General features: G+C 36.5%; 3 protein-coding genes and 2 pseudogenes across 3 annotated transcripts; 1 reads left to right on the top strand and 4 right to left on the bottom strand.

The window, feature by feature from the left end:
• Positions 1–3,444: 3,444 nt before the first annotated feature.
• LOC148776978 (olfactory receptor 4L1-like) lies at positions 3,445–5,561 on the bottom strand. Its single transcript, XM_088840445.1, has 2 exons — positions 5,471–5,561; positions 3,445–4,277 (listed from the first exon to the last, which is right to left on the bottom strand). Exons 1-2 carry the CDS (start codon positions 5,559–5,561, stop codon positions 3,445–3,447), a joined length of 924 nt encoding a protein of 307 aa, XP_088696571.1.
• A 9,821-nt stretch (positions 5,562–15,382) lies between these two features.
• On the bottom strand, positions 15,383–16,324 carry LOC148776977 (olfactory receptor 4K13-like). The gene has a single exon (XM_088840444.1). It carries the CDS (start codon positions 16,322–16,324, stop codon positions 15,383–15,385), a length of 942 nt encoding a protein of 313 aa, XP_088696570.1.
• A 9,941-nt stretch (positions 16,325–26,265) lies between these two features.
• LOC148776976 (olfactory receptor 4N5-like) lies at positions 26,266–27,376 on the bottom strand (annotated as a pseudogene).
• Positions 27,377–37,803: 10,427 nt separating this feature from the next.
• On the bottom strand, positions 37,804–38,733 carry LOC148776975 (olfactory receptor 4L1-like). The gene has a single exon (XM_088840443.1). It carries the CDS (start codon positions 38,731–38,733, stop codon positions 37,804–37,806), a length of 930 nt encoding a protein of 309 aa, XP_088696569.1.
• A 29,406-nt stretch (positions 38,734–68,139) lies between these two features.
• LOC148776974 (olfactory receptor 4K13-like) lies at positions 68,140–69,114 on the top strand (annotated as a pseudogene).
• The last annotated feature ends 2,975 nt before the right edge of the window (positions 69,115–72,089 follow it).

Raw genomic sequence — 72,089 nt, 5'->3', positions numbered from 1 at the left:
TGGACTGGTTGGATCTCCTTGCAGTCCAAGGGACTCTCAAGAGTCTTCTCCAACACCACAGTTCAAAAGCATCGATTCTTCGGCGATCATCTTTCTTCACAGTCCAACTCTCACATCCATACATGACCACGGGAAAAACCATAGCCTTGACTAGACGGACCTTGGTTGGCAAAGTAATGTCTCTGCTTTTTAATATACTGTCAAGGTTGGTCATAACTTTCCTTCCAAGGAGTAAGCGTCTTTTAATTTCATGGCTGCAATCAGCATCTGCAGTGATTTTGGAGCCCAAAAATATAAAGTCTGACACTGTTTCCACTGTTTTTCCATCTATTTCCCGTGAAGTAATCTTGTACAACATAACAATTTGAAACCAAATAACCCATTGAAAAATAGCCAAAGGACTTGAATAGACATTGATTCAAAGAAAATATACAATAGTCAGTAAGCATGTGAAAAAGATGTTCATCATTAATCATCAGGAAAATGTAAATCAAAATCACATTGAGATATTACCCCACAACTGTTAGGATGGCTTCTATCAAGACAAAAACCAATAAATAACAAGTGCTGATGAGGATGTGGACATTCAGAGAAATGGAAAGCCTTTGCATTGTTCAGTTCAGTTCAGTTCAGTCACTCAGTTGTGTCCAACTGTTTGTGACCCCATGAATTGCAGGACGCCAGGCCTCCCTGTCCATCACCATCTCCTGGAGTTCACTCAACCTCATATCCATTGAGTCAGTGATGCCATCCAGCCATCTCATTCTCTGTCATCCCCTTCTCCTCCCGCCCCCAATCCTTCCCAGCATCAGAGTCTTTTCTAGTGAGTCAACTCATCACATGAGGTGGCCAAAGTATTGGAGTTTCAGCTTTAGCATCAGTCCTTCCAATGAACACCCAGGTCTGATCTCCTTTAGAATGGACTGGTTGTATTTCCTTGCAGTCCAAGGGGCTCTCAAAAGTCTTCTCCAACACCACAGTTCAAAAGTATCAATACTTTAGCGATCAGCTTTCTTCACAGTCCAACTCTCACATCCATACATTGTTAGTGGAAATATAAAATGTTACAACCATTCAGGAAAAAATTATGGAGTTTCTTCAAAAATTAAAAACAGAGAATAAAAATAGAGTTACCACTTGAAACACACATTTGAATTCTAAGTGTATATATAATATATTTATAAAGAATTGAAAGCAGTATCTTGAAGAGATATTTGCACACCTATGTTCATTGCAGCAATATTTACAATAGGCAAGGGGTGGAAGCAAACTAAATGTCCAGTGATGAATGATTGGATAAAGAAAATGTGGCATGTACATACAATGGAATGGTATTTAGCATTAAAAAAGAAGGAAATCTTATCAAATGCTACAGCATGGGTGAACTTTGAGAGCAGTATGCTAAGTGAAATAAGTCCATCTCAAGAAGATAAAAATACTTCTTGATTGACTCAAGTACTCAAATCCTTAGAAATAGAATGGAGACTGGTGGTTGCCAGGGTGAGGTGAGGTGATAAGAGCACTCATAGTGGCTATGGAGTTTCAGTTTTTGAAAAATTTCTAGAGATCTATTTCACAAGGTGCATATATTTAACATTATTGTACAATTGAAAATTAAGATGTTATATTTTAATCACATTTTTAAAAAGAATGAACTAGAGCAGGATATATTTAAGTAGATGAATCTCTACAACAAAACAGTGAGTGAAAAAATAAATTTTAGAATAACAGCAATAATATATAGGTACCACCTGTATCAAGTTAAAACTGTGAAAAATGTACTTTTTCACAATATATCAAAAATGAGGAAAATATTTTTAAAAAATATACAGGGGAGTGATACTCATGGAGTTGATGATAGTTATTATCTTTGCTATGATAAAATAATTGAATATAGAGGATTGCTTGGAGATTTTTATTATTTCTAATAATCCACTTTTATACTAAAAAGGAATCTGAAATAAATAAGGTAAAATGTTAAAAATTTGACAAAACCACATGCCATATCAGTGTCTAGATTAAACTCTATAATTGAAATAGATTATAGGAAAGATACAAATATGTCCAGTGATCTCCAAGGACCTTTCCAACCCTCCTCAAAGCATTTTTTAAAATAAAAATTTAGTGTGAAATATATCAAGCACATATGGGTACAGAAGCATTTTAAAAGCACACTTTAGCCTATAATTAGTTTGGACTGAAAGGAGATCAAACTAATCAGTCCTAAAAGAAATCAATCCTGATGCTGAGGCTGAAGCTGTAATGCTTTGGCCACCGGATGTGAAGAGCTGACTCATTGGAAAAGACTTTGATGTTGGAAAAGACTGAAGACTAAAGGAAAAGAGGGCACCAGAGAATGAGATGGTTAGATAGCATCACCAGCTCAATGGGCATGAATGTGAGCAAACTCTGGGAGATAGTGGAGGAGAGGAGTTTGGGGTGCTGCTGTCCCTTGGCTTGCAGAGAGTCAGATACTACTTAAATGACTGAACAACAACAAGTTGTTTCGAGGCAATGAAGAAAAGTGTTGGACAGATGCCCACAATAGGATCACTGAATGTCTGGGGAAAGCAGAGCATTTGAATTTGATGCCAAAGAGATCATAGAATGTGTTTGTGTTCTAAATACCCACGAGCTGTTTATCAAACTTGTAAATTGGCACACTTCATGCAATGCAAGTAGCTTGAATACTTTCTGTTTTATTGTGAAGTAAATAACTGAATATAGAGAGTTTCTTTATTTTTTCCTTTTCCATGTGGATTGAAATAGTACTAATGCTCTCACTTGACTCTTGATAGATACATGAGAACACCTGTGAATACAAACATGAATGATGGAATAAGGTAAAATGAACTGTATGTAACTTTTATGTTAGGGTAGAATTTCTATTTTCCTTAAGAATTAAATATGTGTTTCTTGCCAGCAGATGACAGCTATTATTTTGATCTATCAACTTATAGAAAATTTTCCTTGTCAAAAAAGCAATAATTCTTATACGTATTATACGCAAAATTGTAAGTTTATGTGTGTATGTGCTTGTGAGTTGAGTTAATACTTTTGTATGCACATTTGGGCAACTGGAGAATTTAGCTGAAAGATCCCTCATTTTGAATTTAAAAGTGGACCAGTTCATATTCGATTTCTCTTTATTTAATGAAGTTCAGTCTTGAACATTTCTGGTTTCCCACTATAGTTAGTGAGTCAGTTGTTTTTTTCCTCCTTATTTCTTTATTTAAGAAATTTAATCCCAGCTGAATTGAATTCAATAAAAAATTATTCTTTCAATAAAACAAATTATAGAGATATGATGATGGAGCATTTGGTAGGTTTAAAATACATTATGAATATTGAAAAAAACCACAAAAGACAAATTAATACCAACTTATTCCAAGAGGTACTATATAAGGATTATGGCCCATAAATCTTTGTCATCATGGTTGTTGCCTAGAAGGTCTTTCTGGAGCTCACATGTTGGGTCCTCAGTCTATTCATGGCTGCTTTCATCTCCTGATTTCTCAGAGTGTAAATAATGGGGTTCAGTAAAGGTGTGATAACTGAATAAAACACAGAAAGAAATTTATCCACTGAAAAACTACTAAATGCCCAAGCATAAATGAAGATACACGGCCCAAAGAACAGAGTGACCACTGTAATGTGAGCAGATAGTGTGGACAGAGCTTTGGAGAGACCACCAGAGGGTCGATGTGGAACGGTTACCAGAATGACAGTGTAGGAAATGAGCAAGAGTACGAAGGAGATGAAAGACAATAGTCCACTGTCAGCAATTACTAGCAACTCCAGAACATAGATCTCGGTGCAGGCGAGCTTTATAACCAGCGGGAGGTCACAGAAAATATTGTCTACTATATTGGGACCACAGAAGGGCAAGGTGATGGTAAAAACCATCTGGCTCATTGTATGCACAAAACCAACAGCCCATGACAGCAGCACAGAGCCTCTGAGTACCCGGTGGTTCATGATGGCTGTATAGTGAAGAGGTTTACATATTGCAAAGTACCGATCAACCGCCATAACTATGAGAAGTGTCATCTCAGTACCCCCTAAAAAGTGAAGGAAGAACATCTGAGCCATACAGCCCCATAGAGAAATAGTTTTATTCTCCCTGACAAAATCTGCAACCATCTTGGGGGTTGTGATTGTAGAAATAGACATATCAAGAAAGGAGAGGTTTCCAAGGAGGAAGTACATTGGTGTGGAGTGCAGATGAGAGTCCAAAGTTATGGTGACCACAATGAGAAGGTTTCCTGCCATAATTGCTGCATTCAGTTCAGTTCAGTTCAGTCGCTCAGTCGTGTCCGACTCTCCGCGACCCCATGAATTACAGCACGCCAGGCCTCCCTGTCCATCACCAACTCCCGGAGTTCACTCAAACTCATGTCCACAGAGTCGGTGATGCCATCCAGCCATCTCATTCTCGGTCGTCCCCTTCTCCTCCCGCCCCCAATCCTTCCTAGCATCAGAGTCTTTTCCAGTGAGTCAACTCGTCGCATGAGGTGGCCAAAGTACTGCAGTTTCAGCTTTAGCATCAGTCCCTCCAATGAACATCCAGGACTGATCTCCTTTAGAATGGACTGGTTGGATCTCCTTGCAGTATAAGGAACTCTCAAGAGTCTTCTCCAGCACCACAGTTCAAAAGCATCAATTCTTCGGCAATCAGCTTTCTTCACAGTCCAACTCTCACATCCATACATGACCACGGGAAAAACCATTGCCTTAACTAGACGGACCTTGGTTGGCAAAGTAATGTCTCTGCTTTTTAATATATTATCTAGGTTGGTCATAACTTTCCTTCCAAGGAGCAAGCGTCTTTTAATTTCATGGCTGCAATCAGCATCTGCAGTGATTTTGGAGCCCAAAAAAACAAAGTCTGACACTGTTTCCACTGTTTCTCCATCTATTTCCCATGAAGTGATGGGACCAGATGTCATGATCTTTGTTTTCTGAATGTTGAGCTTCAAGCCAACCTTTTCATGCTCCTCTTTCACTTTCATCAAGAGGCTTTTGAGTTCCTCTTCACTTTCTGCCATAAGGGTAGTGTCATCTGCATATCTGAGGTTATTGATATTTCTCCCAGCAATCTTGATTCCAGCTTGTGCTTCTTCCAGCCCAGCGTTCCTCATGATGTACTCTGCATATAAGTTAAATAAGCAAGGTGACAATATACAACCTTGACATACACCTTTTCCTATTTGGAACCAGTCTGTTGTTCCATGTCCAGTTCTAACTGTTGCTTCCTGACCTGCATACAGGTTTCTCAAGAGGCAGGTCAGGTGGTCTGGGATTCCCATCTCTTTCAGAATGTTCCACAGTTTATTGTGATTGACACAGTCAAAGGCTTTGGTATAGTCAATGAAGCAGAAATAGATGTTTTTCTGAAACTCTCTTGCTTTCTCCATGATCCAGCGGATGTTGGCAATTTGATCTCTGGTGCCTCTGCCTTTTCTAAAACCTGCTTGAAAAAAGAAAAGATCAAGTTCCCAAGTGTTTGTGAGTCCTAACAAAACAAACTCAGATATCATTGAGCTATTCATCATTTTCATCAAGTTTGTGTACGTGTTTTCAGAAAGTCTTTAAAATGAAGGTAATCCAGAAAAAGTGATGATTTAATCTGTGACAGTTTTGAAGGTATGGGCATATAGAAAGTAGTATTTGATTCCTACAGAAAAAGAAAAGGTAGATATTTCTGAAAAATACAGTTTAATTGACTAATGCAAGCATATTACTCATATACACTTTCACATTACTGCATTTATTATCAAACAGAAAGGCACAAAAGGGAAATTTATTGTAAAATTTTGTAAATATAGTTTGTGGGTATAGCTTTTCTCTTTACATTTATTTGTTGTTTTTACCATGAGTTTATGAATTTGTGACCCCTGAGTTTAATGGATCATGTAATAATCAAATGGTCCTTGGTCATAAATTAATTCAAGTGGATTAGAATATAGTCATGTAACTTTTTGGCAACTAGTATTCAATCTTTTACCCTTTTCACCTTCCTAGTTTGAAATATTCAGATATGTTCATATGAGTTGAATTATATACCCACTCAGCAAATTGCTACAGTACTTTCTTCTCTCACCTATACTACATTCTTACCCTTCCCTTTCATCTCAAATATATATACCAAATGCTTTAACTTATTCCTGAAGGTTTAAACCGGCTACAGTCTGTCATGTGTCCCTATCTCCCCTAGGTAATAATAAAATAAGCTTCCCACGAAGTTTCTGCACAAGAACATAAATATTTCTGTGTTAATGTTTCTCTCTTCCTTTGTTCTTTCCTTCTCCCTCTGTCCCTCCCTCCTTCCCTTTCTCCTTTCCTGCCTTCTATTTTCTTTCTTTCCTTTTTTTTTTTTTCAGTTGTGTTCTGTATCTCATATTTGGTTCATGAATAAAACTCTTAGCCTCTGCCTTTTGTCTATTTCCCTGACTCTCTTGTTGCTGGATTCCTGGCTGGAGTTGTCTTTCTTGTCTCTTTGCGTTCTCTGTGTAAATGATCTCTAAACAATCATCAAGTCTTTCACAACTATTGCTTTTTTTCCCCCTTGGCTCCTAAATGCTTACTTTTTGGTGATGATTGCTTTCCTCTGACTTTTCAAACTTGTGTCCAGACTGACTTGATAATTCCTGGTTCAAATATCCTTGATACTTGTACTGTTTTTCCACAATGAGTGGGCACTGTTAGCTTACTTTTGTCTATTTTTCTCTTTGATTTAGATTTTTTGGCCCCATCTTCCTGTTTCTTTTTTTTCCTTTAAAAAACTATTAGTGGCACATACCAGCTGCACAGACACAGAGACAGAATCAGATATACACACATATGCTTATACCAAGTTCTATTTCTAGAGTACAAGGACAGAATGTGGAGAATTTACTCTGAATTTCCCTTTTTTTTCTTTATAGTTCACGAAATATTCAGAAGTTATTGCTTAGTCCAGTTATCAAAACTTGGAAAAACAAGACAAAACACTGAACCAAGGGTCAAGAACCAAATTTTAGTCCTGCCCTAATATGTACCAGGGAAACATACTCTTTAATTCTTTTCAACATTGATACAATTTTCTATAAAAATAAAATAATATCTACTCTTCAGCCTCTTGTTTTTGTTGTTCAGTTGCTCAGTTGTGTCCAGCTCTTTGCGACCCCATGAATCACAGCACGCCAGGCCTCCCTGTCCCCCACCAACTCCCGGAGTTCACTTAAACTCACGTCTGTCGAGTTGTTGATGCCATCCAGCCATCTCATTCTCTGTCATCCCCTTCTCCTCCTGCCCCCAATCCCTCCCAGCATCAGAGTCTTTTCCAGCGAGTCAGCTCTTCACATGAGGTGGCCAAAGTATTGGAGTTTCAGCTTTAGCATCAGTCCTTCCAAAGAACACCCAGGACTGATCTCCTTTAGAATGGACTGGTTGGATCTCCTTGCTATCCAAGGGACTTGCAACAGATTCTCTAGCACCATAGTTTGAAAGCAGCAATTCTTTGGTACTTAACCTTCTTTATGGTCCAACTCTAACATCCATACATGACTACTGGAAAAGCCATAGCTTTGGCTATACAGACCTTGTTGGCAAAGTGATATCTCTGCTTTGTAATATGCTGTCTAGGTTTGTCATAGCTTTTCTTCCAAGGAATAAGCATTTTTTAATTTCATGGCTGCAGTCACCACTTGCGTTGATTTTGGAGCCCAAGAAAATAAAGTCTGTCTCTGTTTCCACTTTTTTCCCAAGTATTGGCCACGAGGTGATGGGACCAGATGCCATAATCTTCGTTTTTTGAATGCTTAGTTTTAATTCAGCCTTTTCACTCTTCTCTTTCACCTTCATCAAGCGGTTCTTTATTTCCTCTGCACTTTCTGCCACTAGGATGGTGTCATTGGCATATCTGAGGTTATTAATAATTCTCCCAGCTATCTTGATTCCAGCATGTGTTTCATCCAGCCTGGCATATTGCATGATGTACTCTACATGAGAAGGAAATGCAACACACTCCAGTATTCTTGCCTGGAGAATCCCATGGAGGGAGGAGCCTGGTAGGCTACAGTCTGATAGGCTACAGTCCATGGGGTCACAAAGAGTCAGACACGACTGAGTGACTTCATTATCACTATCACTATCACTCTACATGTAAGTTAAATAAGCCAGGTGACAATAGGCAGCCTTGACATACTCCTTTTCCAATATTGAGCCAGTCCATTGTGCCCTGTCCAGTTTTAATTGTTGTTTCATGATCTGCATACAGATTTCACAGGAGACAGTTAAGATGGTCTGGTATTCCCATCTCTTTAAGAATTTTCCACAGGCAAAGGCTTTAGCATTGTTAATGAAGAAGAAGTAGATGTTTTTCTGGAATTCCCTTTCTTTTTCTGTGATTGAATAGATGTTGGCAATTTGATCTCTGGTTCATCTGCCTTTCCTAAATCCAGGTTATACATCTAGAGGTTCTTGGTTCACATACTGTTAAAGCCTAGCTTGAAGGATTTTGATCTATTTTTGTGTTATTTTATTCTACATATAGGTGCTAAATACCTTTGTGCATTCCCCAAATTCTATCTTTAACTTTATCTTGTTTCCTGGTGATTGTGAGGATACTCAAACCAATAAGGACCACAGGAGGATTTTTACTCTGTAAGAATTGGTAAAGTACACTTAGTGTTAATGAAAATGTTTTTCCTTATTAAATATAAGTGATAATTTTAAAAGAGTTGTCATCATCATTGGTATTATATTTAATGCAATAAAATAGTCTACATAATAGTTATGAAATTATCAAAATAATGCACTCTTTGATCTCAAAATACTAATAGAAGAAAACCTTGAGGAGAATCCTAAAAGTAATTTTTATAGTTTATTATGTAAAATTGGAAAATTAAAAGCAAAAATTATATTTATTAATTTATGCTTTTAAAAAAATTTGCAAGCATATTTGTAAAATATATCCATCTAAATGCACATAAACATGATTCAAATATGTTATGATACAAAATAATTCATTTTTACAATTTTTGCTGCTGCTGCTGCTGCTAAGTCACTTCAGTCGTGACCGACTCTGTGTGACCCGATAGACGGAAGCCCACCAGGCTCCCCCGTCCCTGGGATTCTCCAGGCAAGAACACTGGAGTGGGTTGCCATTTCCTTAACTCCAATGTGTGAAAGTGAAAAGTGAAAGTGAAGTCGCTCAGTCGTGTCTGACCCTTAGCGACCCCACGGACTGCAGCCTACCAGGCTCCTCCATCCATGGGATTTTCTAGGCAATAGTACTGGAGTGGCTTGCCATTGCCTTCTCCGTTACAATTTTTACATATGATCAAATGTGAAATATTTTTGAAATACTCACTCTTCTACTCACAGTTAAAAATAAGTTAGAATCAGAAAAATAATGCAGTTATTGCTAACTTGAGGCACAGTTTAAAACACGTAAAAAGTTTAAATTTTTGAGTGGTATGTATTTATACAAATAATATTGAACTGAAAAGGAATGAAAAAATAATTGAATAACGCTCAATCAGGCAAGGTTTGGTTTTTCTCTAGCAGAAATTTCTGAGAATGGGATGGTTACCTGTGACTGGGGAGCCTAGCTCTTTCTGTGCTGTTTATGTGACTAAATGAGTAAGAATTATTAGTTCATCTATGGTGCAAACTTGAAGAAAGAAAACTATGTTTAATATTCTGTGTCTGTATTCACTAATAAAGCCTTTCTACACATTTTCATAAAAGCACTTAATGTATGTGGAGATATGTAACTGGAAGCTCTTTTGTTAAGTAATAAAGGCTGTGAAGTTTGTATTGATCTTGAATTTTTTTAATGATTATTTATCCTCATTGTGTTAAGCTATGTATGGATTAGATAACCCATGAGTAATATTCACTTATCACAAAAAATGTTTGACATATGAACAGTCAGATTTTCTGCCAAAATAACCATTATAAATATTTTCCTAATTAAAAAATAAGCTTGCACAATTGGTAGAAAAGTTCCAACGTTATATGTGCCCAAAGAACTCTTTTCCCATATCAAGTTTAAAATATTAAAGTATGTATTTGTTATAAACGTAGGTAGAAAAAGGTGGTAAGTTTAGAAAAATTGGAAATAGTCCTTAGGTTACAAAATCACCAAAACAAATATATTAGCAGTATAATTAGACAATCATATTGAATAGAAGGTTTGTTACTTCAGAAAAATAAATATAGACTTGAGGGGAAATCTTTTAGATATTCTTTTAAATTAATCACATTTAATTTAGAATTCCATAAGTGTTTTCTCAGTTGAAGTAAATATCCAATGTAGGAAAGTAAAAATATGAAGAATTAAATGAACATAAAATAAAATAGTCAATGTTTTACATTTTCTTGATATGCAATTTTTATTAGACCATATTTTGGACTGGCTAAAGATGTTAAATGTAGCCAAGCATGAAACTAATTTTTTGTTATTTTACCACATTTTAAATTATTTTGTCTTTTTATACAATAGTGGTTAAACAATAAACAAACTCAAATTTATGTTCTCAAAATACAAACTCAAATTATAAATCTGACCCTTTAGATCAGGATGTCAGTGGTATTTTTCCATCACAGACTGGCTTTCTTCTTATTAAAACTGGGTAAATTTGTAAAGATGCTATCGGACCCAAGTTGTGTTTTACCGTTGCCTTCATGATCAGAATAATCTGGTTTTCATTAATTTCTAGGTTTCGTATACAAAGTTTCCTCCTTTATTAAAGTATACAGTTTCTCTACGTTATTAGCACTGCTATTTAAACCTACCAATTCTAGCTGAGGAATGGCCTCTTCAAAAATACGTAGACACAGTAAGATTCTGAATATATATTTATCTTTTATGCCTCTGTGGATATACATGACAATCATTTGCAGGTCAGAAAGAAAAAGGACACAAAACACATACATAAGGTGTAGATTAGTGATTAACGCCCAGAGGGAATTATTAGAGTAAAAGTGCTAGTTAGTTGTCTCTAGAGTTCAGAGTAAGGACTTAGTCTCTCATTATTTAAGTTGATTATGAATTCATCAAGTGTATGAGTTGTGTGGAGTCTCCCTAATAAGTGCTTTCCAGAAAAAAAACATTAACTTAAGTGTTTTGGTTGGTAGAGGGTAAGCAAATTTATGAAAATGGATCTACCATAGATGATGGACTTGAGAAAACTATAATTCTATTCATTTGGCTTTACAATCTGAATATTTATAATTTGATAATTGAATGCATTTATTCAATTAGAATTAAAATAAATAGATACACACAGAGCAAGGCATGTAAGGAAATTCATAGACTATAGACTAGTTCTTAGCACAGAGAAAACTTTCCTTTTACTCTGTAAGGGAATAAGAGAGAGAGAAAGAGAAAGAAGCACACACACTCAGGAGCTAGAACAAGCAGAGGAGGCCTTCACCAGTGACGTGAAGTGAAGACGCTCAGTCATGTTCGACTCATTGCGATCCCATGGGCTGTACCTTACTAGGCTCCTCCATCTATGGGATTTTCCAGGCAAGAGTACTGGAGTGGGTTGCCATTTCCTTCTCCAGAGGATCTTCCCGACCCATGGACCGAACCCAGGTCTCCCACATTAAAGGCAGACACTTTACTGTCTGAGCCACCAGGGAAACCCCTGGCCTTCACCAGGGTGATCAAAATGATATCTGGTACTCAATAAGTGATTAGTTAGTGGAGTTTAGCAGATTTGGAATTTCATGTAGTCTTACAATTATGTTTAACTTCATGATGGCTCAACAGTATTAAAAGAATATTATGGAGGTTACAATAAACTGTGGAACATTCTGAAAGAGATGGGAATACCAGACCATCTGACCTGCCTCTTGAGAAACCTGTATGCAGGTCAGGAAGCAACAGTTAGAACTGGACATGGAACAACAGACTGGTTCCAAATAGGAAAAGGAGTACGTCAAAGTTGTATATTGTCACCCTGCTTATTTAACTTATATGCAGAGTACATCATGAGGAATGCTGGGCTGGAAGAAGCACAAGCTGGAATCAAGATTGCCGGGAGAAATATCAATAACCTCAGATATGCAGATGACACCACCCTTATGGCAGAAAGTGAAGAGGAACTCAGAGGCCTCTTGATGAAAGTGAAAGAGGAGAGTGAAAAGGTTGGCTTGAAGCTCAACATTCAGAAAATGAAGATCATGGCATCTGGTCCCATCACTTCATGGGAAATAGATGGGGAAACAGTGGAAACAGTGTCAGACTTTATTTTGGGGGGCTCCAAAATCACTGCAGATGCTGATTGCAGCCATGAAATTAAAAGACGCTTACTCCTTGGAAGGAAAGTTATGACGAACGTAGATAGCATATTAAAAAGCAGAGACATTACTTTGCCAACCAAGGTCTGTCTAGTCAAGGCAATGGTTTTTCCCATGGTCATGTATGGATGTGAGAGTTGGACTGTGAAGAAAGCTGATCGCCGAAGAATGGATGCTTTTGAACTGTGGTGCTGGAGAAGACTCTTGAGAGTCCCTTGGACTGCAAGGAGATCCAACCAGTCCATTCTAAAGGAGATCAATCCTGGGTGTCCATTGGAAGGACTGATGCTAAAGCTGAAACTGCAATACTTTGGCCACCTCATGCAACGAGTTGACTCACTGGAAAAGACTCTGATGCTGGGAGGGATTGGGGGTGGGAGGAGACGGGGACAACAGAGAATGAGATGGCTGGATGGCATCACCGACTCGATAGACATGAGTTTGAGTGACCTCCAGGAGTTGGTGATGGACAGGGAGGCCTGACGTGCTGTGATTCATGGGGTCGCAAAGAGTCGGACACAACTGAGCGACTGAACTGAACTGAACTGAATGGAGGTTACTACAGTAAAACTTTTATGATAAAACGTAATTAAGTAGGTAAATTTCTAAGGGCTATCTGAGTAGCAATACATGAGTGCAGAGGATTTCTCCTGTTTGAGGAATTTTTCTGTCTTTATTCTTATATGTAACTTTTGAACTGTGGTACTGGAGAAGACTCTTGAGAATCCCTTGGACTGCAAGGAGATTCAACCAGTCCATTCTAAAGGAAATCAATCCTGGGTGTTCATTGGAAGGACTGATGCTAAAGCTGAAACTCCAATACTTTGGCCACCTCATGTGACGAGTTGACTCACTGGAAAAGAGTCTAATGTTGGGAAGGATTGGGGGTGGGAGGAGAAGGGGACGACAGAGAATGAGATGGCTGGATGGCATCACCGACTCTGTGGACATGAGTTTGAATGAACTCCAGGAGTTGGTGATGGACAGGGAGGTCTGGCGTGCTGTGATTCATGGGGTTGCAAAGAGTCGGACACGAATGAGCAACTGAACTGAACTCTGCCATGTCTCCTCAATTAAAATCCTCTTGAAAAGGTTACAAGAAAATGAGGGTTGTAAATATATGATAAATATGATTCATTTCCAAAGCCCATAGTAAATATTGCTAATAAATTTTTTATTCTTTCTAACTGAACCTCAGAATTTTTTTCAATGTAGTTCTCCAGGCAACTGCCAGCGATTAGAATGCCATTAGAAAAGTATTTCAGCTAAGGAGATATATACCTCAACATAGCATGACCTTTGAGGAGATGTTTGCAAGAGAGCCGAGCATTCTTAAAAATAGAAATTAGAAGGATAATATGAGCACAATATTGATATCCAGATGAGATTACCCATACCAGTTGTTAAGGATTGTACACATTTAATTTTTCAGAATAAACTTAAATATTTGGTGCACAATGTCTAAGGTCAAACTAAAACAGGGCGGTGTATTGCTTCTCATCCTGTTTGTGATGCCAATTCATACTATGTTCTCTGTTCCTTGAACCCATGGGAGATAAGGTGCAAGTGGGGAAGCTGGAAGAAAACCACAGCACAACCTCTCTCTAGGCTGGCACAGCGGTCATAACTGTGTTCTCTCCTGGCTGATGCGGCAGTGGTAGCAGCAGTCACGCTGTCTTCTCTCCTCTTGTGGCTTACCCAACGGACGCAGCCGTGATGCAGCAGTAATGCCACTGCTCTCTAGGTGGAGTTCACATATCTGTATCACACAAAGTAGCCCACAGGCCAGCAGCACCTGGTGATGTGAATGCACAGCGCTCCAAGTGATCAGAGCTGTTCCATAATCATTATTTGCAAGATGTGGGGCAAGAGCGTGAGGCTGTAGGGTGAGAGAGCCTGACCATGCCATCCTGGCTAATTTGCTTTTTCCCTGCAGGCAGATACAATCGAACACAAGGGAAAAAACAAGGTGAAAATGAGAGAAAATATGCCTTATTCCAGGTTCCTTGTCTTGCAATATGTTAATAAAATACATCAAAAGAGGTGATCCTGAAGATGTTTGCGTAATTTAGGTTTTCAATACATCTTTAGAAAGACTCTTTGCAATGTTTCCATAAACTCACTGAATCATTAATAAATTCAGATTTGTAACCTCAAATAGCCCACTATTTTCTCTGTGTTCATTTCTATTACAATTTATTCTCCACTTAAGAAGACAAACCTTCATGACACTTTAGAAGTATGTTGAATCTATTCTCAAACCTCCCATTCTCAGAACTCTTTAATTGCTTTATGTTGCTAAAAACTAGGATTCAGGAGGCCTAAATACTCTGGTCTCTACCTTTCTATGTAATCTCTGCACATGTCTTTCTTCCTTTTATTCGTCAACCTCCCTCATAAACGTCTGTCTTTGGTACCTAATATGACTTTCTCACTTTACAATATCCATATAAACTTTTCCTTCTGCCTGGAATGCTCTTTTTCCCACGCAAATGTCTATTCTTTAGCTTTTTTAATGCTTTTCTGTGAAGACTTCTTAACATGATCTTCTAACATCACCACGCCTAATATGGATGCCTCCTCACTACTCTGCAAGGCAGAGAGCAGTGTTGTGTGATAACCACGTGTGTGTATTATTTATTTTAAACATTCCTAAGAGTTCCCTTGAATTCTAAAACAAGGAGTAAAAGGAGGCAATGAATGCAAGCTTATTGATGTATTACATTTGTGCTAAGAATATTTTCCAATAAAATAAAAAGATACCTTATTTTCCTCACATTTAGTAAGGTAGAAATTTAATATTATTTAACATTTGATTTCAATTATTTGAAGAAATATTTAAATGATCTTCCCTGGTGGCTAAGCCATAAAGAATCCACTTGCCAGTGTAGGAAATATGGGCTAAATCCCTGGATAAAGAAGATCTCCTGGAGGAGGAAATAGTAATCCACTCCATGGCAGTGGAGCCTCTTGAGCTACCATTCATGGAGTTGCAAAGAGTCAGACAACACTGAGCAGCTAAACAATAACAATAACAGCCCCCAATTGCAGGGAACAAAAAATGATCGTATACAGCAGACAATATTTAGGGGGTGAACCAGGAACCAATATGCTGGTTGCTCAGTCTCTTAATGGCTGCCTTCATTTCCTGATTCCTCAGAGTATAAATAATTGGATTAAGGAGAGGAGTCATGACAGAGTAAAACATAGAAAGAAATTTATCTACAGAGTAACTATTAAATGGGAAAGCATAGATGAAGATGGCAGGGCCAAAGAAGAGAGTGACGACAGTGATGTGAGCAGACAGTGTGGACAGAGCCTCAGAGGGTGCACTGGAGGAGTGCTGCCAGATGGTGAGCAGCATGGCCACGTAAGATATGAGCAAGAGAATGAAGCAGATCAGGGGCAAGAGCCCGCTGTTCACGATCACCAAGAGCTCCAGGATGTAAGGATCAGTGCAGGCAAGCTTGATGACCAGGGGGAAGTCGCAAAAAAAGCTGTCCAATACATTGGGACCACAGAAAGGCAAACCCACCATAAAAACCATCTGGCTTGTAGTATGGATAAGCCCAATCACCCATGAGAGCAGTAGAAGCCCAATGAGCACCCTGTGACTCACGATGGTCTTGCAGTGCAAGGGTTTGCATGTGACAACATACCTGTAAATGGCCAGAGCTATCAGAAGAGACATCTCTCCACCCCCAAAGAAGTGCATAGAGAACATCTGGATCAGGCAGCCCCACCAGGAGATGGTCTTGTGTTTTCTGAGGAAGTCTGAAGTCACTTTGGGAACTGCAGCAGAAGAAAGACATACATCAAAAAATGATAAATTTGCCAGGAAGAAATACACGGGGGAGTGAAGATGGTTATCAGCTATCACAGAGATGACAATGAGGAGGTTTCCTCCTAGGACGGTGACATAGACCAGCAAGAAGATTGCAAAAAAGAATATTTGAGTTTCTTGAGAAGTAGAAAGTCCCACCAAAATGAACTCAGAAACACTTGATCTTTTATTCAGGAGATCCATTCATCCTTCTGCAGAAGCTGTCTGAAAAGGGAAAACAAAGAGGGTGTATAGGAAGTAACAGATCAGGGAACTTAATATTTACTTAAGCATTTTACCTTTTATTCAGAGTAATGACAGTTTGGCAGTAGGACTGCTTTTTAGGTATTTAGCAGTTGGAGATATTTCACAGGACCATGAGACCGTAAAAAGGTGATGATTATGGACCAAGTTAAATCAAATTTTCTGATGGTTAGTGCAAAGCAAGTTCAGTTAGACACAGAAAACTTGTCTCCTTTCATGTTCAACTCCAGATCACACTGTGTATTAGAGTGACAAAGGAGAGTTTTCAAAATCTCCTGGAGGTAGATTTTTCTCTTTTGTGAATCTCAAGAAGTACATTATGATATCCTCAGTATGCAGTAATAAGTTTACTTTACTAAAAAAGATATTATGAAGACCAATTCAAGCCTAAAGCAGCATGAAGAAAATAAATAACAAAAATTATAGCAAAAATTAAATGTAGAATTCAGAGAAAGATAACAAAAGAAACCAGTGAAACCAAGACCTGGTTGTTAAACAAATGAATTAAAGCAATGATCCTCTAAATAGGCTAAGAAGGAAAGAGAAGACACAATTTAGAAAAATCAGAAATGAAGGAGAATTCGTCACTACTGGTCTACTCATCCCATAAACATTATGAGGATAGTAAATAACTCTATAAAAATAAATAAAAAACTATTGCCAAAATCACATTATGTGCCTTATGCTTCCTGAAGTAGATTGATTAAAGACATGTATTGTTGATAGAAAGTTAAGTATTGGGACAGCTCCGTGGTTTACTGAGATCAAACCCTATTCATTTACACCTGAAACACCAGATTAACTCTCAAAAGTGCAGATACTCATTTCACCTATTTTCCTAAATCTTCCCATTATGTGGCTATGTAAATAAGTTTATTCCATCTGTGCATTCTTACCCTGCATGCTGCATACTGTCACTTCACTTGTGTTCAACTCTGTGCGACCCTGTGGACGGTAGCCTGCCAGGCAAGAATACTGTGGGTTGCTTTGCCTTCCTCCAGAGGATCTTTCTGACCCAGGGATATCAGTTGCATCTCCTGCATTGGCAGGTGAGTGTTGCAAAATCCGTGACCGATTTTATCTGATATTTGCTTTTAACTCACATATTTTCATAAATACAATGAGTATGTAGAAATACCAAAAATACTGTTACTAAGACCATGAGCTAGTGATGTAACCAAGGTAGTCCTGTTCAACTTTTCACTCAAAGAGATGTAAGAAGCAGGGTGACTGAACTGTTTACCATTGTGCATATAAACAAACAAACTAAAAGTATGATGAATTGTTCGAACAGAGTAGCATCTTTGGATAGTTACTTCTCACCTTTGGACCTATTTCCTCTCATTGATTTTCCTTAAGTTTCCTTTAAACTTTAACTTTGTCAAGGATAGATAGAAGTCATAGATATTGTGGTGCTGATTGAGGTGGACTCTGTTAAGCGAAATTATTTTTTTTTAATATGAATAAAAGGAAAAGTCAATATTTCATCTACATAAATTCAGTTATTTCATTGCCTCCCCTGTAGATCTGACTTTAGCTCCATTGTTCAAGTTTAATTACAGGCTCAATGATCATCCCTAGTGCTTTTATTGCCTTTTTCAGAGCCTAGAGGCAGACCTAATGCCAAAATGAGAGAATAAAATAGGACATATTTGATTATTTGTGTACCTTTAACCTGTTAATCACACAGTATAGTTTTTAGAGACACAGTATATCCGGTTGATCATAACGAACGTTTTATGCACTTAGGTATGTAAGATTAATATCAGTAAGACACACATTTGATAAGTGGCCGTACTCTAACCATTATGTTTGACACCATTATCAGAGTTGCATAGAAACTTCGTTCTTTCACATGGTAGTCAGATAAAAAATGGATATGTGAAAATTGGATATGATATGGATATGAAAATTGATATGGATATGAAAATTGATATGAAAATTTCATATGGATATGAAAATTGATATGTGAATCATCATTCCTTCTTTGTGCTTTGCACTCTTAATGCAAGACAATGATTTTATCTAATCTACAGCCACTGGATCTTCTGTGTTTTTCTGAAGTATGCACATAAGTAGATTTGAAGGTGCTCATTGACCTGGCAAACATCACATCCTAGACAGGGTGATTCTTCTCTCTTTTTTTTATTTTTACAAACTCAGTTCAGTTCAGTCATTCAGTTGTGTCCGACTCTTTGCGATCCCATGAACCTCAGCACGTCAGGCCTCCCTGTCCATCACCAACTCCCGGAGTCACAGAAACCCATGTCCATTGAGTCGGTGATGCCATCCAACCATCTCATCCTCTGTCGTCCCCTTCTCCACCTGCCCTCAATCTTTCCCAGCATCAGGGTCTTTTCAAATGAGTCAGCTCTTCCCATCAGGTGGCCAAAAGTATTGGAGTTTCAGCTTCAACATCAGTTCTACCAGTGAACACCCAGGCCTTATCTCCTTTAGAATGGACTGGTTGGATCTCTTTGCAGTTCAAGGGACTCTCAAGAGTCTTCTCCAACATCACAGTTCAAAAGCATCAATTCTTCGGAACTCTCACTTCCATACATGACTACTAGAAAAACTAATGTTTGTTTAAATACATGGCCATTTTCAGACTGCTGTCACTGGATAGTTTGTCATATATTCCTCTCCATAATTCTGAACAAGTGTAATGAAAGCATCAATATTTTGTATGTGTTGAAACTCTATTATTGTCCAAGCCATGAATCAGGCATTTTATCCTTGCAGTTTTGTTATCTATCTCCCTTTATAGTAACTGCATCCCTAGAAACAAATATTCAAATTCCTCTATATTATGTAGTAGCTCAAAGAATAAAGTCATTTAATCTGATCAGGGTCTCCAAACAATTAAAATATCTTGAAAACATAAAAAAGAATAATTATTCTCTAAGAATAATTATCTAAGAATATTTCTAAGAATATTATTCTCTAAGAATAATTTCTTTGGCCTGGATTGCTGCCTTCCCAGCAAACATGATTACAGTGATTTTTATATTTTTTCCACTTATATAAAAATAATGTTTTTTTCCAGTGCAATTTCACTCTTCAACCCTCACCTCAGTTATTATTTTGGCATTTGAATTTTATCACTTACAGACACATTTATATCATAAATGAACTAGCGTGACAGATGTGATATATAAGTAGAGTAACACATCAGGATGATGTAACCTACCAGTTGCACTTGTACTTTAGAAGTAACATCACTATGAAATCCTGAATGCTCAGTTATTATCCATTGATTTTATTTTCTGCTCTGGACTTCAAACTGCTCAATATATAAACGTATCCCTTAATAGGAGGTATAAAGGAGAAAACTTACTGGCTTCTTTCAGAGTCCTCAGAGACTGGCAGTAAAAAGTAACTGGGATTGTTAAAAGAGACCTTTGCCTTTATGGAAATTGAGATACCATTTTTCAATTCTCAAATTGACAATTCTTTAAAGGGTACAATAGATAATCAAGGGGGTTTTGGAAGCTGTCACTAGTTGTGAATTGTGGGATTTTGTATAGTTTCTTTTGTTTTGTTGTTGTAGTTTAATTTCTAAAATAAGCATTAAGAAATGTTATATTTAGGCAAATATATATTCCAGGTTAATTTAACTATAAATTTTATTAAGGTTGAAAATGTCACATTTAAACTGAAATCTGTTGAAATTTATTGAGAAATGATATAAGAAAATTTTCCATCATTCCAATGAAATAGTTACTCCACTAACAATTTTTTTTTGTATATATATATATAAAACCTAGCAAATTTGTAGATGCATCAGGTTCTTTTTCGGGTCTGCTCATTTCTTTCCTTGTCTTGGCTGTTAACTTTTGAGGAGGTCCTATGAACTTTATTTTTACTCTTTATGTTTGTTGGTATATCTTAGTGTTAGAAAAGGCATGTCCTATCTCATTGCTGTATTCATTCAAAGGGTTCTTGTATGTTTTTATATCTTTTTATTCTAAATTAAGTTGATTTTTACAAAATTGAGTATAATAGGAAATTCTTACATCCCTTTAAATATTTACTATCATGAAAGCAAAATTTTGTCATGTTTGTTATTTCAACACATTTTTGGTAACACATTTTTGTTAAATCTAATCTTGCACACTTTGTACTTGGGTGCTGCACTTAAATTATGTTTTCCCCTAACATGATTGATCTTACTGTTACTGTTTTTGTTTTACACATATAGTTGGTAAATGGTATCATTGCTGACATCTCATTTCTAATAGTTTTTCTACTACTTTCTCTTCTTTGTATTAGGTTAATGATAAAATGATCTCCAAACAATATTTTTTATATTATTTATCTTGTTAACTAAAATTTTCTAGCAATACTGAGTAACAGTGACAATAACTGCTATGGGCAAAACCTGTTAGCTTCCCAACCATGACTTTCTTTTTTCTTGATAATGCCACCTCATTTTCTTGGGATTAGTTGCCTATATACTTCCACGAAGCCTCAAACTCTTTATAAAAATCTGCATCTCACTAACCAAGGTCAATCCCAACTCCACTATTTTCCTCACCAGTATCTAGTTTAGCCATGATTGTAGACCAGGTAGCAGAGACTGCTATTATCTGCAGTGTGGCCTTCTCCTGTTCATCAGTTGTAATGGATACCTGAATTCATTTAGAGACATTGTACAGCCTCCCTTGTAATTAGAACTGGCAAATAGCATAAAACAAAACAATATTATCATGTGGCTACTTGGTGGAAATTCCCTATAAGGGCTGACTCACCAACAAGTTATGCTCTTTGCCTCTTGCTGCTGCTGCTGCTAAGTGACTTCAGTCGTGTCCAAATCTGTGCGACCCCATAGTTGGCAGCCCACCAGCCTCCGCCGTCCCTGGGATTCTCCAGGCAAGAACACTGGAGTGGGTCACCATTTCCTTCTCCAATGCAGGAAAGTGAAAAGGGAAAGTGAAGTTGCTCAGTCGTATCCGACTCTTCGCGATCTCATGGACTGCAGCCTACCAGGCTCCTCCATCCATGGGATTTTCCAGGCAAGAGTACTGGAGTGGGGTGCCATTGCCTTCTCCATTGCCTCTTGCTAACCCTATATAATCCAAGTCTGTGCCCCAACCAGTAATGCTGAAGAAGCTGAAGTTCAACTGTTCTATGAAGACCTACAGAACCTTCTAGAATTAACTCAAAAAAGATGTCCATTCATTATAGGGGACTGGAATGCAAAAGTAGGAAGTCAAGAAACACCTGGAGTAACAGACAAATTTGGCCTTGGAGTACAGAATGAAGCAGGACAAAGGCTAATAAATTTTTGCCAAGAGAATTCACTGGTCATAGCAAACACCCTCTTCCAACAACACAAGAAAAGACTCTACACATGGACATCACCAGATGGCCAAAACCAAAATCAGATTGATTATATTCTTTGCAGCCAAAGATGGAGAAGCTCTATAAAGTCAGCAAAAACAAGACCAGGAGCTGACTGTTGCTCAGATCATGAACTCCTTATTGCCAAATTCAGACTGAAATTGAAGAAAGTGGGGAAAACCACTAGACCATTCAGGTATGACCTAAGTCAAATCCCTTAGGATTATACAGTGGAAGTGAGAAATAGATTTAAGGGACTAGATCTGACAGAGTGCCTCATGAACTATGGACGGAGGTTCAGGACATTGTACAGGAGACAGGAATCAAGACCATCCCCATGGAAAAGAAATGCAAAAAAGCAAAATGCCTGTCTGAGGAGGCATTACAAATAGCTCTGAAAAGAAGGGAAGCGAAAACCAAAGGAGAAAAGGAAAGATATTAGCATGTGAATGCAGAGTTCCTAAGACTAGCAAGGAGAGATAAGAAAGCCTTCCTCAGGGATCAATGCAAAGAAATAGAGGAAAACAATAGAATGGGAAAGACTAGAGATCTCTTCAAGAACATTAGAGATACCAAGGGAACATTTCATGCAAAGATGGGCTCGATAAAGGACAGAAATGGTATGGACCTAACAGAATCAGATGTTAAGAAGAGGTGGCAAGAATAAACAGAATAACTGTACAAAAAGATCTTCACGGCCAAGATAATCACGATGGTGTGATCACTCACCTAGAGCCAGACATCCTGGAATGTGAAGTCAAGTGGGCCTTAGGAAGCATCACTATGAACAAAGCTAGTGGAGGTGATGGAATTCCAGTTGAGCTATTTCAAATCCTGGAAGATGATGCTGTGAAAGTGCTGCACTCATTATGCCAGCAAATTTGGAAAACTCAGCAGTGGCCACAGGACTGGGAAAGGTCAGTTTTCATTCCAATCCCAAAGAAAGGCAATGCTAAAGAATGCTCTCTACTACCAAATAATTGCCATCATCTCACATGCTAGTAAGGTAACACTAAAAATTCTCCATGCCAGGCTTCAGCAATACGTGAACCATGAACTTCCAGATGTTCAAGCTGGTTTTAGAAAAGGCAGAAGAACAAGAGATCAAATTGCCAACATCCTCTAGATAATCAAAAAAGCAAGAGAGTTCCAGAAAAACATTTATTTCTGCTTTATTGACTCTGCCAAAGCCTTTGACTGTGTGGATCACAATAAACTGTGGAAAATTGTGAAAGAGATGGGAATACCAGACCACCTGACCTGCCTCTTGAGAAACCTGTATGCAGGTCAGGAAGCAACAGTTAGAACTGGACATGGAAGACAAGACTGGTTCCAAATAGGAAAAGGAATATATTAAGGCTGTATATTGTCACCTTGCTTATTTAACTTATATGCAGAGTACATCATGAGAAATGCTGGTCTGGAGGAAGCACAAGCTAGAATCAAGATTGCTGGGAGAAATATCAATATCCTCAGATATACAGATGACACCACCCTTATGTCTGAAACGGAAGAGGAACTAAAGAGTCTCTTGATGAAGTGAAAGAAGAGAGTGAAACAGCTGCCTTAAAGCTCAACATTCAGAAAACTAAGATCATGGCATCCAGTCCAATCACTTCATGGCACATATATGGGGAAACAGTGGAAACAATGGCTTACTTTATTTTTCTGGGCTCCAAAATCACTGTAGATGGTGATTGCAGCCATGTAATTAAAAGATGCTTACTCCTTGGAAGGAAAGTTATAACCAACCTAGAAAGCATATTAAAAAGTAGAGACATTACTTTGCCAACAAAGGTCCATCTAATCAAGGCTATGGTTTTTCCAGTGGTCATGTATGGATGTGACAGTTGGACTCTAAAGAAAGTTGAGCACCGAAGAATTGATGCTTTTGAACTGTGGTGTTGGAGAAGACTCTTGAGAGTCCCTTGGACTGCAAGGAGATCCAACCAGTCCATTCTAAAGGAGATTAGTCCCGGTGTTTATTGCTAGGACTGATGTTGAAGCTGAAACTCCAATACTCTGGCCACCTGATTTGAAGAGCTGATTCATTTGAAAAGACCCTGATGCTGGGAAAGATTGAGGGCAGGTGGAGAAGGGGGCGACAGAGGATGAGATGGTTGGATGGCATCACTGACTCAATGGACATGGGTTTCTGTGACTCTGGGAGTTGGTGATGGACAGATATGCCTGACGTGTTGAGGTTCATGGGGTCGCAAAGAGTCAGACGTGACTGAGTGAATTAACTGGACTGAACTGAACTGAAGATGTACAGTATATATTTATAACCCTAAATAACCACTAAAAACCACAGGAAAAATATAACTATGTCAACATTATTAATATGAATATATATAAATTAATAATGGAAAATACTTAAATATATCCCCCGAAAGAAAAAGGACAAAATCAGAAAAAATGGGTGAAACAAATATAAAATAGAGAGTTTTGTCAGTTTTAACCAAACTGTACTTGTAATCATGATATATATAAATGGCTTAATAATCCAATTAAACACAGAGATTGTCATATTGGTAAAATATGTCTTCTTGCAGACAAGAAGCCATCGTTAAAGCCATCGTTAATCTAATACTTAGATTAAAAGTAAAAGGACAGAGAAATAAAAGTATGCTAATATGTTATTGTTTAATTAAACTGTGATGTGCTGGTTTACCTCTGCTGCTATAAAAAATTACCACAAACTTAGTGACTTAAAATGCCATAATTTATTATCTTACAATTTTTAGGTCAGAAGTCTGATGCACTCTCATTGTGTTAAATTCATAGTGTTGGCAGAGTTGCATTTCTTTCTGTAAGCTATAGGAGAGAATTCATTTCCTTGTGTATGTGTGTGTGTGTGTGTGTGTGTGTGTGTGTGTGTGTTAGTCACTCAGTCTGACTCTTTGCAACTCCATGGACAGTAGCCTTCTAGGCCCCAGCCTTCTCGGTCCAAGGCATTCTCCAGGCAAGAATACTGGAGTGGGTTACCATTCCTTTCTGTAGAGGATCTTCCCCACCCAGGGATCGAACGCATTCTCCCACATTGCAGGCAGATTCTTTACCATCTGAGCTGCCAGGGAAGCCCTCATTTCTTCTCCTTTTTCAATTAAACCAAAAGAAAGCAGAAAAAATAGAGTAATACAAAACATCTGGCAAGAAAGCAAATTTTAATGTAGTCATATCAATAATATCATTAAATATAAGTGATCTTTCATTTTGCACTATTGTCATGAATTTATACATGTATACACATATGTCATACATATAAGTCTCATGAGATATCTACTATTTTTTGTACAGTCAATTTTCAGTATGTACTTTTTTACATGTATCAACATAATTGACAATCTGCTTCTATATCCCCCAGCTTTATAATTGCTATGAGGACAGTAACTTGTTTTATATACCAATTTGTTGGCAATGTTTTTGGATTATCACTGAGTACCATACCAAATATACCTTTACAGCACTTTCCATGATTTTGTAAGCACTTAATGCCTTATATTACCTTATTTAAAAAATAACCAGAAAAGTTTAGTTATCTGTAACCAAATAATAATATACCAAATATACTGTATACAAAATACCTATCATTATTGTATTAAGTGAAAAGATTTTTGAGTGAACTCAAATTCCTTTCTAAGATTTAAAAAATTACCATTATGAATAAACACAAAACTCTCCAAAACTTTGAAATGTGAAGTTAAACTCTTTCATGACCATTTTGCATAGGATATAACAGCTTTCTTTACCTCACTCCACCAAGTTAGGAACAAACAACTACATCTTTAAGTGTCCATTAAAATTATGTTGCAGCATGATACTTTGTACTTAATGATGTTTTACTACACAAAACCCTTTATTTAGAATCTCGAGAATCCTGCTTTAAATCAAATATGAAACATTAGTCACTCTTTTACTTAATACCTTTTTTGGCCTCTCTTTGAAATTTGAATATATTGAACATCTTTTTATCACCTAAAATATATGATTTTCTTGTACCAATGTCTCTAGCTTCAACTTCTGCCACTTTCACACTAACTGTGCTACAGCCATTTTTCTTTGTGTTTTTCAAGTGTATCAAGCTTATAAGATCTTTGTGTCCTTGTATTAGTCATCCTCTCTGCCTAGAATATTCAGTTCCCATGGTTATTGCATGGTTGTTTCCTTCAAATCATCTGGATATCAGCTAAATACCACTCAATATCTTGCTTAACAACCAAAAATAAAGTAACTACCATCTCTCAGTCAAACTCTAACATGCCATTATTTTTAATTAACTTCAGAGCATTATCTCTTCCAGACATTGTGTCTTTTTTTCAGTTTAATAGTATAACCTGTCTTTATCCACTCAAATACAGCAGATCTGGAATCTTATCTGTCCCATCCATATACTTAGAATAATGCCTGAAACCGGAAAGTGTTTAATAAATACATTATTTGCTAAATGATTGATTCGGTGTGTTAATGAATAAATAACTTATTTAATTCCAAATGAACTTACTCCCTTCCTTGGTTTTCCAATCTTCCCATTGCATTCAGCAAACCATGTAATGACTCAACAACTTCTTCATGGAAGCTTTTACTTCCTGATTACGAAGGGTATAAATCACAGGGTTCATCAAAGGAAAGATTACAGTGTGAAAGAGAGAAACCACTTTGTCAGCTGGCAAGGCTCTGAAGGGGCGGGTGTAGATGAAGATGGCAGGTCCAGACATGAGAAACACGATGATAATGTGTGCGGTGCATGTGGAAAGAGCCTTGCTCTTCCCTTCAGAGGAGTGCCCCTTTACATGGCAGAGGATGACTGCATAGGAGGCCAGAAGCCCCAGAAAGCACAGCAGGGTGAGCAGGCCACTGTTGGAGACCATCAGGAGCTCCACCACAAAGGTGTCAGTGCAGGACAGCTTGATGACCTGTGGCACGTCGCAGAAGAAGTTGTCCAGTCAGTTTGGACCACAGAAGGGCAAGTGGATAATAAGAGCCACTTGAACAATGGAATGAGTAAATCCCCCAAGCCACAGAGCCAACAGCAAGGCATAGCAGGCCCTAGGGTTCATGACAGTTGAATAGTGTAAAGGACGACAGATGGCAATGTAGCGGTCAAAAGCCATCACAACAAGAAGGAACATCTCCCCTGCCCCAAGAAAGTGCAAGAAAAAGAGCTGAGTGATGCAGCCTCTATAGGAGATCACCTTCTTCTCAGAGAGGAAGTCCACCAGCATCCTGGGAGCCACAGTGAAGGAGTAGGATGCATCCAGGAAGGCCAGGTTGCCCAGGAAGAAGTAGAGGAGGCCCGTGAGGCCGGGGTCTGACCTGATGGTGAGGATGATGAGGACATTTCCAGGGAGGATGATGAGGTAGAAAATTAAGACTAGTGTGAAAACCAGGAGTTGAACATCTTGAGACTGGGTCAGACCAGGTAGGATGAACGCTGTCACCGCAGTGCTGTTCTCCCTCTCCATCACTGCTCAGTCTGCGGAATAACCAAGAGCAGAATACCATCTGTTATACCCACCTTTTCATCTATCCCCTAGCTCTGCTCCAAATAAAAATGATATTTTCCACATCCAGCACCTTGCCAGCTGAATGCAGTTTTTGCATCATAGGTCTCCTGTGTTTTCAGTTAAATTTTCTACCTTTCATTTTCCTGATTCTCCGAGACACTGATCTTATGGCCACACTTGCATTCCTATTTAAGCGTGTGTTTCTGTATAATTGTGTTCCTAAGCTATTTTGCTTGAAGCATGCTAGAAAACTCCTGATCAAAGCGACACTGGTCACTATTAAGGTTGTCAGGCTGCCGTTGCTCTTGTTGCTGTCAGTGGTGCACTGTCTCTAATGCTTAGGTTAGGTGCTGAGTTTTGGTCCCCTTCTTCATCTCCACAGAGCAAAGATATTTTGCAGATGCTTCTTTCCTCCAGTTCCTGCAGAATCCCCAGTTCCTGATTTGCAGCTGTGTACCTTGTTTTCAGAATTTGTGCCTTATTAGTTCCATCACAGTGTTTTGCTTTGGTGCCCTTGTGCAACCTTACTCCATTTAGTCACCTGGATCTTAGCAAGTCCACTACGTTACACCTAACTCAGAGGTATTCCCCTAGTTGGGGCATCCCAGGTGACTGAGTGCTAAAGAATTCACCTGCCAATGCAGGAAATACAGGAGATGCAAGTTTGATCCCTGGATCAGAAAGATCCCCTGGAGGAGGTAATGGCAACCCACTCCAGCATTCTTGCCTGGATAATTCCATGGACAGAGGAGCTTCAACCCATGGGGTCACAAAGAGTCAGACATGACTGAGCAACTAAGCACACATTCCCCGACTTACACCTCTGACTGGTCCCCAATCCTGCATGTGTTCCACACCCTGTTCTTAAATTCTAATGAATACTAGTCTGGTCTTACTTGCTCACCATATATAGCCACAGTCTACTTTTCCCTCAGATCTCAGGATGATAGCCAAATGCTATTCCCACAAATATTTTCTTGTAATGTAAACCTTATTAGAATATATAAAATATCTTGACTATCTCAACTAGTAAAATCAAAGCTAGATCTGGAAATGACCATATAGAACATGTAGTCTAATATATCATTTAACAGATGAGAAAAATAGAGCAATTTCAGTTAAGATTCTTAAATTTACAATGACTTTTCTTTTTTATTCTAATTAGTAAGTCATAGGGGAGAAAAGGTATGTGTTCCTCAGTTTAAACAGATTGTGTGTGTGTGCTCAGTTGTGTCTGATTCTTTGCAACCCCATGGACTGCAGCCCACCAGGCTCCTCTGTCCATGGGACTTTCCAGGCAATAAAGTTACTACTATCAACTTGTATGATTTTATTTAGGTGCTTAAATAATTGCTATTTGCTTATGTAAATGCTTCGTCCTTGTGGGCTATAATCTGATCTAAAGAATTCTGTTCATGACATCCAGAATGAAGATTTAGTCTATATAGTGGTATCCAAAATGGAATATGCTCATCTCAGTGGATAAACAAGATAATCCATTAGGGTGCATAAAAACAGTGGAACTTCTTCATATATTATTATAAATCATGCTTTGAATTTTTAAAAGTATTTGTGATTGATTTCTAAGTTTTACATTGCTATAGTTGTAGAAATACTCTGTAAGTAAATATTCATAGATGTGATATTTGTGCATATTTGTTGAGAAGAATGATGTAAAAGAAGAAAGGTTGTTGACTATAACAAAATATTATAATATGACATATAGCAATATTTCCCTTGATTTTTAATTGCACACAATGTTGATTTTCAAAAATGCTATGCATACAGTGGAATGCAATTTAGCAATGAAAAGGAATGGAGTACTGATGTATGTTACAACATGCATATAACTCAAAACCATTATGCTGTATAAGAGGAGCCAGTCACAAAGGGCCACATATTGTTTAATTCAATTTATGCAAAATGTCCAGACAAGGCAAATCTGTAGATATAGAAAGTAGAAGAGAGGTTGCCAAGGAATAGGAATGGGATTAGAGTGACTGTTAATGAGTATGAGGTTTCATGGGGAGTGACAGAATGTTCTAAAATTATATCATGTTGATGCTTGCATAGCTCATTAAATACACTTAGCACTGAATAATATGGTCTAAATGGTAAATTTATGATATGCTTTTTGTATCTCAATAAGTATTATTTGTACTCAATCGCTCTAGTTGTGTCTGACTCTTTGTGACACCGTGGACTGTAGCCTGCCAGGCTTCTCTGTCCATGGGATTTTCCCAGCAAGAATACTGGAGTGGGTTGTCATTTCCTTCTCCAGATTTCTTTAACTACTATTTAGTGTGGCAGAGAAGAGTAGAGAGGAAAAAATTTCTAATTGAAATTTGACATAATTATTACTAGTATCCCTAGAAAGAGGAAAAAAGAAAAGGAAAGAGTAAAGGAAGATCAGCTTTAACAAGTCTGTATAGGGAACTCATGGGAAATTCAGACAATCCACCAGTATTTTAGGCACACTTATTAAGAAACATCAGAACATGTGTTCTGTGTGATTAGTAACATTTGTAAGGAGCAGCCAAGTGTGACAAAAAAGGTGTTTATAACTCAGGGGTGGGCTTCCCTCATAGCTTAAGCAGTAAAGAATCTGCCCGCAATGCAGACCTGAGTTCGATTCCTGGGTCGGAAAGATCCCCTGGAGAAGGAAATGTCAATCCACTCCCATATTCTTGCCTGGAGAATCCTATGGACAGAGGAGCCTGGCAGGCTACAGTCTGTGGGGTCGCAAGAGTTGGACACGACTTTGGGACTAAACCAACCAAACCATAACTCATGGGCACATATTTGTGCATAAAAACATATTCACACATTGTGAGTCTAAGAAAATTTAAATAGGAAAAAAGTACCTTTGGTGACCTTCAGATTAGTTTAGGAGCGTCTTTCTTTCTTTTATCCACTTAAACACTGATTTGTCTCCACATTCATTCTTCCTTCTCCCTGTAGAAACATGTTCTTAGGAAAGTAAGTCTACAGCTCCCTCTATCTGCTCTTAAGTTTTGTGCATTTCAGGTGCTCAAGGTTATTTCTTTGGGTTAATAGTTCCAGGACAGAGGGATCACTATGAGTTACAAGCTCTTCCACTCCACCTTTTATTTTCCATCATCCACCTCTACTTCCTATTTGTTATTAACAAATGAAACTCTATACCACTTAATATTTTAAATTCACTACTCTTCTCCCATTCTCACGTACATACCTTCTAATCCAGTGATTCTCAAGTTGTGCTCATCACAGAGATAAAGGACAGGTGTGCCTTGGATGACTAAAAAAAAGCATTCTGCTAGACTTACTGTGGTGATCATTTCATAATGTGTGCAAATGTCAAATCACTATGTAGAATACCTGAAACTAATATAATATTGTACATATATGTTTCAATTAAAAACAAATAGGCAAATAAAATTTAAAAATATACATCTTTAAGGTACCATGGTTCAAATTCAAATAATACCATCATACTGTACATAGAAAATAATGGCTTCGAGTATCATATTTGTCATTTCTCCCTCCATGCTTTATGCTCTTGTTTTCATATTCTTTAATATGCTATAAACATATATATATAATAAATTGCTACTGTATTTCTTTGTATAATTTTCTAACAATTAAAACAGGAAATTAAATTTTAAAAAAAAAGCATTCTGGGAAAAAAAAAAAGCCCCAAACAGTGGATCTTAGAGGGACAAGCTTTTGTCCTAATCCTATAAAGCATAAAAGTACTGTCAGCGTAGGCTAAGATAGAGATCTGAATGCTCTCATCATCTCTAATATTCCTTGTTATTTCAACTGGTACAAAAACACACGTGGCACTGAAGATGCACGGGGAGAGATGTCTATCTCTTTTCCCTCTTTCTCAGAGTGCGGACCCGCAGCTTCCATCCACAAACAATGCTGAGCATGCCTAGCCTCCAGCTGCTGTCAGATCAGCTCCCCTCTGGGGACCTGATTACCACCCTGGCATCTCGCTCTTTAATCTTTCCCCATTTATTTCCTGTTCTTGTTTTTCTATAATTTCCCATTCTCTTCCTGTTAATTCTACCTTAATACATTCATTTTCTCAATTATTCTTTTTATATTTATATTCTCTTTAGCTTCTTTTAGTTTCAATTCTATTCTTTTATTTTTTCTTGCAGTTTCTCTTCCTTGTTAGAGCTCTTGCTTTCCCGTCCTCCTTGCTTCCTTTCTTGTCATTCTCTTTCTTTTCCCTCTTTTTGCCCAAATTCTTTCAGTGTTAAATCCTTTTCACTTTCTTCTCTATATGTATTCTATTTCATCGTGTTCCATGCCTGTCTTTCCATTAGTTCTGAGATAATAGATTGTTTTTCTCATTCCATGGTAGAGGGAGTATGGTAGGTGCTTCCTAAATTTTCACTTAGAGTGGATTTTCTACAGACTGAAAATTCTTCACTTGGTCTTCAGTGCTAGGCCTTTTCTCCTGAATACTATCCTCTGAAATTTACTCAGTCTCAATCACACATTAGTCAATCAATCACACATTCTCTCATATGTTTTGTCTGTTTTTAACTCATTCTGATAGATACGGAATGACTTTATGCTCTAAAATTAATCTCCTTAATACCACCCTTGCCAAGATGAAAGTTCAAATATGACAATGTGGTTTCTGATAATGTATTGTTTTCTATATTTTAATACAATATATTGTTACCATTACTACGAATTTTAAAAAATGTGGATCAGGCAGAAGAATAAGAAATATTTAATTGACAGTAGAATTGAGGATTATGTAAAATTTTATTCAATTGCACAAATCTTCACCCCTACAGTATCTTATAAATTAAATGGAATAGTTAAATTAGATCATAGAAATTTTTATTTTCCTTTAATACTCCAAGATTTTATATAATATCATGAATATTATTTGAAGATGTTCTATTTAACATAAGTGACTATTTCTATAGTTTGGTAACTGTATAACCTTGGGCAAGTCATTTAGTGTTTTAAAATCTTTTAATCTTAAAAGGAGAAATAATATATCCCATCTTTCTGTTCTACGGGGTCGGGTCAAATGAGACGATCAGTAGCCAAATCACATCTACTTAGACTGACCTAAAACATCCAGTAATTAGACAAATTTTGGTAAAAAATGATAAAGTGGACACTATGTCAGTAGATCTTTGGTCATTGCCCTGGAGTTTATTCCATCAAAGATGATGACAGCTTCAATCTGAATCATTTCAGGGTAGAAGATTGTGGATGTTCAAGAAAGTGCCCAGGTAAAGTTTTCTTAAATATTTCAGCTAGGGTTTGTGAATCAAGTCTTTCTTGTTTTAAGATCCTTAACTTGGAGCCTTACGTTTTTGTATGTTAGGACCAGATGCAAAAGAAAATACTCATGCCCATTGAGTGCGTGATCCAAGAAATTTGCAAACTTGTGAGGTCAGTGTAGTTTGTTTCTGGGACTCTTAGGACTCTGATTCTTCCTCCCTTTATATCTGATTTAGCGTGAGGAAAAATCATTCGTATGATATCCCAATTTAAATTCAGATGATTAATCTCCTAAAGCTACTGGCATTTACACTTTTTTATAATAGTGGAAATAAAAATGTTAATTTCTTTAAAGTAACACTAAGCACCAGGAGGATGTGGCAGGAGTTGTATTTGAGGCACAGGGTAGAAGTGCTGTTGGAATGTAGATCTCACCTTTTCTCTGTTCCTGCAACAGTATCCTATCATCATGCATTTTCAGGCAGCAAACGTCCCGGACAGTTACAATGTGAATTGTTTTCTGTTACCTTCTTCCTTTCAATTTCTTTCAAATAGGAAGACTGAGCAAAAATTTCACCTCATCAGGTGTTAATTGTTACTCTCGAACAAATGGCTATTATCTTCCTCTTGATGAAAAGGAGATTAACTGATCATTCCAGAATTTTTCCTTAAATATACATTCTCATGGTGAAACATGATGAATTCTAAATCTGTTCTACTACTTATAATGCAACAAGGAGTGCTTGGGGTATTGTAGCTACTTTAATCCTGCAGAGTACTTCCAGTGGGAATATTAGAATATCATCTAGAATTAGAAAGAGGGACAGATGAGAATAATTTAAGGATTAACTGTTAAAAAATGTACCAGCTAGAGCCACACAGGTCTTGTTAGTATTTAGAATTTGATAATTTATCAGTGACAGTGATAATGGAATGGCACATATGTTTATTAAGCATAATGAAAGTAGAAAGTCTAGGGAGATTATTTTAGATCTTATTATGCAATTCATACAAGTGATGAAAATGCTGGGTTGTTTAATCAGAAATTAAATAGTTAAAATAAATCAATGATAAATATGTTACTACCTGCATTTCTTTGTATAGAAGACTTAGACAGAGAATATATTATGCTCAAAATGTTTTTCAGGAATAATTCTCCTTAAATAAGAGAACTTCATGATGTCTTGTAGAATAGTCTCTCTAAGGATATGCTGTCTCAAATAAAAGAATTATTCTACTGTTATTTTTGTATTTATAGTTATTCACTTTTTTTAATGTGTGTTCAGCTGTAACAAAATAAAGAATTTTTAGTTTCTAAATTAATGATATATGGAAGAAAAAATACTTAGTTGTAAAAAATTAACAACTTTTTGTTTAAGAAGTGAAATAAACCTATTACATTAAAATTAAAATAACAAACATCTTTTACAAAAGGAATACAATATATGATCAAGTGTACTTTCATTCAAATTTATATCCAATTCAGCCATATGTGCTGCACGTAAATAACTTTGAATAGATGTCATTTTGCTTGGGTAAAATGAATATAATAATATAAATTCCCAGAAAGAGAGACTGAAATGTAATTGAAAAAGACAGGAGAAAAGAGGGGAGGATGGAAAGACATAATTGAAAAAATAGGAGAAAAGATGTAGAGACAAAGAAACCATGCCCACAGAGATGCCTGTGCCACAGAGGCATGTATGCAGACACGAAAGAAGGAGAGAGGGGACCAAGAGAGAGGAGAGTGTCAGAGAGAGAGGAAATATCTCTGGAAATGCAGTGTCCTTTGTTGTGGTTTTTGGTTTTGGTTTTTATTGCTTTTTTATATAATTACAGATTTCTCAGGGATCCCAGTTTTCATATTGATTGATATGAAAGATTCTAGTTCTTTGAGAAGCCTCTGAGAAGTTGAGGTGTTAGGTGCATGGCTCGATTCTTTCCCTCCCCAGGGAGAACTTGAGAGCTGAGGTTTTCAATCACCAAGTAATATTCTATACTGTGGATACAGCACATTTTGTTCTATCCATTCATCAGCTGATGAACACTTGAGGATGTTTTAGCTTTCTTATTATTATGATTAAGGCTGTTGTAATCAATTGTCTACAGTTTGTTGTGTGCATATGTGTTTTCATTTATGTTGCATTGATATTTGAAATAAACTTGCTAGGTCATATGTTAATTCTACGCTTAACATTTTGAAAAACTGCCAGAATTTTCTTTAAAAGTGTTGCACCATTTTATGTTTCACCAGCTATGTATTAGGGTTCCAATTGTTCTACATCCTTGTTGACCCTTGGAATTGTCTATCTATTGGATTATAGCCATCCCAGTGGGTGTGATGTGATTTCTTATTGTGAATTTTATTTGGGTTTCCTCCTGATACCAATGATGTTCAACATCTTTTTACATACTTATTGGCCATTTGTATATCTTTTATGGAAACATTTATTTAGATTATTTGCCCATTTTTAATTGAGTTGTCTTTTGATTCTAGAATTTTCTAAATTCTTGTATTCTGGATACAAGTCCCTAATCAGACATATGATTTATAATCGATTTATACCATTCTGTGTATTTTCTTTTCCCTTTCTCCCAATTCTCAGTTATGCTGAACTTTTTCTTTGCTTGTCTTGGGTCTTTTTATTGTGAAAGTGTGAAAGTTTCTCAGTCATGTCCAGCTCTTTTGTGATCCCATGACTGTCATCCAGTCATGCTCTTCTGTCCATGGTTTTCTTCAGGCAAGAATACTGTAGCCTGGCAGGCTCCTCTGTCCAGGCAAGAATACTGGAACTGGTAGCCATTCCTTTCTCCAGGGGATCTTCCCAACCTCAGGATTGAACCTGGGTCTCCTGCATTGCAGGCAGATTCTTTATTGTCTGAGCCACCATGGAAACATCTTTTATTGTGAGTTCTCTTTTAAAATATTTCTATGAGAGTAAGTATAGCCTGTCTGAAAATTAAGAGGAAACCTTAACTAAAATTGGATTTGGGAAGGCCTGTAAAGGGAGCTCTCATGCCCCACCATTTATCCTCAGTTACCCCAAACAGGAAGTAATCAGGCACTAACCTCAACGGGAATAGATGTATATAGTTCTCCCAAAAAGGAAGGGCAATCATTCTACTTTCCCAGCAGGAGGAAAGAATACTTTCTTCTTGTCCAGCAACAAGTTCAAGCCAAAGGAAAATGCCTAAGCTCAGACTTCATCTGAACTTTTACTTTCTTTCAATGAACTTTCTTCTTTTTACTTACATGACTTCCTTTGCTTATCTACTCTCCTCACTATCAAAGCTTCCATGTGTATCTCATAGTATCTTTCTGGCAGATGAGCCTTTCTACCTGACATGAATTGTTTAATAAGCCAATTAGATCTGCAAATTTACTCAGCTGAATTTTGTATTTTAACCAGTGTTTCAAACCACAGTTTTTTCAGTGAACTCTTGTGTTTTCTTCTACCAAATACCCAAGCCTATCACTTTGAAGTTGCATGTTAAAAGAAAATTCTCACCTTGATGTTTCAGGACATACAAATAATTTGATGACAAGACAAACCCTTGTTAGGGAAGCACTTATTTTCAACTCCACTAAAAATCAAGTTTGAGAAACTTTTTTTTTTCTAGCTGTCTGCTTCTGCTGGGCAAGCTTTCTACTGATTTTCTCTTTTTTTCCCCCAGACTCTGAGCTCTCGTTCAAGCGAAGTCTGAGCCATCCCTGTTCAAGCTCAAAGTCTAGTCCACAGTGCTCTCCCAAATTCAGTGTTACTAGCAGGCTCTAGGCAGTGTATTGTCTAGATGTTCTCAAAATAGGCAATGGTTCCATGTTGGTGTATTTTCCTGGAATGTCATTCAAAGTTCAAACTAGAGTTCAGGTGTGAATTTTTTATATTTCTTTTAAAAATCATGAATTTAAAAAATATTTTAAATGATTTTTGACAATTCTCTATGTTTTGTCAACCAAGTGACTGAAGAGCTTGAACGATTTATACTGATAGACACAAAAATCTTACATAATATTTTATGAAATGACATATAATTCCATCTACCACTGATTGGATACTTTACCTTGCAATTAGTTAGGATTCCTTTAATATCAGGTGTGCTATATTGTAGGACTGAGATATTTTTGTTTACTATGTAGAAATAGAGTTGAATATAATTCTTATGGCAAATATTCTTAAATTATGATATATAACATAAAATCAAACAACGAACTTCTTTTTTTTAATTGACATTTGAAAGTCAAATCACACTTATGAGCATGTGGTTTCAAGGCTGCTCTTGTAGTTCTATTGAAATTGTCCTTCCATTATTTCTTTTTCCTTTCTGGTATCTTATATTCACTCTGTCATCTTATAGTAACTATATTATCAAATTTATTTATTTTTGTTCTTTATCTCATTGGTTCAAGAGGTTGAAATTAAATTTTTGCCTTTGCTGTTATCATTCTTTTAATCATGATTTATTCAAGGTACCGCATTTATGGTAGTAGTAGTTAGTGATAATCATTAGCAATCTATATTAAAATAATCTCTAATAGTACCACTACATATTTTTATATTTATCTCTTCACTAATAAATAAATATTGAATATATCAATAAGTATTTAATGACATTATATATCTATTTTGCTGCAGATAACTAATTATCATTATGTGCTATAACAGCATTAACTGTGAATTTAAAGCATTTTATCATTAATTTTTTCTGCACAAGTTATGATTTAAAATAAAAGAGTAAAACCATGTATTACATATATTATATTCAAATTTTGTTAGCCTTATATGTGAAAGCTAGGTTATTTATACAATTCTAAAATCTAAAGCAGAGACATTACTTTGCCAACAAAGGTCAGTCTAGTCAAGGCTATGGTTTTTCCCGTGGTCATGTATGGATGTGAGAGTTGGACTGTGAAGAAAGCTGATCGCCAAAGAATTGATGCTTTTGAACTGTGGTGTTGGAGAAGACTCTTGAGAGTCCCTTGTACCGCCAGGAGATCCAACCAGTCCATTCTAAAGGAGATCAATCCTGGGTGTTCATTGGAAGGACTGATGCTAAAGCTGAAACTGCAATATTTTGACCACCTCATTGGACGAGTTGACTCACTGGAAAAGACTCTGATGCTGGGAAAGATTGGGAGCAGGAGGAGAAGGGGACAACCAAGAATGAGATGGCTGGATGGCATCACCAACTCTGTGGACATGAGTTTGAGTGAACTCCGGGAGTTGGTGATGGACAGGGAGGCCTGGCGTGCTGTGATTCATGGGGTCGCAGAGAGTCGGACACGACTGAGTGACTGAACTGAACTGAACTGAAAATCTAAAAATTCTATGTGGAGCTAACATTTTGGAACCTTAATTTTTTCATGGCCTCTTGCATTTTCTGATTTCTCAAGGTGTAAATAATAGGATTCAATAAGGGTGTGAATACAGTGTAAAATACAGCAAGGACTTTATTGCTGGCAAAACTCTTGAATGGCCAGGCATAGATGAAGATACATGGCCCAAAGAACAGACTGACCACAGTGATGTGAGCAGACAGTGTGGACAGAGCTTTGGAGAGGCCTCCCGATGATCTTCGTTGCACAGTGGCCAGGAGGACAGTGTAGGAGACAAGCAGGAGGAGGAAACAGATAAGTGACAAGAGTCCACTGTCAGCAATGACAAATAATTCCAGGGTGTATGTTTCCACACACGCAAGCTTAATCACAAGGGGAAGGTCACAAAATATGTTGTCTATGATGCAGGGGCCACAGAAAGGCAGGTTTACCGTTAATACCATCTGACTCATGGTGTGTATAAAACCAATTGTCCATGAGAGTATAACAAACCCGTTCAGCAACCTGTGGTTCATGATTTTCCTGTAGTGCAGGGGTTTACATACGGCCACATATCTGTCAAAAGCCATGGCTACCAGAAGAGTTGCCTCAGCACCTCCAAACAAGTGCATAAAGGACATCTGAGCCATGCATCCCCATATAGAGATGGTCTTGTGTTCAGTGAGCAAGTCTCTGATCATCTTGGGTGTGGTGACCGTGGAGAGACACGTGTCCAAAAAGGAGAGGTTTCCGAGGAGGAAGTACATGGGAGAACGAAGGGTGGAACTGCATGTCACTGTGACCACAATGAGAGCGTTTCCCAGCACAGTAGCCCCATAGATCAAGGAGAATGTCACGAAGAAGACAACCTGAAGTTCCCATCCTGCAGAAAATCCTTGCAAAATAAACTCAGTCACTACAGATCCATTTTTCAGATCCATTTACTCAACTCAGAAAGATTCCAGATGTTCTTTATATACAAAGAGAATTTTTTTAAAAAGCCACAGTTAGCACTGACTGACATGGGATCGCAAAGAGTCAAACACGACTTATCAAATGAACTTCAACAAAAACACCAACATTTTTTTATTTCTATTTGATGAGTAAAGATAGTCTTAAATCTCAGATCTTTTGGAGCTGTTTTCTCAAATCCTTTTATTATCATTGTTCACAGTGAAGAGTTTGTGTGTTGTGTGCAAATGGTATGTCGTGGTTTAGAAGTAAATAGTGAAATTATTCAATCCTAACGTATAGATATTGCTTTGGTTGTAATATATCATACTAAATCTTATTTGCTGAGCTTTTAAATGTCATTCTTAGGAGGTAGAGTGATCAAAATTAATTATAATTATGTGATCACTATGTCATAAGCTGTGTTGTATTTCACATATGTTAACAAGCTTTAGTGTTATGAGCATAGCAATCTCGTTATTATAATTATCCTAATTTTGTATTAAAGGAAACTTGGCACAGATGTTTTAAATGACTTACACCAGCATCTGGGCCTGTAGCAAAACACCATATTCCAGCCAAACATAAAGGAATGTATATTTATGGTCAAGTTATTAAATGTTGATTGAATTAATATGTTCCATTTATATGAGCATAACAGACATGATTCAACAAGTATTTGGAATCCCTCTATGTAATTAACTGCACTTTTTTTCTTATACAAAAGGAATCAGAACCTGGTATCTCAGCAGTTTACCATCTAGAGATTAATTATCAGTCAAAAATTAGCAATGAGACATGGAAGAAAATATTTAATTTAGCACATGATTTGTGAAAAATGTAAGTATTTTTAAATTGGCAACCAATTCCAAGTGTCACTTTTAAGACACAGCTTCAAGCTTGCTTGTTTTTATCTTCAAACCATTTTAAAAAGTAAAAAAAAAAAAAAAAAACTTACTCATGGTCAGTAAATAAAAAGGACAAGGCTTAAAGACTGAAGATTTGTAAGAAAAAAGAAATTGATAGCAGTGAGTAGAAAGAGTGGTGTATTTGGAAAAGTGACTGAATTAAGTTTTAAAGATGCTTAGGAAATGTTTGTTTTCTTTTCTCCAGTGACCTGTAAATCTCTCCTGTTTTCAGGTCTCTTGTCAAAATATCTTATCACCGTTATCCAACCTTAATTATCTTGTTATCTTACCTCCGATATTTTTAAGAAATAGTGTCTACAAACTAGGGGAAATAATAGTGAAGAATGATGTAGTTCCTGTAGGTCAACCTCCAGAAGTGTACAGAGTGGATGCTAAGTGGTGTACTGTGGACCTGGAGGGGCATGCAGAGGACAGTCTCCACACCATGCCTTCTATAACGATTGTGTTACATGACTATCATGAGAGTGACCAGAAATATTGCTGTTGAGACTTTTGTGACAGAAATTTCAATAACTGCATGCATTTTGGGGAAGTGACATGACTTGATAACTGTTAGAAAGAATGAATATGCCAGTTATAATTTGGAAACCAATATCCTTGAATTTTATTTCCCACAATAAAGTAAAAACAGAAAAACTTGCAAATGAAATTAATTTAGTTAAATATAATTGATTAAGAAAGATTTATTTTGGCCTTTTATTTCAGAGGGAAAGCTGGAATTTACTGTGTTGATGACTTTCCCAGCGTTTCTGTCTCTTATTCCTCTCTTTCATTTTTTATCTATTTATGTTTTAAATTTAGTTATTTTAATTGGAGGCTAATTACTTTACATTATTGTATTGGTTTTGCCATACATTGACATCTCAAAATATTTATTTGGTTCTGCACTTAGTATACCTGCTTCTATATTATGAAGGTAAAAGACCATACAAATTAAAAGAAATAAGTTATCATATAGTTCAGACAAAAATCCTATCAATGAAGAAAATCGTCTCCCTCTTAAATAATTGCACATTTTATTTTAGTTAACTTTACTCAATTTATGATTCTCTTTGCAAGAATTTGAAGACAAAATCACAGTATATTAGAGTTAGGATGGAACTTTGTAATCATTCGTTCTCTTTAGTAAATGAAAAATCAAGACCCCCATAATTAATTATATTTTCCCAAGTCTTAGAGGTAGGACCACCCCGAGGAAATGTAGTGATTATTAGGTGAGATGGTGTATGTATAAGCTCATGGATGGACACAGAATGGGCACAGAGAGGGCACGTGTTGAATCTGAGTCTCTCATATAAATCTTAGATAATCCTGAGACTTTTCCATTTAAATCTGTATTAGGAAAGGAAGGAGTCAAGATTTGTTTTAGTAAATTGTTGAAAATAAATATTTCTACTCTTGCTCATGTGTATATAAGACATAAATTACTTAATATAACAAAAGAAGAAGCAGGTAGCAGAGGATGAGATGGTTAGATAGCATCACCAAATCAATGGACATGAATCTGAGCAAACTTCAGGAGATAGTGAAGGACAGGGGAGCCCTGTGTGCTGAAGTCCATAGAGTCACAAAGAGTCAGACCCAACTTAACAGCTGAACAACGAACAGTATAAGCATAACTAACTCAAATAAATATTTTCTCCCATTTTCATTATAGACATTTAAATAAATTAAGCATAATTTCTATCTTGACTAATTTCACCTTTTTCTAAAACTATACATATTTATCTTAAAATACAGATGAAACTGAAAAATATGCTTAATAAAAGAAACTGGGCACAATAGACTATATGCTTTGTAAGTTCACTTACATTAAATGTCTAGAAACAGCTCACCTATGAAAAAAGAATGCATATTAGTAGCCTTCAGCTGGGGATCGATTGGAGATGGGCGTGAGTTTTCTTTTTGCAGTGGTGAAAATTATTTAAAACAAGATTGTGGTGATCCTTGCACAGCTATGTGAATAGAATAATAATCATTCAAGTGTGTATTAAATGGGTGATTTTATATTAGGTGATTATATTCAATAAAACTATTATGCATTTTTGTTTTTATTATTAATTAAAATTATCTTTAATATTTTAATTTAGTGTTTTTAAATAGAGTTTTCTAGTACTGTCCAGCTGCTTGTCCTCAAATTTATTTCACCAGGAGACAATTATTGTCACACTGCAATCCAATACAATATAGCTTTAAATTTTTATTAAAGTCTCCTATTTGAATTTATGGTTCTGAATGACATCTATTTGGAAGCTTGCCCTCTGTTTTGTTAAATAGTTGTTAAATAGTTTTCTTGATATTATTTCTATTTTGAATACTCATAATGAGATTCCTGAAGTATTCACTTTTTCCTTCATTCTCCTGAATGTGAACATCCTGTAAGGGCGTCTTTGTCTTTATTCTTTAAAATGTCCTATGTATATATGGTGAATGAAATGGCAACCCACTCCAGTGTTCTTGCCTGGAGAATCCCAGGGACAGGGGAGCCTGGTGGGCTTCCGTCTATGGGATCACACAGAGTCGGACACGACTGAAGTGACTTAGCATCTAGCATAGCATCATATATGGTGTAACCCTAAGTTTCAAACAGTGGTTTTCTAAATATCTAGTTCATTAATTCTCCCTTGCCATCTTCTTTTTCAACTGTAATTATGATATTCTTATGTATATGTCCTGGGTATACCTGAAATTGATTAAAAGAAATCTATGAGAGCCGAAAAATTGATGCTTTTTAACTGTGGTATTGGAAAAGACTCTTGAGAGTCCCTTGAACTGCAAGGAGATCCAACCAATCCATCCTAAAGGAGAGCAGTCCTGGGTGTTCATGGGAAGGACTGATGCTAAAGCTGAAACTCCAATACTTTGGCCACCTTATGCAAAGAGTTGACTCATTGGAAAAAAACTCTGATGCTGGAAGGGATTGGGGGTGGGAGGAGAAGGGGACAACAGAGGATGAGATGGCTGGATGGCATCACCCACTCGATGGACATGAGTTTGAGTGAACTTCGGGAGATGGTGATGGACAGGGAGGCCTGGCGTGCTGTGATTCATGGGGTCGCAAAGAGTCGGACACAACTGAGTGACTGAACTGAACTGAACTGATCCCTATTCTGTAAAAAATAATATGAGTTTCTAGCTTTTCCACTATTTTTGGTGATAGTATGAGTTATCTGGATGCTCAGGAATTTATGTTTCTTAATTTTATCCATCATGCTTAATCACTTACCATATACCACCAAATTAATTTGCAATATCTGTTTGAGAGCATATACCTTTAAATTTCATGGAAATTGTTGATTATAGTCCATTGTAAAATAAATATGTAATCCCATGTCTTGAAAACCATAGTATTTTCCTTCCAGTCAACACAGAATTAATTAAAATACCGTCTTCAGTATACTAAATTTGTAATGAATTAATCCTCTATAATGTTTTCACTTACTTGCTGTAAAGGTGCATTATGAGAAACAATGTGTTCAAGATGTTATTTGAAATTAGAAATCTAATTTTCACTCTCTGTGATGCCCTTCATGTGGTTCTGGATATTGTTTTCTGCATCTTTTATAAAGACGTGAACCACTCTGGAGGCAGATTTTTTTTGGAGCCCTGGGAATCCAAATTTCAGTGGGAGTAGTTCAAACATTGGGGCTGCTGTGATAGCATGACCAGGAGAGCTGTTCACTCTTAATTTCTGGTCCTTGAGCCTTGGAATGATTAAAATAGTCATGAGAGTATTGGCTTTTTGTGATATAATAAGTTCAGACAGCTTTGATTTAATGGACACTTCCTCTTCCTCACATTATTCCCAAGCTACATTTTTACCTTCCTTCTAACAATTTTGTGGTATTATTTCAGATGAATAATCTCTAAATTTTTCTGACCATTACATCTTTAATAGAAATTTGATCTATACATGTTACAGGCTTACTCCTAAAAGTGCATATTATATGCACATTAATATATTTAGGAAATAGAAAATTGTAAAGATATACTGAGAATAATTCACATTAAATTACTTCAAACTTCATATTATACATTAATGTTACAACTAACTGTTTTATGGTTATTAAAATACTAATATTTTTTAAAATTTATTTACCTTGCTATGAGAGTTTCAGAGAATATTTATATGGCAAAATATGTTTTCATTGTCATTGCCTTTTTACTATAAAATCTTACAGTAAATTCTTTCTTCATGAGTTTGCTTTTACACAGTTCATCATATTGATCATCCTAATGTACTTTGTATAGCAGGCTTCAAAGTCTGTTTCAATAACTTGCCAACAATGTCATGAGTAACTTTCAAATTGGTCGACATATGTGTATCTTATCTGCAAGTTCTTATTTAATTCCAGTCAAATTCACTATTCAACCAAGGGCTTAATGTAGATTTTTGTCATAGACTAGCTTTCATTATGAGTTAGTATTATTGATGACAGTTTTTATGTACAAGTGCTAAAATCTTTCAACTCTTATATAAGGCAAAACTCCTCCCAAGACATAATTTATTCTATCACTTAATTTTGAGATAGTTAGAAATAGTTTCTGTGTGCTTTTCAATAGCATTTGCTGATAAGGAATGTATTTTATTTATTGTCGTACTGCTCATCTTAGTCATTTTTATAAGAATGGCAGAAAATACAAGTAATTTCTCTGTGGAATGTGGCTTTTGTTCTTTTGGTACTAGTAAGAAACAGAAACACTTGTTACTACATTTAGTTAAAATGTAAAGCCTTCCATTGGTTATCATTGACTATTAATATTTCAAATAAAATTATAGAGGTTTATTTTATGTTTTATATATTTAGTTTTTAGTGTTTTACTAATTTTGATGACTAGCTAATTTATCAAGGTACGATATATATTGTCACATTCATTGTTAATAAAGATGGAAGTAAATCCATATTGTGAAATAATTTTTCTTAACTTAAAATATTTTGCCAGTTTACCGTCAGTTCTGTATCTCAATGTTCTTTTATTAATACTTTGTGATTTAGCTAAGAAAAAGTTCATATTGTGGGTATAATTATAAATTCTGTCATTTTATAAATGTTTACATGAATCTTAAAAACAAGAATGATCTTCAATCCAAGGTTTATTCACAGAAACATTTTTAAAGCCCTACTGAAGTGGTGGAGGATGAATTGAGCTAAAATAAGATAATATAATCTTTAAGTATTCCCTCCCCTTTACTTTTAGCACACCTAAGCTATTATATGGAGAGATAGTTGTTTATTGAATAACAATTTGTTCAAAGTAAATGACCTTGAAGAGAACTGCTTTTGATCCCCCTCTGTCTTTGATTAACTCACATTTTCTCCAGAAACTTTAAATGCCATATAGCATGACCAGGCAACACACAGATTAATTGAGTACCTAAAATAATCTGTGTAGTAAATAATAACAAAATTTATCATTTAATATTAAAAGACATAAATAGATGTTCTCATCTTTTTGTACCTAATTAAATGATTGCAGTTAGTTTAAAATGCATGCACCCTCCTTAAAACAATGGGTTTGAATAACATTTTAAAATAATTGCTTAATTCAGGCTTCTCTTTTGTTTCAACTATGAATTCTAACTCTATTTATATAATATCCTTTATTCTTGATTAAATATGCACCCTAAGTTACTGGTCAGGGTGAAATTCTGTGATTCTCGATACATGCCTTCTCTTTTCTCAAATGTTTAATACTCTCATTCTATCTTTATCTAAACTGCCAAGGAACAACAGTTGTCTTAGCCTAAAGATGTATACAAAGTAAGACACTCACCCTCTTTTCTCCAAATGGAAAGACAAAATTCTACAGGTTACTATGTACATCTCAGTGTGGTATTATTATTTCCTCTAATTTAGTCATAATCCCACATGAATATCCCATATCCTAGAGAAAAAATTTAAAGTTAACCTCCAACAACTACTTGATAATGAACAACCAAAAGAAATTGAAATTTGTCAGCAAATACTATACACACACAATGACCATAAATATTTTAGGAAGAAACAGTCTTAGTTTCTATAATCATCATTCTACTAAACTATTGTAGTATTTATTTATGTCTATCTTCTTTTACTACCAATTGCATTCTTCTTTTGTCTTCATCCAAGATCTCCAATGATGGTGATTCTTTACTTGGTGGAGTGAATCAAATTCTAATTTATACTAGGTTGTGTGATTTTCTTTTTTTTTAAGAAAAAAGAAATTTTATTATTTTTTAAAATTTATTGATTTTAATTGGAGGCTAATTACTTTACATATTGTATTGGTTTTGCCATACATTGACATGAGTCTGCTTGATATGCACATACTGTGAGGCACCATAGAGAATCACGTGGGTTTCAAACATGATTTTTCCTACCCTGCTGTCTATCAGTAGTACTAGTACACCTTGCTCAGTGGGTCAACCTTCTTAGCTATTTTAATAAACTCTTTTTATTGAATCAGAGGCATAAGGAAACAGAAATTGTTGGTTTCTTTTTACTTTCAGATCAATGGAAAATCATTTTAACCTTTTGTTGGGAAGATTTAATTATTGGGACTACGACATGTAAGGGAGAGGACAGGAAGCAAAAATGTATGAATACTAATTAAAGTTTAGATAAAAATATTTTACTTATAACAGCATAGATTTTGTAGTTACATGTAGGATCTGATTCTAGGTCTAGTACTTAACAATTTTTGTGACAAGTTTGTTAAATTTTTAATGTGCAGTTTTCTGGTGATAATATAAATAATATTCTCTATTTTCATTGTGTGAGGTTAAGAGAAAGTGCATGTAAAGTGCCTTAGACATGGTTAGAACTCAACAAACAGTATTTTAAAATCTAAGAATTTATAGAAAATTTTAAAATTACAACATAAATGAATGATAATATATTGGAATGATTTGCACTTGGATGTACAATTCAGAATGCTTTGTTGCATATATGCTTGTGTAAGGAAAAGTAATAATTTCCCAAAATATGACTTATGTTCAGTGTAAAATCTTATACCTGTATCTCTGGATGATGATTACAATAACAACAACGATGATGCCTTTGATGATTGTAATATTTAAGTTAAAAGGCTGATCTGGAACTCACATTCTTGGACTTTATTTTTATTATTGCTTTCTTCATGTCTTTATTCCTAAATGAGTAAATGATTGGATTTAAAAGGGGAGTAAAAATTGTATAAAACACAGAGAAGATCTTATCTATGAAAACATGGCTGAATGGCCATATATAGATAAAGAGTCAAGGTCCAAAGAATAGTACCACCACGGTGATGTGGGTTGAAAAAGTGGACATGGCCTTGGAATATCCACTGGAGGAGTGATGATGGACAGTTATCAGGATGATGCTATAGGAAATGAACAGAAATGTGAAACAGAACAAAGAAAGTAGTCCACTAAATGCAATAACTAATAGGTCTAAGACATAGGTGTCAGTGCAGGTTTGATCACCTGAGGCAGGTCACAAAAAAAACTATCCACAACACTGGGGCCACAGAATGGTAAAGTCACTATAAAAACCATTTGGCTAACAGAGTGCACAAACCCAGTAGTCCAGGAGAAAATACGGTGCAAATACGGTGGCTTATAATATTTTGTAATGAAGGGGTTTGCATATGGCAATTAATCTATCAATTGCCATGGCTACAAGCAACATCATCTCACTTCCACCTAAATGGTGAAGGAAAAAATCTGGGCCATGCATCCTTCATAAGAAATAGCCTTATTTTTACTAATAAAGTCACCAATCATTTTAGGAGTAGCAAAGGAAGCCAGAGACATACCAATAAAGGACAGGTTGACCAGTAGGAAGTACATTGGAGACTGTAATTGAGGGTCCAGTTTCACTACCAAGATAATAATGAGGTTACTTAATAAAATGGCTATGTAAATAATGGTAAAAAAGAAAAAAAAAGAAAATCTGTAACTCATGAAACTCTGTGAGTCCCAGCAAAATAAATTCAGCCACTACAGAGTGATTTTATTTTTCCATTTGTTTGGCTGTTGGCATATGTTACCTAAAACAAAATCAAAATAGAAAGTCTGTTAGTTAAACTTGAAAGATAAGTGCATAGTCACTTACCTTTTTTCCCTAAAATTCACTGAAATGCTTAAAAAGGATAAAAAAGAATCAACACTAAATCCAGCTTTTTGAAAGAGATAGACACAATTTCTTAACAAAAATTGTAAGGAATATCTACCATAAACCAAGATGTTTGAAGAAATTTGAAACTGTCAATATGTAACTCATATTTGGGCTAATTATAAGAAAAGTGATTATCTCAACTGGTGAGAGAATATTCAAGCTCCTTGCCACGTTTTTAGAGTTTGAGAAATAGGTTTATTCATCCTCCATAGACAAAAAATAAAGTCTACCATCTTGAACTCTAATAATAGTAAGGGTCATGTAAGTGAAAGAAAGGCCAAGTGGTTTTCTAATTATAAGCAGGACCGAGAGAAATGAAACTGAGTAACTGGAATATAGAGCATCAACAATCTAGAAGTCATTCTGTATTTGCGGCTGAAAGTTAGATGAACAGAGATAATAAACATGATGAGTCTTTGAGACAAATGAATCTATGTTGGCAAACTGAGATAGCTTCTCGTCTTATTTTTTTCTGAGATGGAAGAAGTGTCCAAATATTTGAGTCTTCTCCCACAGGCCCTGATTTCCTTTGGGCCTATGAATTTAGTAGATTGTGAAGTACAGGGCAGAGATAGCCTAAATGGATGCTTGCTGCTGGCTTATAGATCCCTGATAAACAAAAGGAAATCTGTTTATCAGGGAACACATCCATATTGCTCTGGATGTGTAAAGCAGACCTTTGTAGAATGACATCCACTTCCACCATGAATAATGCTAGCCAGAATTTTTGAAACAAAATAACAAGGAATATATACCAGGTTCGAAGAAGAACACAACATATTGTTAAGAGATCTAAAAAAAACCAAAAAACGGGTTTCTAGCTGAGCAAAGGAAAATACTTTTAAATATTTTAAGAATTCAGAAAAGTAAAAAATACTATAATAAAGATCATCCTGTTTTCAGAATTAACAAGTATATGCATTTTTATCATTTTGCATCAAATTTTTTAAAGAAAATAAAAAATACTGGCAGAGGTAAAGTTCACTTATATATCTGACTAGTTTGTGTATGACACGAAAATGATTAAGTGATATCCTGTCATAGCAACATTTTGCAAATGTTTATTTTTACTGACAAACTGATATTCTAAAATTGTACAATATACTTGTACATATCCATTTACATGTAAAAAATTTTTCAAGATTACATTACCAGAAGCACAATTACTAGTCATTTTCAACTAATCAAATAATGCAAATTTCTCAATAAAGATTTATATAAATACTACTTTGCACAAATATTGGTAATTTTTTAGCTCTCATTCTGACCACCTGATTTTATTGTAGGAATGCAAAAATGGTTCAATACTAGAAACTCACTTTATATAATTAACAAAATTAAAGAGTTAGGCAAGTAACATAATTTACAAATGACAACAAAATAAGCATCTAATAAATATTAGATTCATAAATTGTAAAATATGCCAATTATCTTTAAGTTCACATATATATTCATGTACTCCCAATCTGAATTCAAGTAGGAGTTTTTGGAAAATTGACATGTTAATTCTAAAATGTATATTGAATTACAAAAGATCAAGATGAGCCAAGGCTGTTTTGAAAAACAAAGCTAGAAGATTTGTACTGCCAAAACCTACTTATAAAGCCATATAAGACAGTTTGATTTTGGCTCAAGGATGTAAAAATAAACCAAAGAAACAAGTGAAATATCAGAAATGACAACAGATGACATAGTAAAGCACATTTGTGGAGAAACAAATATAACTGTTTACTGATGAGCCAGTATGTAATAAGTAGTTGATGCTGGTGGCTCTGTTTTGGGAAAGAGGACATTTCTAATGTCAGAATTCCACAATATCAATCAATACCATTAGTTGGCTTAATCATATTCTCCTAAAAATTTGGCTTCAAAATTAATATTGCTTAACTTTAAAGATTTGATATTTTAATCTTTTCTTCCAGTTTGTTCTCAGGTTTGCCTGATTATAAAGTAGACCAGGCAGTGGGTGAGATAACTTTCCTAGGACGCATTCTAAGTCTACATGCAGCAATAACCCAGCTTCCCACGAGATGATGAGAAAAGAAGGAATTTTGCTAAATTTTTGCTTATAAGTTTTTCCACTGAATCATACTTTTCACATATGACTCTGCCATGTGACATAGCGGTGTTTGTCTTCATGCACTGTTTATTCCACAAATTACAGATTTCAGAGAGTAAGGACCCAGAGCGGAAAGAATGAGACAGAAAAATGAAACAAACCTACAGTTGACCGTTGAATAACAAGGGTTTGAACTGTGCATATGCAGACTTTTTCCAATAATAAATACTGCAGTATTATATAATTTTTTAGTTCCACTGTGTTGGAGGGTTGGTGCCCCTAATCTCCCCATGTGTCCAAGTTAGTAGCTCAGTCATGTCTGACTGTGATCCCATGGACCATAAATAGCTCACCAGGCTCCTCTGTCCATGGAATTCTCCAGGCAAGAGTACTGGAGTGGGTTGCCATTTCCTTCTCCAGGATGTGTTCAGAGTCAATTGTATTGTCCACACCTAGACACAAACACATACGCAAATGAGATATATAATAGAGATAGATTTTGGGATCAATAAGGGAAATAGTAAATGATAATGGGGCAACTACTTAGCGATCAGGAATGGCAAGATCAAACCTCTAATTTCACTTCTCTTTTGAAAATAAATCTCAGAAATGTAAAAGATTTAGATTAGAAAAATACAGCTATGAAAACAGTAAAGGCAAACATAGGTGCATATTTTAACCCATTAAAAATAGCTCATTAAAAATGTTTTAGATATGATGCAAAAACTAAACTCTAGGAAGATATAGACTAGTAACTTTGACTTTACTAAATGTAAAAAATAAAAAAGTGATCATAAAAAAGAGATGAGAATATAGTTTCAACAAATGAAACTAAGAACTGTTTCAAACTAAGAAGTTTGATTAGTAAGAAAAGGTTAAAGAAACAGTGGAAAAGTGGAAAAACCATATGGATTAGCAATTCACAGAAGTAGAACTTCAAATATCTTTAAAAAACCCTTCTCAACTTTATTGATAATTAAGGAAATGCAATTTATAGCAAAATATGTAATTTTATTTATCACATTTAAAAATTAATTTTGACAGAATGTGAGATAGAGTTTAATAATTCTCTTTTATATATTGGCCCTATATATATTTGGGGAGGGGGAGTTGGCACTATATCTTAGATTTAAAGATTTTACGACAGTTTAATGGAGAACTTCCACTTGTGGGATTTATAGGCTAAGTGTTCAAAGAAACATAATTGCATGCTCTTTGCATCATTGTCTTTAATAACCAAAAATCGAGAAGCTCCTCAAAATTCCACTATTTGTGGGATTATTTTAAAATGGAAATGCATGTGTGCTGATCTGGAAAAACATATGACATATTAAATTTGTAAATGTTATATTTTAAATTGCTGCAATATTTTAATGAAATATTTCATACAAATTTCAGAGAAGTATCAGTTCATTAAACTACCAAGACTGCCTACCTCTGGCATATTAACATATAAAGTTTAATAAAGATTCTAAATTTTATAAGTTCAAATTCTGTACAATTTAATAAAATTGAATTAGAGTCTAGTCCTGGATAAGTGCTCTCAAAAATGTAGTTGGCGTTTGTCTACCGAAAGCTTTGAATCAGAGAGTCATTTATTTTACACACAGCTATAATGGAATATTTAAAATTATCCATAAGTAACCTGAAACTTGTGATATTAACTTGCTGTGCCAGTTTATCATCTACTGCCTAAAGCATTTAGAGTTGCAGTGGCAACTCTAAGCTGGTAATTATGGATTTGGCAATCAATCATGCATAGCCAGAATTGGAAACATATTCTAAGTTGTATATCAACTTTGACAAAGAAACTTCAAGAAAGTCAGGACGATATCTCTGTCCCCTTACCCTTCAGCCTTTCCAAAGTTTCCTCTGTGAATAATGAGAAAAATTCTTGAAGTGAAGGACAGTGAAATCTGATATTAAAATGTATTACAAAGCAGAGTAATAAAATGATATTTTAGTTTCATAACATTAGATGGAGTAATGAAGTGATTGTAAGAAACCTGAGAATTTAAAAATAGTCATAGATTAAGAATATGTTCTTAAGGATAAATTTTCAGTTATTTGAGAATAAATATGGCTGGTTAGCTACATATCTTAAAGAAAAATAAATTCAAATATTTTAAATATTTCAACAATAATTTCAAAAATAAAATACTGACATAAATATATGTGAATATATATACTCTTTTGTATTAATATTGGGTAAGATCAAGATAAACCTATAAGTAAATATATTCATTTTGTTATTTTATAATATTGAGTTAGGATCATGTAAAAGGCAAAAATAAAGGTGAATAGATTTTATTCAGTGAGGATGAGTAAACTCTCTATTATATAAAAAACATGAAAAGATTGTAAGAGGCAAGAGCTAAACTGGAGAGAAACAGTCAATATATATGCCCTTAATGTCAATTTTTTACGAGTCAACAGGACAATATCAAGAGCCATGTAAAAAAATTAAGACAAAGTGAAGTATAAAATGTTTAGGAAAATATATGTGATGTTTGAACCTGTGGAAAAAGAAATTAATTTCCATAAAAATATAGCTTGAGATCATACACAGCAAAGTTTTGGTGATTTAGTTGGATAGAAGGCAATGGCAAGCCACTCCAGTACTCTTGCCTAGAAAATCCCATGGATGGAGGAGCCTGGTAGGCTGCAGTCCGTTGGGTCGCTATGGGTCGGACACGACTGAGCGACTTCACTTTCACTTTTCACTTTCACACATTGGAGAAGGAAATGGCAACCCACTCCAGTGTTCTTGCCTGGAGAATCCCAGGGATGGGGGAGCCTGGTGGGCTTCCGTCTATGGGGTCCCACAGAGTCGGACACGACTGAAGTGACTTAGCAGCAGCAGCAGCAGCAGAATTAGATTTCTGGTTATATTTTCCCATATATCTTGATATATCACAAATATTTTGTAATAAAGATATTTAATTTTTAAAATTAAAGATATTTGAATAGATATTTTATTTAATGTATTCAAACATAAAAATGTCTTTAGTTTTTTTCTCCATACCTTGTACCTGCTTTGAGAGTTGTGGCTGAAAATCACTGAGATTCTTCTAGAATTTTTTTTTCACTTGCTCCCACTTTCTTTAATCTTCTTTCTGTATGTGCAAATTCTAATAAAGGAGAATTTTACTTGAAAATGTACAAGACAACGTTAAAAATGTGTCAATTATCGACCTTGGGAAAATCTGGCATCTTATAACTGAATTCCCTCAGCAATTTAAAGGACATGTATTTGGCAAGCTAGAGTATTCAAATTCTCTCATTAGTGTGTAGTTTTTCACAATAACAAGGGACAAAAATAAGGCTTTGCCAACCAAACAATACATCCACATTTCAAAAAGCAGACATGGATATAAAAACTGTGTCTATATAAAGTGTAGATAAAATTGAATTTTCAAAAATACAAAGTAAGAAGGATTTATAAATAAAAGAAACAAGATTAATTATAATTCACTTTATTATAGAAAATTTCTTCAAAAAATAGTTTCCTAGCCATAAGCATCTTTCTTTAATCCTATTATCTGAATAAGAGTCAAGAGAACAAATTTAATTGGAAATATTGGAAATAACTTATTCCTAAGAGTCACATTCCTCTGATACCTATTTTCCTCTGTAATTAGTTCCTCTTGGATTTGCAAGCTCCCCCATAACTGCACTGTTCCAGAAGAGTTCAAACTGGTTAAAATTTGGTTAAAATTAAAGAGATTTACTGTTTTTTTATTTCTTCCATGTCAAACAGCAGCTAATTTATTTCTCACACTTGACTGCCAATGTTTATTATGTCAATAAATGACCTATGCAACCAATTATTTTGTTGAATTATATTGTGATTTCAGTGAAAAGCCTGGTTAATAATATCCAAAAGTACTTATTTTCTGCCTCTATATTGACAGTTTCACATATTGATTACTTCACGTATTCATAGTTTAGATACTCTTAAGAAAATAATATACCTGTTAAAGGGTTAATGTGTTATTCCCAAATCTGCTATAAGCATTCTTGTACATTTCTTTTGGACATGATCATTTCTTTCTCTTTAGGTGTATACCTTGCAGTGAAATTACTGGCTTCTAGGTAGGCATGTCTTTTAGAAACTGCCAGTTTCCGATGTTGTTTCACCAATATATCCTCCCACCAGCAGTGTACAAGAATTCTAGATGTTCCGTATCCTTCACAGACTTTGATATTCTCAACCTTTTTTAATTTAAAGCTATGTTCTTATGTACATAGCAATACTAATTGTGGTTATATGTACATTTCCCTGATTACTAGTAATAAGGAATACCTTTTTATATGATTATTATCTATTTGAATATTCCCTTCTGTGAAGTACCTATTTAACTCTTTTTGCCCAAATCTTGTGAATGGACAACTTAAGTGAAACAAGCAAATCTTGAAACCACAAATTATACTACTGGCAAGAGAAGAAAGAAAATGTACATGCTGTGTATCAAAGAGATTAAAACCATAATTTAAAATAATCCCTTTAAAAAAGAAACACAAGGAACATTTGTTTCACTAATGAAAAAATTTCCAAATGTTTTAAGTGAAATAACTTAGAGGGAGTAGACAGAGATGATGGTGGAATAGGAGGATGCTTATTGCACCTCCCCCCAGAAACACATCAAAAACATCTACACGTGGAGCAATTCTCACTGAAAACAACTTTGAAACTGGCAGAAAGACTCTTGTTTGTAAGAAAGATACACACAGAATTGGGTAGGAAGGGAAGAACAGAGATCAGTTCAGGACTCACAACCCATCAGAGGAAAAGGGGTTAGGAGAAAAGGGGTTAGAAGAAAAAGGGTTAGAAGAAAGGGGGTTTGGAGATCCTCCCTGGGGAGTGAGCAGTTCAAATCACATATCTGACACCCCAGCCCTGGAGTCTGACACTAGGAAGATGAGTCCCATTAGTTGATTTGAAAACCAGTGGAACTTATAGAGGACTGTGAGAAACCCAGACCCACTGGTGAAGGGCATGTACATCTTTCTTACTCCCAGGAACAAGGAAGAGGAAGCAGGTTGAAACTGCTTCAGGCTCTGGCTGGTTTCCAGAAAGCACCCCAACATGTACCTTTGCCCATGCCAGTCACCCAGTCTGGCCCCTCTACCTCCAGCACAACTCCGCAGTAGAGTGAACACTGCCTTTGTCAAGCAGAGTGTTCAGTGTTGATGAATTTATGCCTAAAAAATTCCTGAGACTAAAAAAAGGAGACAGATATTCAGGCAGAAGGTAAATATTCAGATATTCATCACAGAGAACCCTAATCAAGAAGAACCTGAAGAGACCCACACCAAGTCATATCATAACTAAAATGGCAAAAATTAAAGATAGAGAATTCTAAAGGCAGCAAGAGAAAAACCAAAGAGTCATATACCAAAGAATCCCTATCAGACTATCGGCTGAATTTTCTGCAGAAACTTTGCAGTCTGGAAGGGAATGACATGATATAAATTGCTGAAGGAGAAAAAAATAAACCTAGAATACTCTACCCAGCAGGATTATCACTGAGAATTGAAGGAGAGACAGACAAAAATTGAAAGAGTTCATCAACCTCATTTTGTTCTTTGATCTGTGGGTTCATTGTTGTTATTCAGTCATCAAATCATGTCTGATTCTTCGCAACCCCATAGACTGCAGCGCACCAGGCTTCCCTATCCCTCACCATGTCCACCGAATCAGTGGTGCCATCCAACCATCTCATCCTCTGTCACCCTATTCTCCTTCTGCCTTCAGTCTTTCCCAGCATAAGGGTCTTTTCCAATGAGTCAACTGTTCGCCAAACAGGTGGCCAAAGTTTCTTCTTCTTCAGCATCAAACCTTCCAAAGTGTATTCAGTGTTGATTTCCTTAAAGATCAACTGGTTTGATCTCCTTGCTTTCCAAGGGCCTCTAAAGAGTCTTCTCCAGCACCACAGTTTGAAAGCATCAATTCTTTGGCACTCTGCCTTCTTTATGGTCCAACTCTCACATCTGGACATGACTACTGGAAAGACCATAGCCTTGACTATATGGACCTTTGTCAGCAAAGTGATGTCTTTGTTTTGTAACACACTGTCTAGGTTTGTCATAGTTTTCCTGCCAAGAAGCAATCATCTTCTAATATCATGGCTGTGGCCACCAACCACAGTGATCTCAGAGCCCAAAAAGAGGAAATCTGTCACTGCTTTTTCCCCTTCTCTTTGCCATGAAGTGATGGGACTGGATGCCATGATCTTAGATTTTTAATATTGAGTTTTAAGCTGGATTTTTCACACTCCTCCTTCACCCACATCAAGAATCTCTTTAGTTCCGCTTCACTTTCTGCCATTAGAGTGGTATCATCCACCTATCTGATGTTGTTGATATTTCTCCTGGCAGCCTTGTTTCCATCTTGTAACACATCCAGCCCAGCATACTTTTCATTAAATTTAGATTTTTTTAAACATTATGTCTTTAGATATTTCTTTCTTCCATCTCTGACTCCGGTACTACATGTGGTATCTTATGTGATATTTTTCATAGGTTATAGAGGCTCTTTTAAGTTTTTCTCCAATTTTGTTCTGTTTCTGGTTTAGCTTAGATGATTTCTATTTTCTATCCAAGTGTTTTATTTTTCCTTTGTTTCCCAAATGGAATTTTTCAGTTTCTGTATTATATTTTCAGTTGAGTTCAGTTCAGTGGCTCAGTCGTGTCCGACTTTCTGCGACCCCATGAATCACAGCACGCCAGGCCTCCCTGTCCATCACCAACTCCCAGCGTTCACTCAAACTCATGTCCACAGAATCGGTGATGCCATCCAGCCATCTCATTCTTTGTCGTTCCCTTCTCCTCCCGCCCCCAACCTTTTCCAGCATCAGAGTCTTTTCCAGTGAGTCAACTTGTCTCATGAGGTGGCCAAAGTATTGCAGTTTCATCTTTAGCATCAGTCCTTCCAATGAACACCCAGGATTGATCTCCTTTAGAATGGACTGGTTGGATCTCCTTGCAGTCCAAGGGACTCTCAAGAGTCTTCTCCAACACCACAGTTCAAAAGCGTCAATTCTTCGGTGATCAGCTTTCTTCACAGTCCAACTCTCGCATCCATACATGACCACGGGAAAAACCATAGCCTTGACTAGACGGACCTTTCTTTTACCGCCCCCCAATTCCATTTGGTTATTTATTTCATATCTTCATTTTTTTCTCTCATGTTCATATTTTCCTTTAAATTCTTGATTTATTTATATAATGTCTATTTCAAAATTTTTAATTTTAAAAGCTTATTCATCTAAATCATTTCTGAATATGTATCTCTTGATGATATAGATCATATCTTACTTCTTTGAATTTTTATTAGCTAATGATTGGATGTCATATATCAGTGGGATTCTCCATGAAGGGACATTTGGCATTATCTGGGGACCTGGTTGGATGTCACATGTGGGGGCTGCTACTGGAATTTAATGGATAGAAGAAGGAATGCTGCTAAATATCTTAAAATGATCAAGAAGACCTTTGAACCTACAATAAAGCTACCTTTAAAGCTTAAAGTTGAAATCAAGACTTTAAAGCATACAAAAGGTTAAAGAATTCTTAGCAACCTGATGCTTATATAAATATGTTAAATGAAGTTGTAATGAAAATTTTTACATTTATTTATGTACAAATAAAATTTGAATATGACAATAGTTCATAGAAAAGAAAGTGCATAAAGAAGTTTCTTACATTTATTTAATGAAATGTTATAATTATCTGGAGGTATGAGAAATAGAATGTTTCTTGCCATATCAGTAAACGAAGATGTTACAGACATTAGCAATTGCAGCCACCACCATGGTGAGCTGGTAAGCTCTGAGAGAACTCGGAAGGAGAAGAATACCTGCCATATTGAAGCCATCATATTATAGCCACTCCCTACATTGAGCCACAAGGAAACTCAGGATGTGACCGACACAGGATACTGGTCCTACACAGCTCAGGTGCAAATAAATGGGATGATTTCAGTGAGCCCAAACTCTTGCATCTTCCCATACATGGAAAAGAACTAAATTCCTTAACTTGAGTTATCCAGTTTTCTTTAAATAACAACAATATTTTGTTGTTCAGACTATGTGCCTTTTGTTGAAAAAATTTTATGTAACCTGGTTCTTCCCTTCAACTCCTTGGAGCAGTTCTCTCAGGGTCATTTTAGATGCTGTCTTCTAGGTTTGAAGTTCTAAAAATCCTCACTGGAAAACAAAAAAAAAGCTCTCAACTTTTAGGTTGTGAGTATTTAAGTTGACAGAAATCAGAAAGTGACAATTTAAAGTTCAGTTCAGTCACTCAGTCATGTGTGACTCTTTACAACCCCATGGACTGAAGCACACCAGGCTTCCCTGTTCATCACCAACTCCCAGAGCTTGCTCAAACTCTTGTCCATTGAGTTGGTGATGACATCCAACCGACATCCAACCACCTCACCCTCTGTCGTCCCCTTCTCCTCCTGCCTTCAGTCTTTCTCAGTCAGGGTCTTTTCCAATGAGTCAGTTCTTCACATCCAGTGGCCAAAGTATTGGAATTTCAGCTTCAGCATGTCTTTCCAATGAATATTCAGGACTGATTTCCTTTAGGATTCACTGGCTTGATCTCCTGGAAGTGCAAGGGACTCTCAAGAGTCTTCTCCAACACCACAGTTCAAAAGCATCCAATTTTCAGCACTCAGCCTTCTTTATGGTCAACTGTCACATCCATACATGACTACTGGAAAAACTGTAGCTTTGACTAGACAGACTTTGGTTGGCCAAGTAATGTCTCTGCTTTTTAATATGTGGTCTAGGTAGGTCTTCTTCCAAGGAGCAACTGTCTTTCAATTTCAAGGCTGCAGTCAGCATCTGCAGTGATTTTTGGAGCCCACGAAAATAAAGTCTCTCACTGTTTCCATTGTTTCCCTATTTGCCATGAAATGATGGGACTGGATGCCACGATCTTAGTTTTTTGAATGTTGAGTTTTAAGCCAGCTTTTTCACTCTCCTCTTTCACCCTCATAAAGAGGCTCTTTAGTTATTTCTGCCATAAGGGTGGTGTCATCTGTGTATCAGAGGTTATTGATATTTCTCTCAGCAATCTTGATTCCAGCTTGTGCTTCACCCAGCCTGGCATTTCATGTGATGTACTCTGCATATAAAGTTAAATATACAGCTTTGATGTACTCCTTTCCAAATTTGGAGGGCTTCCTTGGTCGCTCAGACATTAAAGACTCTGCCTGCAATGCAAGAGGCCCAAATTAGTTTCCTGGGTTGGGAAGATTCCCTAGAAAAGGAAATGGCAACCCACTCCAGTATTCTTGCCTGGAAAACCCCAGGGACAGAGGAGCCTGGCAGGCTACAGTCCATGCGATCACAAAGAGTCAGACACAGCTGAAAGACTAAGGCTTTTTCCAATTTGGAACCAGTCTGTTGTTCCATGTTTGGTTCTAACTGTTGCTTCTTGAATGACATACTGATTTCTCAGGAGGCAGATGAGGTCATCTAGTGTTTCCATCTCTTGAAGAATTTTCCACAGTTTCTTGTGATCGACACGGTTCAATAAAGCAGAAATAAATGTTTTTCTGGAACTCTCTTGCTTTTTTAATGATCCAACGGATGTTGGCAATTTGATCTCTGGTTCCTCTGCCTTTTCTAAATCCAACTTGAACGTCTGAAAGTTCTCGGTCCATGTACTGTTGAAGCCTGACTTGGAGAATTTTGATCATTACTTTGCTAGCATGTGAGATGAGTGCAACTGTGTGGTAGTTTGAACATTCTTTGGCATTGCCTTTCTTTGGGGTTGGAATGAAAACTGACCTTTTCCAGTCCTGTGGCCAGGAAATTATGTAATTTAAAGTTACATATTACATACTCTAAAGAAACCACAGAAATGAAACAGAGAAAGAGAGTATGACAGAAGGAGGAAGGAAAGAAAGAAGGAAGAAAGGAAAAAAGAAGAAAAGAGAAATGAAACAGAGGTTATCTAAAATAATCGTGTCTGTCTAGTAGTTACTAACTTGGAAAACCCAGTCTAAGCCATTTGATTCTTTCCTGGTCAAACCAAACAGGCGTTTGGGGCTCGTTTTTAGCGATGGGCTTTCCAGAATGAAGGCCATGTTGCTCTTTGCATTATTAATCAGCCAGAATCAGTCCCAATAAGCAATAAAAATGTTGAAAAAGGGAAATCTGTATGACAAATGTGCCAAGTATCCCATGTTAGTATTGCAATAGGAATTCTGTTCATAGTCACAGTGATATCTTCAGACATTGATAGTCTCTTAAACCAGTGTTCTTCCTTCTTCCTATGTGGTCAAGTACATGGGCTCCAGATAATTGGAAAATAAAACCACTCTTATTTTGAGAACTTGGTCATGGAAACTTTCATGGGAACTTTGAGGAAGATTTAAAAGGTCATGTAGAAATCTCTTGAGAAACAAAACAAAACAAAACCTAGATCCAGGAAACTGGAATGCATCTGCAAGTTCTTTCAGATGACTTAGAATTCTTAGAAACAGCTACTTGGAGTCATGAAATACATTGACATGGGAACATCAAACAAAAAATAGATGTGCATATTTCTCTCATACACAGCTGCTGAAGCCACTTCTCTGAACTGAACTCGGTGCCTATGGGGAAAATAATCTGAAGATGAGTTTAGGCAAATTCCTCTGATGGCAAACCTGCACAAAATCAGAAAATGGATTGTATTGGATTCACTCCTGAAACCCCAGTGGTATAAAAACAGATATTCAATAGAATTGACACCTATTCAGCTCTTAAATCTGCTTAGCCTCTTATAAAAGCAACCACCATGAATACAAGTAAAGATTTATAACATTGCAGAATCTATCAGGGTACTTCATATGAATGCAGTTCCTCTGGTCAAGAAAGGCATTTTTTTATTAATATACAAAAATTATCCAAGAAACATTGAATTACGTGGTATTCACAGTTCTCATCATTCTTAGAGTATTGGTCTTACTGAAAACTGAAACAGGCAATTCAAAGCATATCTTACTTTGCATAGGAGTGGATACAGACACAGAAGTCTGCTAATATTAATGGGAAAATGTACTTTTCAGTTGAATATGAGAGTAAAAGGAAATAGTCCACAGGAAAATTTTCTTAAAACTGGGGGTGGAAATGAGGAAATAGAGGGAAATATAATTACCTAACATTATCTTTTCAAGTCTTGTATTTTAATAGGCTCAGTTCTATTTAAAATACATTATACATTAAAAAAAACTAAAGTTAGTTTACAGTAAACTTTAGATATATTTTGCATTTGATGCCTTTTAATACTCTTCAAGTAAATTTTCATAATTTGAATACACCAGACTTGAAAGTGGTTTTATATTGCCCTCTTATCTGTTGTCCATAAGTAAAGCATATCAATTTCTATAATTATGTGATACTAGAAAAGAATGTTTACTACTATTGTAATTAAGGGAAAACAGTATAGCATCTTTAATAATTCCCATTGGTATTTGATCATGAGTTGGGTATTGTTAGGTCTCAAAATATATCCTTTTTTTATTATCACCCTCTCAATATTTATGATCCCTTTTTCCCTAGGAAAATGAATATTCACATGTGTCACTATTTTAGGAATAATGCAATTATTTTGAAATGAGACACTGTTCAGGTTTCAGTGTGCCCGGAGTCAAGCGATGTTCTGAAGCACTCTGTACAGTTGGTAAGTCATGGAGTCAGTTTTAATGTAGATTAAGACAATACAGAAACATTCCTGGATACTGGCTTATAATCACATTGTCCATAGGTAGAATCAGATGTGAAAAGTCATTTAGAAGCTGAACAATGTGATACAATTATTGAATTCTAGGAGGCATTATTACTCTAGTTGTCATACAAATATAGCATAGTCTCATATGTGTGTGACAACATGAAGAACATTATATGATTGAGTATACTTTGATACAACTCAAGTGATTTTATTTTCAATCTGCTAAACAGCGTCCATGTCAAACTTTATCATGTCAATGTTATTACCAACAAAAATTTTGTGGCGAACTATGCCAAACAGTGTTTATTGAAAACAGTAACTGGGTGAATGGAAACTTCCCTCTTGTTTTCCAAGAAATGTGTTATTCTCTTGTGCTTATCCACCTACCACATCTAACACATCAGTTTATCCTATTCTGTTTTTAAAGAAAAATAAGTCAGCTAAATTGGCAAATCTGACCTAAGAATATTCACTTTTACTTAACATTTTTATTAAGATTACAAATATTAAAAATATAAACTTTAAATAGAATAAATCTTTTATCTGTTCTCTAATACTTGAACATTTTATTCTTTCTAGATAAAGCACTAGGTGCATGCTAAGTTGCTTCAGTCATGTCCAATTCTTTGTGACTCCATGGACTGTAGCCTTCCAGGTTTGCTCTGTCCTTGGGATTCTCCAGGCAAAAATACTGGAGTGGGTAGCCATTGCCTTCACTAGGGGATCTTCCTGACTCAGGGATCGAAACTGGGACCTTATGTTTTCTGCATTGGCAAGCGGATTCTTTACCACTAGCATCACCTGGGAAACCCTAAAGCACTAGGTAATCAACCACAGTTTGTCCTTTTCTTATCGGATTTTGATGACTATAATCTTCTATGAGTAAATTTCAAATTCTAAAACTTAGTTCAGTCGTACTTCCTGCACATGAGTCTATGTGCTGTACTTAGTCACTCAGTCACGTCCGACTCTTTGTGACCCCGTGAACTGTAGCCTGCTAGGCTCCTCTGTCCACAGGGGTTTTCCAGGCAAGAACACTAGAGTGGGTTGCCCTGCTCTCCTCCTGGGGATCTTCCCAACCCAGGGAATGAACCCAATTCTCTCGCATTACAGGAAGATTTTTTACTGTTTGAGCATTAGAATTAAAATGTTAATTTCAGGATTTCATATATCCATCTTTATCCTCAACCATTTTAGAATAATCTGAAAGTTTTTCATCTAACAAAGGGAAGTTAAGGACTTTGCTTTTGCAGAAAGGGAAGATGACAGGCAGACAATCAAAATAATCCTTTTGAAAACAAAAGAGATTCTTTTCTCTATCTTCTGCCTTCTCCATACCCTTAGGAGTATGTGTGGGTGAGTGTATGAGTGTGTGTGTATGTGTGTATGTGTGCTTTCTGTATGTGTATGTGTAAGGTTTTGGATTAAAAACCTATATATAAAAATGTTCTTTAAAGGAAAATCATAGATTAGTGTAACACTATAAAAACAGAAAGAAATAAAAGTAGAAAAATCCTTTGGTTGTAAAAATTATTAGTTATGTATTTTTAGAAATATTACCCTAAAAATATCAACAAATTTTTAGAATTTTTTCTTTTTAAATATCTATATGCTTTCACTCATTCAACAGCTTTATTGATGGCTTTCATAAGCTGTATTAGTATTATGAGAAATAATTTGTATATTTTCAAGTACCTTAAAAATTCCTTATTTGGGAAGGAAAACACACTAGCAATTTAACCCTAGAAGTCAGAGATACCTAGTGTTGAAATAAATTGTGCCTAATTCTTATTAGAAGAATTAAAGAAGAATGAAAGAGCCCCTTGATGAAAGTGAAAGAGGAGAGTGAAAAAGTTGGCTTAAAACTCAACATTCAGAAAACTAAGATCAAGGCATCTGGTCCCATCATTTCATGGCAAATAGATGGGGAAACAGTACAAACAGTGGCTGACTTTATTTTGGGGGGCTCCAAAATCACTGCAGATGGCTATTGCAGCCATGAAATTAAAAGATGCTTACTCCTTGGAAGGAAAGTTATGACCAACCTACATAGCATATTAAAAAGCAAAGTAATGCTTTGCCAACAAAGTTCCGCCTAGTCAAGGCTGTGGTTTTTCCAGTAGTCATGTATGGATGTGAGAGTTGGACTATAAAGAAAGCTGATCGCCAAAGAATTGATGCTTTTGAACTGTGGTGTTGGAGAAGACTCTTGAGAGTCCTTGGACTGCAGGGAGATCCAACCAGTCCATCCTGAAGGAGATCAGTCCTGGATGCTCATTGGAAGGACTGATGTTGAAGCTGAAACTCCAACACTTTGGCCACCTGATGCAAAGAACTGACTCATTTGAAAAGACCCTGATGCTGGGAAAGACTGAGGGCAGGAGGAGATGGGGATGACAGAGGATGAGATGGTTGGATGGCATCACCAACTCAATGGATATGAGTTTGGGTAAACTCCGGGAGTTGGTGATGGACAGGGAGGCCTGGCGTGCTGCAGTTCATGGGGTCACAAAGAGTGGGACATGACTGAGCAACTGAACTGAACTGAATTCTTATTCTGGGCTTCCCTGGTGGCTCAGTGGTGAAGAATTTGCCTGCCAATGTGGGCAATGCAGGTTGAACCCCTGTGTCTGCAAGATCCCCTGGAGAAGTAAATGGCAGCCCACTACAGTGTTTTTGCCTCAGAAATCCCATGGACAGAGGAGACTGGTGGGCTCTAGTCCATAAGGTAACTAAGGAGTCGGACAAGACTTAGCAACTTAAACAACTCTTGTTCTAGTGCTCCTTTAGAAGACTGAGATTTAATACATGTAACATATGTGATGTATATGGGAAATAGTTAAGTTATAGGATGCATGAAATGGATAATAAATGCAGTGGAAATTATCATGAGTTTCAAATTTATGGAGGGTTTTTATTGTGTATAAGAGAGGCCTTAATGCGCTCTGAAGGGTTTGGTTATACGACAAAGGAATTTGTGTAGCTAAGAAGGAGAAAACAAGCAAGGATGGGGAAAAAAAAATGCGTGAAGAATGTAGAAAGCCATGAAGTTTCTGCTGAAAGAGATGTTGAATTTTTTCAATACTAGAAAATAGTATTGGATTGGTTGGTGAAGGGCTGACTATGAAGACCTAAGTACATTTGGGGACTCATAATATAGTTAGAAATTTATATAAGTTTTTAAGAAAACAATGATATGATGAAAACAGAATTTTTATGGGAAATGTTAAAATCCTAAAATCAACTGCATTTGTGGGGTGATTATATATGCATCATCTATTGATGTAAAATCAAATTCTGTATAGCTGCAAAAAGTTTATAATTTTTGTGCACTCATATGAACATATCTTTAATTTTTAAGTGAAAAACCCAAGGGAAATAACTATGCGTGTAGCATGAACACTTGTTGTCTTATAAATATATACACTAATATACATAACACACACACAAACACTATACTAGTATGTTATTATTTTTTTTGAATGCTATCTAGGATACAAATGGCTTACAGTTAGTGATCCTGTTATGTGTGACATGGTATTTTTTCCCCATTAGTATAAGCTACTTTTACTTTTTAAAAAGTAATCTAAAGGAAAACTATATTTTTAACAAATATTTTAAAATGGTGATTGTTTCTGTTTTAAAAGATTCAACATTCAATTTGACATATGATTAAAATTTCCAATTTCTATTGACTTTGCTCTATAACTAATTTTAATCTAGATCCTGAATATATAATGCATAATTCACTTATTCAACCATTCTTTCAACAGATATTTAAGTGTCATGCACAGATGCTAAAATGTGTATAAATTACTTTATGTGTTTCTTGAGAGAACTGTCCTGTTCTCTTTAAATGAAGTTTCAAAAATTAGATTTTAAAAAGGATCACTGTAAGGGATCCTTAAAATACTAGACTGTAGCCGAAAGGAGCTATAAACTTTCTAGACATGGAAATGAATACCTTTACAAACTTGATGTGATTTAGTACTTTATGTCAATTCATATTTCTCAGAGTAGGAAACTGGCCAAAAGATATGTTCATATAGTGAAAAATGCAGTCTCATTTGGAAAATGTATTAATACTATGAAGTTGTTTTGAAGAAACTGAATATACACCATTATGATGCTTTTTCTTTCTGTTTTTGATGATTGGGAGAGTAAATTGTAGGAAATTGATGGGATAGAGGCTTGGAGATGCATGGATATCCCCATTCACAGAAGGCACCTTCACATGAAAATATTTCTCCCTGTCTGCTGGGTATCAATGGGGCAAAAAGAAAGACTATATTTTATTTACTGAAGGAGATTTATAAAAACAGGTAATTTAGAAATCGTTTATGACTATGCTAAAGTGTTTGACTATGTGGATCACAACAAACTTGAAAATCCTTAAAGAGATGAGAATACCAGGCCATCTTACCTGCCTTCTGAGAAATCCGCTTGCAGATCAAGAAGCAACAGTTAGAACTGGACATGGAACAATGGACTGGTTCCAAATTGGGAAAGGAGTACCTTATCTATAGAGTACATCATGAGAAACGCTGGGCTGGATGAAGAACAAGCTGAAATCAAGATTTCTGGGAGAATATCAATAACCTCAGATATGCAGATAACATCACCCTTAAGGCAGAAAGTGAAGAGGAACTAAAGAGCTTCTTTATGAGGATGAAAGAGGAGGGTGAAAAAGCTGGCTTAAAACTCAACACTCAAAAACCTAAGGTCATGGCATCCGGTCCTATCACTTCATGGCAAATAGATAGGGAAACAATGGAAACGGTGAGAGACTTTATTTTGGGGGGCTCCAAAATCACTGCAGATGGTGATTGCAGCCATAAAAGATGCTTGCTCCTTGGAAGAAAAGCTATGGCCTACCTGCTGCTGCTGCTAAGTCGCTTCCGTCATGTCCGACTCTGTGCGACCCCACAGACGGCAGCCCACCAGGCTCCCCCATCCCTGAGATTCTCCAAAAAAGCAGAGACATTACTTTGCCAATCAAGGTCCGTCTAGTCAAGGCTATGGTTTTTCCAGTGGTCATGTATGGATATGACAGTTGGACCATAAAGAAGGCTGAGCACTGAAGAATTGATGCTTTTGAACTGTGTGGTGTTGAAGACTCTTGAGAGTCCTTTGGACTTCAAGGAGATCCAACCAGTCCATCCTAAAGGAAATCAGTCCTGAATATTCATTGGAAGGACTGATACTGAAGCTGAAACTCCACTACTTTGGTCACTTGATGCGAAGAACTGACTCACTGGAAAAGACCCTGATGCGGGGGTAGATTGAAGGTGGGAGTAGAAGGGGACAACAGAGGATGAGATGGTTGGATGTCATCACTGACTCAATTGACATGAGTTTGCGTAAACTCAGAATTGGTGATGGACATGGAACCTGGTGTGCAGCAGTCCATGATATCGCAAAGAGTTGGACATGACTGAGCGACTGAACTGGAAAGCAATTTTTAAAAAGCAAAGCTAGTCAAATCAGTTTTGCAATAAGCATGGGCTTAATTAGGTGATTCTACTGCAAAATTTGTATAAGCTAGTTGCCTCAAACTTTCTCAGTTATTTTGAAGCCTGTTACAGATATACTTGCGAGAAACAACCAGTGGTCCTCTATACAGCAATAAGCAAACAAAATACAAATAAATGAATACAAACCAGAAATGAAATAAAATCAGCTACATTTGGCTGTGGATTATTTTCACCTTTTGTACTTTTTGCCCAGAATTCTAAAGTAGGCATCTGATGTGAATACAGTTAAATTTTGAGTGAATAAGTTGTATATTTATATATTTTTTAAAAATGTGTAATGACCACCACTAGTTAAGCTGTGAGACATTGTTGCACTGGAGCATGGAATGGAGCATGGAAAAATAAAGGTAGATTTCTCAGGAACTAAAAGCATATGTTTAAACCTTAATTTATGTTTTAATTCATAGTTCTTTACCAGAATATATTCCAAAATATAGTTCTTGTGAATCATGGGTATATTGTCTACATTTCTAATTTCCAGATTAAAAATTTCAATATTACTCTGTTGATATAAAACCCACCATAATTATCTAATGCATGGTTATCTTTATAGCACGAAGAGGCGTTTAGTGCCTTGTAGTCTAATTTTTTTATTTTATAGAGACGGAAACTTGACCACCAAAAGGAAAATGGCTTATTCTATGTTGCTCAATGAATGGCTCTGCTAGGTGTTGTATTGAAACCTTCTAATTCCAAGTTCACAGCCTTATAAAATTGAGGTTTCATAATTTTGTGGTTTCATAACTATTTTTATTTTTGTTTTTCAGAAATGTATATTCTGAATTCTACCCTTATTTGGATACTTCTCTGGACCTTTTAGTAAATCACTGACCAACAAAAATTCCCAAAAGTAGAAGGTGCTTATAAATTCAAATACCCTATCTAAATAGCGAAGTTGGTCATCAGCATGAACCACCCTTATGTAAGCATAATTTTCCTACTCCTTATTCTTACTCATTTTGATTATTACAGGATTAAGTAGACAACCAGACAAGTGGATGACATGGAAAAGACAAACCATTCAGTGGTATCTGAGTTCATTTTGCTGGGACTTTCCAAATCTCAGAATCTTCAGATTTTATTCTTTCTGGGATTCTCTGTGGTCTATGGAGGGATTGTGTTGGGAAACCTCCTCATCTTAGTCACTGTGATCTTTGACTCATGCCTTCACACACCAATGTATTTTCTGCTTATCAATCTCTCCTGTATTGATATGATCCTGGCTTCTTTTGCTACCCCTAAGATGATTGTAGATTTCCTCCGAGACCGGAAGACCATCTCCTGGTGGGGATGTTATTCTCAGATGTTCTTCATGCACCTCCTAGGTGGGAGTGAGATGATGTTGCTTGTAGCCATGGCAATAGACAGATAGGTTGCCATTTGCAAACCCCTCCATTACATGACCATCATCAGCCCACAAGTGCTCAGTGGGCTACTGTTATCTTCTTACGCAGTTGGATTTGTGCACTCGTCTAGTCAAATGGCTTTCATGTTGAATTTGCCCTTCTGTGGTCCCAATGTTGTGGACAGCTTTTTCTGTGACCTACCCCTTGTGCTCAAACTCGCCTGCGAGGACACCTATGTGCTCCAACTCCTGGTCATTGCTGACAGCGGCCTCCTGTCCCTGGTCTGCTTCCTCCTCCTGCTTGTCTCCTACACGGTAATTATTTACTCTGTCAGGCACCACACTGGCAGTGCTTCCTCTAAGGCTTTCTCCACTCTCTCAGCACACATCACAGTAGTGACTCTGTTCTTTGCCCCTTGTGTCTTTATCTATGTATGGCCCTTCAGCAGATATTCCATAGACAAAATTCTTTCTGTGTTTTATACGATTTTCACACCTCTCTTAAATCCTATTATTTATACATTAAGGAATCAAGAGGTAAAAGCAGCCATTTGGAAGATAAAGACTCGACATACAAATTCAAAGCACGCTTTGTAGATGACACCGCTGAAGAGGTGTTTGGACATTATTTAGGAATGCACTTTAAATGCATTTCAAGTTCTGTAAAACAGTATGTGTGATTGTTAAAAAGGAAGCCTCCCTATTGTCACCCTTAATGTTTAAATGCATAATATCTACAGTCTGGCAGGTGTGCGTTGAAATCCCACCTTCACCACTTTCTCTCATGCAAATTTGAACAAAATGAATAAATTCTCTGCAGCTTAGTTTCTTTATCTAGAAAAACTTCCTCGAATGTTTCTTTTACTATTTTCAGTTCAGTTAGTTCAGTTCAGTCGCTCAGGTGTGTCCAACTCTTTGCGACCCCATGAATCACAGCACGCCAGGCCTCCCTGTCCATCACCAACTCCGGAGTTCACTCAAACTCATGTCCATCGAGTTGGTGATGCCATCCAGCCATCTCATTCTCTGTTGTCCCCGTCTCCTCCTGCCCCCAACCCCTCCCATCATCAGAGTCTTTTCCAGTGAGTCAACTCGTCGCATGAAGTGGCCAAAGTATTTACTATTTTAGCAGGTCTTTAAGCTTTTGAACTGTAGTGTTGGAGAAGACTCTTGAGAGCCCCTTCAACTGCAAGGAGATCCAATCAGTCCATTCTAAAGGAGATCAATCCTGGGTGGTTCACTGGAAGGACTGATGCTAAAGCTGAAACTGCAATACTTTGGCCACCTCATGCGACGAGTTGACTCACTGGAAAAGACTCTCATGCTGGGAGGAATTGGGGGCAGGAGGAAAAGGGGATGACAGAGAATGAGATGGTTGGATGGCATCACCAACTCGATGCACATGAGTTTGAGCAAACTCCGGGAGTTGGTGATGGACAGGAAGGCCTGGCATGCTGTGATTCAGGGGTTGCAAAGAGTCGGACACAACTGAGCGACTAAACTGAACTGAACTGAAACCTTGTAAAGTATATGATTATTGCTGCTATAATAGCTGCTGTCATTACAATGGTATTCTGCGTTTGGAATATGCACACAGATGACACTTCACATAGTTGTTTAGCTAAGGGCCTGGCTAACTACCTTGCTAGAGAGCTGCATTTTGTAGATAATCCCTAGTCAGTATGTATTAATTTTTAATTACCTACTTACCACAGTGCCTCCAACCATTCTGCATCTATTTAGTTAGGCTGCAAAATCCTGGAAGATATATCTAGGACTGTAAGGAGCATGGCCTAAGGATGGAGAGAGTGAACGAAATTTGCAGTTGTGTTGTGTCATGAAAGCACTATATTAAAGGATACACAGGGTGCTGTCGAGATGCAGAGGAGCGACATCTAAATCAGAACAGGTTCAAGGAAGTCTTCCAGGAGAAGGCAATAATTGGAGTAAGCATTGGTTGGATAGAGAAGAAAGACATGCTGAGAAAGGGAGCTGTATAGGAGAACACAGGGAAGCAAGAAATATGACACCTTGGAGGAAGCACACATAATTTTTTTGAGCTGGGACATGGAGTTTGATAGCAAGAGCTGAGGTAGAGAGTTAGGTCAAATGCAGTCTTATCTTATGAAAGAAGACCTAAGGGACTCCTTGGCATTCAAAACTATATGATATGGAAATTAAAAGAGAAGGAAAAAGAAAGCATAGATTCTCCTGCCCCAAATAGTACATTGTACTGTTCTTATTCCAAGTTTGCCTTCTCCATTTCAGCTCTATCTATGATATTCCTCTTTGCCATCTAAGCAACTAAGCCTGGAACTGAATAAAAGGCAAAAGGAAATTTATGGCAACTGGTTATGGGAAGAGATGCCCATTGTCTTTTAACTGCAGCACACAATAAAAGAGAATCATCACATGTATGGAATTTATCATAGCTATGACCCGGAAAATAAAACATTAAATACTATGGCGGCAACACATCAATAGGTCATTTCTACATAAAAGGCACATCACATCAACCTTAGTTGTTTTATACCGAAAAACCAGTTTCTGGATAAAACAATGTACATGCATACTGAATTCTATCTGGCTAGATATATCTTTTCTCTGAGCACATCTTGTAGAAATGCATCATAGATTTAGAATAGTCTACAGTCTTGTTTCTACAAGCGCATTACTGATTGATGGTTGTGGCCAAAAATTTGTAATTTAAATTATTTGTTATGTATTTTTTTATGCCATCGCAGAGTAAAACCACTAACTACTCAAGTTTTTCCCCCAAACAGTTGCATATTTTTCCACATCATTATTTTTAATATAATTTATCCTCCTTTCACTTCGTTATGTGAAATTTGTAAACTGTTGTTGTTAGGAGGAATAATATTTTCCCTCTCTCGCAATTCTGCTTGCCATCGACATAATACAGAAACATTCATCTTGATATTAGCAAGACTTCTCTCTTTTTGCACTTCCTTCCCTATACCACTCACTCACTATTCCTCTTGGTATGAAGCATGCTTTATAGATCATTAAGGTTTAAAAAGGAGACGGAGCATGAGGTCCTCATAGTTTTGCCCTTTCAGAGTTGCTCACACACTCATGAGTGCTCTTTCTGCTCTTGGTGTTAAACCTGAGTCAGGGATTATAACCTGCCTTCTAGGAGCAGATTTGGAAACATCTCAAAGTGTCTTCCTCTAAGAATTATCTGCTCTAGAAGTATGGGTAGTTAAATGTATACTTGCCCCTGTCTGTTTAAGTATTTGTTCTGCAAACCCTCCCTTTGGGTTTCAGGGTTAAAATTAAGGGGAAATAGTACAGAGACTTTCGGAGTTATACATTCAATACAGCTTTACCAGTAATAATATTGATACTCTGTCTCTTCTTTTTTCCTGATTCTATTTATAGACTGGCTCAGAACTCAGGAGGGGGAAGGGGTGATTAACACTTCTGAGAATCCTGCAATCAATTCCTAGTACCCTCAGTTCAGTCAGTTCAGTTCAGTCGCACAGTCGTGTCTGACTCTTTGTGACCCCATGAATCACAGCACACCAGGCCTCCCTGTCCATCACCAACTCCCGGAGTTCACTCAAACTCATGTCCATCGAGTCGGT

Source organism: Moschus berezovskii, chromosome 9 (genome assembly GCF_049115385.1).
Source record: "Moschus berezovskii isolate FMDL1 chromosome 9, NW_MosBer_1.0, whole genome shotgun sequence".
NCBI lineage: Eukaryota > Metazoa > Chordata > Mammalia > Artiodactyla > Moschidae > Moschus > Moschus berezovskii.
The sequence above is the reverse complement of the archived record's forward strand: the minus strand, read 5'-3'. Positions and strand labels throughout refer to the sequence as shown.

Bases quoted from the DNA above. Each gene is read 5' to 3' on its own strand.
- LOC148776978 (XM_088840445.1), bottom strand. From the start codon at position 5,561: ATGAAAATGATGAATAGCTCAATGATATCTGAGTTTGTTTTGTTAGGA. The intron at 4,278-5,470 runs GTTTTAGAAAAG...AACTGAATGCAG, and splicing joins TCTTTTCTTTTTTCAAGCAG to CAATTATGGCAGGAAACCTT.
- LOC148776977 (XM_088840444.1), bottom strand. From the start codon at position 16,324: ATGGATCTCCTGAATAAAAGATCAAGTGTTTCTGAGTTCATTTTGGTG.
- LOC148776975 (XM_088840443.1), bottom strand. From the start codon at position 38,733: ATGGATCTGAAAAATGGATCTGTAGTGACTGAGTTTATTTTGCAAGGA.